This window comes from Trichosurus vulpecula, chromosome 6 (genome assembly GCF_011100635.1).
Source record: "Trichosurus vulpecula isolate mTriVul1 chromosome 6, mTriVul1.pri, whole genome shotgun sequence".
Taxonomy (NCBI): Eukaryota; Metazoa; Chordata; class Mammalia; order Diprotodontia; family Phalangeridae; genus Trichosurus; species Trichosurus vulpecula.
In genome coordinates, this window is record NC_050578.1 from 174,786,180 (window position 1) to 174,858,268 (window position 72,089).

At 36.6% G+C, this 72,089-nt stretch overlaps 1 pseudogene; it reads left to right on the plus strand.

Annotated features, from left to right (window-relative positions):
• Positions 1–33,859: 33,859 nt before the first annotated feature.
• On the plus strand, positions 33,860–34,859 carry LOC118852968 (annotated as a pseudogene).
• The last annotated feature ends 37,230 nt before the right edge of the window (positions 34,860–72,089 follow it).

Below are 72,089 nucleotides of genomic sequence, written 5' to 3' on the forward strand. Positions count from 1 at the left end.
GACAGCAGCTACAACATTGAAAAAAATCAAGAATGACACTAACAAATCACATTTATATTAAGTGAACTTGCAAATTCAGGAAGACTTAGGTATGAATCCTTCCTCTGATACTTATTGCCCATGAGACGTCAGTAAGTTACTTACTCTTTCAGCCTCAGTTTCTTCATCTGTAAAAGGAAATTAATGCCTTCCTGATGGGGTTGTTTAAGGAGGAAAAGAAGTAATACATATAAAAGTTTTGTAAAATTTGAAAGAATATGTTATTCTTATAATTAATATTTAATATAGACATTAGGATTTGCAGAGATATTTTCTCATCATAATCATTTGGTTGTTAAACATAAATATTAGCATTATGTAAAGAAAGCAAAACTAGGAGGCAAGAACTAAAGTCAGAAACAAGTCAAGAATGCTGGGGGAGGAAGGGGCAATGCTAAGTGACAACAGAGACAAGGGATTATTCAAATCATATTCATATTCTATGCCTATTTTCTCAACCAAGGAAAGTGATCTTGACATCGAGGAAAACAGGACAAAATGTTTATGAAGAAATTGAAATGCAAGATAAGTTGAAGATGGAACCACCTGCATGATTTATTAATTTAAGTCACAGAGCCTTCAAAGGATTTTGCACATAGTGTAGATGTTAATGACAAATTAATAAGTGAATTTTCATTGTTCTTACAAAGTGATTTTCCTAGAATTTAGAAAAATAGAATTACATATACTTTTTTTGACCTTTTTTATTTAATATATTTAGTTTTCAGCATTGATTTTCACAAGAGTTTGAATTACAAATTTTCTCCCCATTTCTACCATCCCCTCCACTCCAAGATGGTGTATATTCTGGTTGCCCTGTTCCGCAGTCAGCCCTCACTTCTGTCACCCCACTCCCTTCCCATCCCCATTTCCCTTCCTTTCTTGTGGAGCAAGATAAATTTCTACGCCCCATTTCTGTGTATCTTATTTTCTAGTTGCATGCAAAAACTTTTTTGTTGTTTTTGAACATCTGTTTTTAAAACTTTGAGTTCCAAATTCTCTCCCCTCTTCCCTTCCCTCCCACCCTCCCTAAGAAGTCAAGCAATTCAACATAGGTCACGTGTATCATTATGTATAACCCTTCCACAATACTCATGTTGTGAAAGACTAACTATATATTGCTCCTTCCTAACTTGTCCCCCTTTATTGAATTTACTCCCTTGACCCTGTCCCTTTTTGAAAGTGCTTGTTTTTCATTACCTCCACCCCCATCTGCCCTCCCTTCTATCATCCCCCCTCTTTTTATCTTCTTCCTCCTTTTTTCCTGTGGGGTAAGATACCCAATTGAGTATGTATGGTATTCCCTCCTCAGGTCAAATCTGATGAGAGCAAGATTCACTCAATCCCCCTCATGTGCCTTCTCTTCTCTTCCTACAGAACTGCTTTTTCTTGCCACTTTTATGCAAGATAATTTACCCTATTCTATCTCTCCCTATCTCCCTCTCTCAATATATTCCTCTCTCATCCCTTAAATTGATTTTATTTCTTTTAGATATCTTCCCTTCATCTTCAACTCACCCTGTGCCCTCTCTCTCTCTCTCTCTCTCTCTCTCTCTCTCTCTCTCTCTCTCTCTCTCTCTCTGTCTCTCTCTCTCTCCATATATATATATATATATATATATATATATATATACACACACACATACATACATACACATATATATGTATATATATACACACATACATATATACATACATACTCACATATACATATATATATATATATATATGTATATATATGCGTATTCCCTTCAGCTACCCTAACGCTGAGGTCTCATGAATCATACACATCATCTTTCCATGTAGGAATGTAAACAAAACAGTTCAACTTTAGTAAGTCCCTTGCAGTTTCTTTTTCTTGTTCTTTTTCTTGATGACCTTTTCATGCTTCTCTTGATTCTTGTGTTTGAAAGTCAAATTTTCTATTCAGCTCTGGTCTTTTCACTGAGAAAGCTTGAAAGTCCTCTATTTTATTGAAAATCCGTATTTTGCCTTGGAGCATGATACTCAGTTTTGCTGGGTAGGTGATTCTAGGTTTTAATCCTAGATCCATTGACCTCCGGAATATCGTATTCCAAGCCCTTTGATCTCTTAATGTAGAAGCTGCTTGATCTTGGGTTATTCTGATTGAGTTTCCACAAAACTCAAATTGCTTCTTTCTGGCTGCTTGCAATATTTTCTCCTTGATCTGGGAGCTCTAGAATTTGGCGACAATATTCCTAGGAGATTTCTTTTTGGGATCTATTTGAGAAGGCAATCAGTGGATTCTTTCAATTTCTATTTTTTCCCTGTGGCTCTAGAATATCAGGGCAGTTCTCTTTGATAATTCCTTGAAAGATGATATCTAGGTTCTTTTTTTGATCATGGCTCTCAGGTGGTCCAAAAATTTTTAAATTATCTCTCCTGATCTATTTTCTAGGTCAGTGGTTTCTCCAATGAGATAGTTCACATTGTCTTCCATTTTTCATTCCTTTGGTTCTGTTTTAGAATATCTTGATTTCTCATCAAGTCACTAGCTTCCACTTACTCCAATCTAATATTTAAGGCAGTATTTTCTCCAGTGGTCTTTTGGACCTCCTTTTCCATTTGGCTAATTCTGCCTTTCAAGGCATTCTTCTCTTCATTGGCTTTTTGGAGCTCTTTTGCCATTTGAGTTAGTCTATTTTTTAAGGTGTTGTTTTCTTCAGTATATTTTTCAGTATTTTTTGTGGTCTTCTTTAGCAAGTCATTGACTTGTTTTTCATGGTTTTCTCACATCTTTCTCATTTCTCTTCCCAATTTTTCCTCTACTTCTCTAACTTGCTTTTCCAACTCCTTTTTGAGTTCTTCTATGGCCTGGGGCCAGTTCATGTTTTCCTTGGAGGCTTTTGTTGTAGCCTCTTTGACTTTGTTGACTCCTTCTGGCTGTATGGTTTGGTCTTCTTTGTCACCAAAGAAAGATTCCCAAATCTGAGACTGAATCTGGGTGTTTTCGCTGCCTTCCATATTACCAGCCAACTAACCTGACCCTTCAGTTTTTCAGCAGTGTATGAGTGCTTGTAGAGTTAAGAGAACTATGTTCCAAGCTTGGGGCGATGTGCCAGCTCTGCCACACCAGCGCTCCTCCTTTTCCAAGAACCCCCAACCTGGAATGAACTTAGATCTTCAGCAGGCTCTTCATACCTGCTCTGATCTGCCACTTAATTCCTCCCACCAGGTGGGCCTGAAGCATCTGCAGCTGTAGTTCTGTGGCTGCCCCACCTCCACTGCCCCCAGGGCAGTGGCCAAACTGCGAACTCCTTTTTTATTCACTCTGTCCCCAGCAGCTTTTCTCACTAACCTTCTCTGCTGTCTTTGGTGTTTGTGGGTTGAGAAGTCTGGTAACTGCTGCAGGGCACTGATTCAGGGCACTAGGGCATGCTCCACCCGGCTCCTGATCTGGTTGGTCCACACTGCCCACGCTGGGCTCTGTTCAGCTCCGCTCTCAGCTCCCTGTGGGATAGACCTCACCCAGAGACCATCCAGGCTGTCCTGGGCTGGAACCCTGCTTCCCTCTGCTATTTTGTGGGTTCCACATTTCTAGAATTGGTTCAGAGCCATTTTTTATAGGTTTTTGGAGGGACTCAGCAGGGAGCTCACTCTATTCCCTGCTTTCCACCGCCATCTTCACCATTAGCTTACATATACTTTTGATTTGAGTCAAATGTCTAGAATAGAATGCTTATCTAAACAGAACTTCTTTCCCCAATGAACATTTTTCTCCAACTCAAGAAAAGTTTCTGAATTATTCTCTATGATCAAAGGCCTTCTCCTTTACTTCTTCAGCTTTTTCTATACAGCAGAGTTGCTAAGAGTATACTAACAGAAGAATTTCAGAATTATAGGTTTAGTGACCAAAAGAGAAGAGGAAAAATCGATACAGTAAAGATAATGCTATTTTAAGGGCTCCTTAATTGGGAGACTACAGTGTCTTTGCACTAAGCTACTAAAATGCACTTACTGTATATTAAAACTACTAATTAATCCTGAAAAATGTGTTAGCATGTAACTGCAAAGTTTCAGCAGCTTAAACAAGATTCTCAGGGAATTTGTGTTAATGGTGAAAATCCCAGGAGATATTTTTAGAAATTAGTTGACATCAGATAGTTAATCTACCATATTTAGAGATACATATGTTTCTCCTTTAAAAATGTTCATTTTGGAAATACTAAAAATCTTCTAGGAATGTTATATGACTCTGAATCATAAATAATCACACTTTCAAAAGAATCATATCTGAGTTTCATCCAAAGGGCAACGTAGGGATGCACAGTAGTTGTAAGCAGACTGCATTCCATTATTTAAAAAAAGCACAATTAATTACAAATAAATAGCATAAGAGATGTCCTCAGAATTGTACATTTAAAGAAAAGATGGATTGGTCACAAGATCAGAGTAAGGGAATATCAGTGCATAGGTAGGCCATTCTGTTAATGTAAGAAGAAACCCTAAGCTGTGGTGAAATTTTGAGAGCACATTTACAAAAATCATATAGAATTGTCAAACATGCATGAATCAATTATGATCTATATATCTTTGAAAGGAATATCCATATTAATGAGGTCAAAGATTAATAATCATTAATACACACATATACATATATATGTATGTACATATGTATATATATATATATACACACACACATAGATGTGTATATATATATATATATATATATATATATATATATATATATATATATATATATCACATAGCATGGTACACATCCTGCACTAATGTTCTGATTCAAAACCCCATTGAGGCATTAAACTAATCCTGGATAACAAAGGGCTATGTCAATGGATAGATAATATGTTCTGGAGTTTCTTAACAAGCTAGAAAAATTTCAAGTACCTACCTGGTAAGAGATTACATTTTAGTTGTTTTCTGAGCTACCTAGTGAAGCACGATGAGGCTAGTCAGTAGGACCTTTGCCACCAGGTGTTTATTTTTTATGCTACAAGAAATTAAGAACCTATCTAGCAAGGCACAGAGATCATGTTCTATACCACTGATCACACCCTTGCGGAACAAATCTCTCTCTCTCCCTCTCCCTCTCCCTCTCCCTCTCCCTCTCCCCCTCCTTCTCCCTCTCTCTCTCTCTCTCTCTCTCTCTCTCTCTCTCTCTCCCACACACACACACATGCATACACACATTTATATACATCACCATGATGTAGAAGTCACCTTGAGTCTTCCAAGACAGTGCCACTAGAGGTTGTGTTCTTGAATTGACTGTGGAACTGTATTCAAAGAATTTGTCTAACTAAATTCTGTGAAGTTTATTACATAGTTTTTTTTTTGTTTTAAAGCCAATAGCAATTGATGAATTTTTCTACTAAAATGCAGATGCATTGCAATCTGTATTGGTAGAAGGAATACTCACTTTGGTCAAATCAAAGCTTCCTTAATTACCATATTTTATGGAAGTATTTATACATCTATTTATGCTTTAATCATAAATACTATCAAACGATTTTATTTAGGTATTGGATATTTGAGTTATGATATTCTAGAATATCTCAAGTCAAACAAGCAATAACACAGCTCCGTCATCACACGATATTGTGTTACACAAAATTTCACAATTGAAATGGATTTATTCCTCTTCTGCCACTCTTTTCTTCCCTCTATCTGACCTCATTAACATTTCTCATTAACGCCTCAAGAGCAATGCTATGAATTGGCATTGATTCTGCAGTGTAGTCCATGCTTTTAAAATTCTTACTTCTCAATTTCTGCAATGAATTACTTTCTCAGTTGTTCATGCTCAAGGAGAATACTAAGGTGACATTTTATGGCATTATCTCCAATAATGTGATGAAAAAATACAACTAGCTGACAATAGGAGATTATTCCCAGGACTTCAACATACGGAAGAGGAATATGCCACAATTTTATTTTTTCAATGATATTTATTTGTTTCAATGATAGAGAATGAAACAATGGGCTGAATTCAGAAGCCAGGATACCACAGTGGGAATTCATGGAGACCTATGAAATAGGGAACAGAAAAGTGGATTTGGAAGAACAGACTGAATTCGCAGGCCAAGATCTCACACTGGAAAATATATGCCAATAATATAACAGCATCAGTCAATCTTTTACTGACCTCATTAAGCATTTTTTGTTCCTGTAGAGAATATAAGCATGGAGAACACTATCTTTTTCTAAGGTAATATTATAGAAAAAAGATGTATTTGCAATAGCCCTGAACATCATAAAGATAGATGCTGACTGGCACCTGCAAAAACCTCACTACACCATAGATATCAAAGTAATAACAGAGCAGAAGTTAGGTTTCCTGGAATAATGTGTTATCAAGTCATAAATGGACAAAGTGTCTTATTTGTATCAATGACTTACAAGGTTCCTTTCAACTTTAACTCAATTATCTTAGGAAAAATTCTGTTTTTTGTGGGAGAAGTAGATGTACAATTAGAAGAGGTCTCTGAATACTTTATTTCTTTTGTAGAGAAATTAAAAGCAAATTTTTTTTAAAAATTGTCTGCAACCTATAGTTTTAGAAATTTGTCAGTAGCATAGCAAAGTTTAATGAGTTGCCTGGGATCACAGAGTTATTATAGGTCTGAGATAGCATGTGCACCTAAGTTTTCCTGATTCTAATGTTGGTAGATGGAGTGTCGGTGCATGATTTTTTGTTTGCAGATGATTGTGCACTCCATGCAACTGAGATACAACAAAGTTTGGATCAAGTTCTCTGCTGCTTGTGCTAATTTTGGCCTAACAACTAACCCAAGAAAACACAGGTGCTCCACCAGCCACCACCACACCATCTATATGTAAACCATCAGTTACAGGGAAAAGAGAAGTTTTAAATGCTGTGGATAAGTTCACTTACCTTGGCAGTCTACTTCCCAGGGATGTACACATTGGCAATGAGGATGACAAACACATTGCCAGAGCTAGCTCAGTGTTTGGGAGGCTCTGAAGTAAAGTGTAGGAGAGAAGAGGTATTAGACTGCTTACCAAACTGAGGTCTACAGAGCTGTTGTGCTGACCTCATTGTTGTATACCTGTAAAACTTGGACAGAATACCAGCAATTGCCGTAAAACTCAATCAATTCCATTTGAACTGTCTTAGGAAGTTTCTGAAGATCACCTGGCAGGATAATGTACCAGACACAGAAGTTCTTGAACTAAACTGCCAAGCATTCAAACACTACTGCAGAGAGCACAACTTTGATGGGCTGGACACATTTTTTGAACATCAAATGTATGGTTCCCAAAAAGAATATTTGATGTAGAACCCACACAAGGCAAGCATGCACGTGGTGGTCAGAAGGAGCGATACAAGGACATTCTCAAGATCTCTCTTAAAAACTTTGGAATTGATTGTGTGACATGGGAAACACTGGCACAGGACTGCCCTCATCAGAGAAAGTGCTGTGTTCTATGAGCAAAGCAGAATTGAGGTATCTCAAAAGAAATGTGAGGTGTCCACTCCAAATATTCACATGGACTATTTGTGCCTGACATGAGGTAGAGCATTCCAAGATCATACTGTTCTGATCACCCACAGTTGGACATGCTGTAACTTGACTCTAACATAGTGATGTCATTTTGTTTCTCCTCAAGAACAAAGGACAATAACAATACCAACAGGTTCTCCTGACTCTAAGGTTGGCCCTCTAATCACTATGCTAAAAACATCCCCCCCCCCGCCTTTGCCTTATGCAAATTTATTTATAAAGCCAGAATATTCTTAGGAATAATAACTAAAGGAATCAAGCATCACACTTTCCAGCCACCTAGAACACCATGACATGAGGATGAAGTTCAATCTATGAGATATGGACATACCACTAATTATTTATTCAGATTCTTGACATTTTTCAGAAATGATACTCATAAATTATAAAGGTGGGTGGAACACATATCAAATGACAAGATAAGATTACCAACAGTTCACTTCTGGAATATGCCTACCTAAACTAGCTTTAATGTAACACAATCATGATTAGAAGGCATTTAATTACTAAAACGTACAGCATTTTAAAACTTAAAACTTAAAAAACTTTATCATCTTGCTCATTATCTTTATTTTTTGAAGAAGCTACTGTCACAAGAAGAGAAATAACTTGACAGAAGCTCCATAGATTTTTAATGGGAGAGCAAGGACTAGATTGCAGATATCCTGATTCTTACGTTAGTGGACTTTTGCCTTTTTTTGGTTTTTTGCAACACTAGAAGGTGTTCAATGAAAACCAAGAAAGAAAAAAATTCTCCTTCCCCCAGTTCAATACGCTATTTTTTTTCATCCTTTTCTACCTGTAAGGTACATGTAATCTACTTTACAAGAGTGCTGGAGCATGTGTGCAAATAAATACAATTACCATGCTTAAGGACTTCCAAACTTGCAGGAACACAAAACATGTACAAACAGAAGTAAACAATCAAATAACATTCATTAAGCTCTTTTCTTATCCATGTGCTAAGTATAGAAGATAAAATAGAAAAGATCGGTAATATCTTCACTCAATGTGGTGACATTTTAGAATTTGAACTAAGATATTATAAGTGATAAGCAAAATGCTGTTAAAGATTCATGGAGGTATGCATTTCAGACCCAAGTTATATGAGGTAATGCACAGAACAGGGTACAAATTTTTAAAGTACAGAGAAGACAGAAGAAATCAGAATGGCAATATCCTAGATTCTGTAAAGAAGAAAAAAATGAAAAAGATTAGGTTGGTTCCAGATTATACAATCCTGATTAGTAATATCATTTTTTTCAAATTTAGCATTTTATTTTCCCCAATTACATGTAAAAACAATTTAAATTTTTTAAAATTTTGAGTTTCAAATTCTCTCCCCCCCCAATTGAAAAGGCAAGCAATTTGACATAGGTTATGCATGGGTAGTCATGCAAAACACACTTCCATGTAAGCCATTCTGTGAAAGAAAAGAGAGATGAGTAAAATAAAGAAAAAGTGTCTTCAATCTGCATTCAGGTTTCACGAGTTCTCTCTCTGGATGGACAGCACCTTCAGAATTGTCTTGGATCACTGTATTGCAAACCACAGCTAAGTTATTCACAATAGATCACCATGAAATATCGCTGTTGCCATATGCAATGTTCTCATCATTCTAGCAACATCACTTTGAAATTGTTTCCTTGGAAGACAAAGGATGCTATAGAGCATTTTTTGATGAAAAGATTCATATGAACAGAAATACTCACAAAGAAAATTATTGTGGCAAGGGTACCCATAATAATAAAATCAACAATAATAATAATTACCAACACTAACATAGTACTTACTATTTACTAGCATAGTATAAGGCATTGCACTAAGTGCTATACAATTATAATCTCATGTGCTCCTCATGACAATCCTTGGAGGAAGGTTTTATTTGAAGTAGCTAGAGATAAATGGCAGAGAGAACTTGTAGAAGGTCATTTCAGTAATCCTGACGAAATATGTTGAGAGCCTGTAGTCGGGTACCTGGTTTGGGAATGGAAAGAGGCAATAGACGTGTGGGATACTTTGGGCATATAGTTTTCAGGGTTTGGAAACTGATTGGCTACAGGGATTCAAAGAAAGGGATAGGCAAAAATAATGGTGAGGTTTTCAGTCAATGTGATATGACACAATTGTGGGATCATGCACAGAAACAAGGGTGTTAAAAAGTGGGGCTAGTTTAGGAAGCAAAAGGAGTTCAATTTTGGCCACCTGAATTTGAGGGGCATCTGAAATACATAGGTGGAGAGTTCAAGAGAATGTTAGGGATAAGGGCTTCAGTGTCCTTAAATTTGGCTTGCCCTACTACTACTACAACTGCTGCTGCTACTACTACTACTACTACTACTACTACTACTACTACTACTACTACTACCAATAATAATAATAATAATAATGACTCTCCTGCCATGAAACCTTTTATTCCAAGCTTAATCTTCAGAGACATTTTGGAACCTAGTAGAATGTCCTGCCATATCATAAGAGTACAGACAATGTATTAAGTTTTATTCTTGTTTGTTTGTTTTAAATAGATTTTATCAATATATTTTGTTTTCACATTGTCTGTTTTTCTTCCTGGGTCCCTCCTCCTATCTTCCACACATAACCATGTCTTACAATAAATTTAGAAAGGAGGAGTGGGCAAGAAAGAGAGAGAGGAGAAAAAGGAGAGAGGAAGGGGGAGAGAAGAAAAGAAGGAGAAGGAGGAAGAAGAAGAGAGAGAAGGGAAAGGAAAAGGAGGAAAAGGGAGGGAAAGAAGGAGAAAGGAGGAGGAAGGGGAAAGAAAGAAGAGGGGAAGGAAAGACAAGAAAATCTTCATGAGTTCAATTTTCCTTCTACTTATTTATGAATAGCTCTTTTCCTCTCTCTAATAATTACCTTCTTTACAATCCCCTGAGAAAAGGGGTGGGGTTGGGGGAGTAAGGTCTTCTTACAAATAATATATATCTCCATATTTCACTTTGGGTGAAACTCAAGTATAATTTTTTTGGAAATTGTGATATTCTGCAACTCCTTGCCATATAATATCCCTTTAAGAAAAATGATATTTAATGGAGGAGGAAAATAGAGGAAAGAAGAACTCTTGAAGTGAACAATTCACCCAACCTTGGTCTCCACTGAGGTGGGGATTAGAAACATGCACTACCATGTCCAGCAACAAATGTCTTTTCATGTTTATCTATATTTGTTTTGTCCCATTACCATCTCCTAGATTGCATTAATGTTTTTCTCCATTGTCTTTTTAGTCAAGTAGCATTACAACTGCCCTTTGGAATAGTCAATCCTTTCTCTGTATAAACCTTGACTCCTTCATAACCTAGTTCAACCTTTTGCTTCTCTCTAATTTATCCTAAAAGTTAATGAATGATGCCCATACCAGACCTAATGGCTTTCATTCAAGTTGAACAAATTCCCAACATCTCAATAAATTTCTTGTTTCATAAACTAGAAAGGTCCTTGTGTGCTCCTTAAGCATCCTGCCCTGAGAACAAGTTTAAGTTATATTTTTTTTCTACCAGCCAGCAGAAAAATGCCTGTTTCTCCTTCTAAAATAGTCTTACTATCTTGCAGATTACCTAAAGGAGTTTTGCTCATTCTACCCTTGCTTTTCTCATTAATTCAATTGTTCCTTCTACTTAGTTATGAACAGCTCTTTTTCCTCTTCAGTAATTACCTCCTCCGTAAGGATGCCCTGTGACCCTTCACAACAGCTCAAGCCCACTCTTATGAATAGGATTTGCTCATATGCCAGATATCATGAAATACCAAACTCAGTATAAATTGTTTTAGAAATTTGTCATTATCTCAGTGGTACAGGTATTGTTCACTGAGCCATGGAACTGTAGTGCTGCTTTTAAAACTCTTTTAGGTCTCTCGTATTTTCCTATTGAGATATATTAGAATTCTCAAAAAAAGTGCTTATTCTTGTCAAATTATAAATCACTGTAGATACCAATTACACTACTCTAGTATGTAAGAAAATGGTCTTTCTCCACATCACTGGTAATTTTCTATATTTTGAGGTTATACAGAAAGATTGTAAGTCAAGGAAGCAGGTGCTTAATCCCAAAAATATGCATTTGAAATTTAATGACTTAGGACAAGAGAAAACATCTGGTCATGTACTTAGATAGACTCACTTGCATCTTCTTGATTTCCTCAGAGCAGGTGTATAATCTTGAAAATGAAAACAGATACTTCATAAAACAACAAATTTTGTAGAGCTGGTCTTTTAAAATTAGAAGATAATTCTCATCGAAATTCATTGAACCAATCTTCAGATAAATAACAATTTCAATTTATCCCAAAGTTTTAACAAAATTGATGCTAAAAAACATAGTTATGAGGTGAATGTTTTCCTATCACTTCACATGTCTGGCCCAAGAATCATTAGGAACATTGGAGACATTAAGGGTAGCATTTTTCTAATTAGTTTTTACTTTTCTATATGGCATGAACTAAAATGGACTGGGGGAATACACTGGATATAATATTATATTATTTATATCTGGGCCTGAAGGAATGCTTACTCTGACTTTGGGATTTATTATGACTTACACCTATAGCTGTCCTTACTCAAGGTTTGGTTATCTAGTCTTAATGCTAATACCAACAGAATTATGTAACAAGTGGAGATCATCTCAGTTCACTCCCTCTTGCTTGACACTATTTGAGTGCCTGTTCAGACTTCCCATGATGCTATAAGCCCTGTGGTATGGCGCTCTACCTAATACTGCTCTCCCTGGAAATTGTTCTTCTTTAGAATTCTCCTAGAACTCATGCCTGCTCACCAAGATTTACTCATATTCTGTACTTTTCTCTCTGGGTTTTACTTTATGAGGTGGCATGTATTGTCATAACTCAGAATTTATCTTTCTCAACTTTTCCTCTTTTGATCATTTTACTTGTACTTTCTGAAATGAAAGGATTTAATGTTAAAGCAGCTAAGTTTCTGCCTTCATACGAGGTCTATTCTATATGTTTGTTGACTCGTCTAGAAATTTGCATAGCTATTCTATATAAAGGTACCCTTTTCAACATTTTATTAACCACCTATTGTGGGCAAGGCTATGCTCTAGGAACTGGAGACACAAACACAAGACAAAAAAAGTACCTTTCCTCAAAGAATTTATGTTCTTGTAGAAAGTTATGGCATATCTATGGATAAGTAAATATAAGCAGAAAGAAAGAATAACAGCTAGGGATATCCTGAAAGTTTCTAGTGGGAGGATGTCATTTTAGTTGAGCAATGAAATCAGGGACTCAATGAGTACTTATTGTCTACTATGTTTGTGGCCAGTAACATTCTAAATTCTGGGGATTCTTCAAATCTAATGGATTTGCGCACTTCAATTTTGAAAATTGTGCCAATGGCAATCATTTGACTAATCAGATTTTTCCACCATCAAGTAATGAATTTATTCAGACTTTCCACTATTGCTTTCCCAAATGAACTCAATCTTTCCTTTCACTTAGCTATAAAGGATATTTTTACCCATTTGGTAATGCTCATGGCTCACTAACTACTTCTTAGAGCACAGAAGTAATGTTCATTTTGCTATTCCTTAATCTTTGTTGTGCAGTGATATGTATATTAGTGATGATCCCCAAACTATAAATGATCCCACTTCCCATCAGTTCTGTGCCTTTGGTATTATTTTTGCACATATTCATGATTTCCTTTCTAAATTCTTGTTACCTCAATGGTAGTGTTTCTTAATTTTTCTTTATATCCTAATTGCCAAGAGCCTACCCTCCTTAAGAAGGCAAACAATTCAACATAGGCCACATGCGTATCATTATGCAAAACTCTTCCACAATAATCATGTTGTGAAAGACTATTTCTCCCTCAATCCTATCCTGTCCACCTTTATTCAATTTTCTCCCTTAACCCTGTCCTTTTTCAAAATGTTTGGGTTTGATTACCTCCTCCCCCATCTTCCTTCCCTTCCATCATTCCCCCCACTTTTGTCCCCTTGCCCCTACTTTCCTATGGAGATAAGATACCCAGTTGAGATTGTATGCTATTCCCACCTCAAGTCAAATCTTATGAGAGCAAAATTCATTCACTCCCCTTCACCTATCCCCTCTTCCCTTTCAAATGAACTGCTTTTTCTTGGCACTTTTATGTGAGATAATTTACCCCCTTCTATCTCTCCCTTTCACCCTCTCTATATATATTCCTCTCTCACCTCTTAATTTTATTTTTTAGACATCATCCCTTCATATTCAACTCACCCTGTTCCTTCTGCGTGTGTGTATGTGTGTGTGTGTGTGTGTGTGTGTGTGTGTGTGTGTGTGTGTGTATGTATATATACTATCCTAATACTGAGAAAGGTCTCATGAATTGTACACATCATCTTTCCATGTAGGAATGTATACAAAAAAGTTCAACTTTAGTTAAGTCCCTTATGATTTCTCTTTCTTGTTTACCTTTTCATGCTTCTCTTGATTCTTGTATTTGAAAGTCAAATTTTCTATTCATCTTTGGTCTTTTTTCGAGAAAGCTTGAAAATCCTCTATTTTATTGAAAATCCATATTTTGCCTTTGAGCACTATACTCAGTTTTGATGAATAGGTGTTTCTTGGTTTTAATCCTAGCTCTTTTGACATCTGGAATATCATATTCCAAGCCCTCAATCCCTTAATGTAGAAGCTACTAGATCTTGTGTTATCCTGATTATGTTTCTATAATACTCAAATTGTTTCTTTCTCACTGCTTGCAGCATTTTCTCCTTGACTTGGGAACTCTGGAATTTGTCTACAATATTTGTAGGAGTTTTCCTGTTAGGATCTTTTTCAAGAGGCTATTGTTTTTCAATTTCTATTTTACCCTCTGGCACTAGAACATCAGGGCAGTTCTCCTTGATAATTTCTTGAGATATGATGTCTAGGATGTTTTTTTGATCATGGCTTTCAGGTAGTCCAATAATTTTTAAATAATCTCTCTTGGATCTATTCTCCAGGTCAGTGGTTTTTCCAATGAAATATTTCACATTGTCTTCCATTTTTTTCATTCCTTTGGTTCTGTTTTATAATATCTTGATTTCTCAAAAAAATCACTAGCTTCCACTTGCTCCAATCTAATTTTTATGGTGATATTTTTGTCAGTGGTCTTTTGGACCTCCTTTTCCATTTGGCTAATTCTGCTTTTCAAGGCATTCTTCTCCTTATTGGCTTTTTGGAGCTCTTTTGCCATTTGGGTTAGCCTATTTTTAAGGTGTTACTTTCTTCAATATTTTTTTGGATCTCCTTTAGCAAGTTGTTGACTTGTTTTTTCATGGTTTTCTTACATCGCTCTCTTTTTTCTTCCCAATTTTTCCTCTACTTTGCTTACGTGCTTTTCCAAATCCTTTTTGAGCTCTTCCATGGCCTGAGACCAATTCATATTTTTTCTTGGAGGCTTTTGATGCAGGCTCTTTGACTTTGTTGACTTCTTCTTGCTGTATATTTTGGTCTTCTTTGTCACCATGAAAAGATTCTAAAGTCTGAGTCTGAGTCTGTGTCCATTTTTGCTGCCTGTTCATGTTCTCAGCCAACTACTTGACCTTTGAGCTTTTTGTCATGGTATGACTGCTTGTAGAATAGAGAGTACTTTGTCCCAAGCTTTAGGGGATGTGCTGCTCTTTTCAGAGCTACTTCTACTGCACCATCACCATAAGCTCTGCCACAGCACTGTTCCTCCTCCCCCAAGAACTGCAAACCAGGACCCCACCCAGATCCAAGCATGGCACAGCAAGAGAACCTACCTCTTCACCAACGAAGCTCTCCTTGTACTCCCAGTCTGATCCACTGCTTGATTCCTCCCACTGTGTGAGCCAGGGAATCCAGAAGCAGCTGATGCTAGAACTCTGAAAGCAGCTGCAGGAGTTTCCTACTACTGCTGCCACCACCACTGCACCACCTCCACCATCCCCAGAGCTGGGGCCAGACCACACTCACCCCAATCCAGCAGTTTCCCACTGATGTGCTCTGTGGCCTTTGGTGTTTGTGTGTTGAGAAGTCTGGTAACTGCCACAGCTCAATGATTTATGGCTCTCAGGTCTGCTCCGCCTGACTCCTAGTCTGGTTGTTCCTGGCACGGCCCACACTGGGCTGCACTCGGCTCTCAGGGCTATGAGATAGACCCTTCCCAGTGACCATCTAGGCTGTCCTAGGCTGGAGACCTGCTCCCTCTACTATTTTGTGGGTTCTGCAGCTCTGGAATTTGTTCAGAACCATTTTTTTCCGGTCTTTGGAGGGATTCGCGGGACAGCTTAAGTGAGTCCTTGCTTTCCAACTTCCATCTTGGCTCTGCCCCTCCACTAATGATTTTTCAAAAGAGGACTGATGTGATCAGTGTTGAAACAATGTTGGAACATGACTCTGTAGTAGGGTGGGGGGAAAAGGATTGGAGAAAAGATAAGAATAGAAACAAGAAATCATGTAAGGAGGCCTTAATGATGACAAGAAGGCAAAAAATAATAAAAGCCCAAAGTAAGATGATGTCAGTGAGAATGAAAATAAGGTAATGGATATAAAATGATATTTAAAAATTAGAATCAATAGCACTTGAAAAATATTTGAAATAAGGGTGGAAGTTTAGATTAACAGGGGAAAAAATTCAAGTTTAAACATAAGTTTGAGTTCCTGGCAAGCTATCCCAGTGGAAGTATCAAGAAAGTAGTTGCTAAGACCATAGTGGTGCAAATACCAAAGAAGTAATTGGTAATATAAAAATGGAGGTATAGTGACAGGATGGGTATAAGCATAGAAATTTGGGATACATCTCTATAGAGATGATAATCAAAGTCACCTAAGTAGATGAGGTCATTAAAGAAGAGATTGGAAAAATATACCTGTATGCATATAAATTGATTTGGAAGGCAATTATTTTGTTAGCAATGATGAATGGGTATTATATGCATACTTCATCTTCCTTACTAGACTGTATTTGCTCATTAAACAAATATTTAAACTTCTTTAGTATGAATACCATAAACTACCATTGACCTTTGTGTCCATGAAGAACTAAATACAAGCGCTCATTAAACATCTGTTGAATGCCTGTAAGTACAAGTTTTATCAGAAGCTCAGAAAATCATTTTGCTAGTCTACGACTTATGTTTTTTAGTCAGATGTATATTTTATTTACTGCTTGAAATTACAGACAAGTATGATAGAAATTTTGTCAGGAAGTAATTTATCAAGGGCTCCATTTCAGACATTGAGACATGATTACTTCTAGCCAGGAGCACCATGGTTATTCCCTGAACATTCAATTCCTATCTTATAGCAAAGAAATTATAGATACTGCCTAAGATTAATTTAAAATAATTTCTAATAACTAGTATTTTGCCTGTACGGTTTGAAGAAGAATTTGGAATTTATCAGATTGATTTGAGATCAATATAGACATTTTATTAACTAATTTATTATTAGTATGTGCAAGGAACTGTGCAAAAAAAAGACAAAAGCAAACAAAAAAAAACCCCTAGTAATCCCTGACTTCAAGGAGATTACATTCTACCAGGAATTTAGGGATGTTGACTTTGAGGCCTAAATAAGCTCTCTGTAATGATCAAATTCTATAAATCATGGTTAGATATCCCCTTTGTTCTATGATATGAAAAAATCCTTTTCTGTGTGAGACCTATATAAAGTAACCTTCCAATGATTTAATCAGTCTTCTTATTCTAAAGAAAGAATATCAATATAAAATAAGAACTTCTTAAGGACTTGATTGTGCTGTGTGGATATATATCATTAGGTAGATCAAAGACTCATCTTGAAGACACACTCTTAGGAGTTTATTAAGGACAGGATTTTATTAAGAAGAATCATAAGATTTTCAAATAAAACAGAGATCAGAAATGTAAAATTCCAACTCCATTTCAGTCACGAGGAAACCAAGAATTAGAGAAGTGAGGCAACCTGTGCATCACCATGGTGGTTGATATGAGTTGGCCTTCATGTTCAGGGCCTTTTAGAATGAACTGACCATCATGTTGAGGGCCTTTTCACCATCTAAGTATTTATTATTTTTTGCTAGTTCCTGAGTAATGGGAACTATATAATGCAAATTATTTTTCAGTTCACCAGATACATTTAAATATTTATTACGCGCACAGTGTCAGGATACATATATGAAATATAAATGGTTCTTCTTTTCAAAGTACTTACAAATTTATAGGGCAGATAAAGCATGCATACAACTCCTTATAACAAGAAAATGTTAGAAATTAATTGCTAAGATATAAAATACTAATGTGTATGTATATATATTTATATGCATATACGTATTCATGAATACATATATGCATACATATACATATGTATACATGTGGGCATATATACATATACTTATATACACATACACATAGATATATCTATATGTCTATACACATATATACATATACACACATATGTGCAGACATATACACTTATATACACATACATTCATATGCACATATATATATATATATACATACACACATATGTATATATATTATATATACACATGTATAGGTGCATACACATATGCATATGTACATATTTATATACATATACATATACTTATACACAATATACACACATACATATATAATGCACACATATGCATATATCTATATACACTACACATATACATATATACATGTATATGTATATATGCATGTGTTTTTGTATATATGCATATGTATGTATATGTGTGTATCTATGTGTGTATATGTGTGTGTATCTATGTGTGTATGTGTGTGTGTGTATCTATGTGTGTATGTGTGTGTGTGTGTGTGTGTGTGTGTGTGTGTGTGTGTGTAAACTTTTGTGCCTGAAAGTACTGAAAAATAAATAGGGGTGTATTGACAGATAAATAAACTTCCATATGTTTATGTAACAGGATTTGTGCAGTAAGAAAAGAAATAAATATTTCACAGAAGCCTCAGAAGGTCTATATGATCTAATGCAGAACAAATTAAGGAGAACTAGGAGAACAATATGGAAAATAAATATGAAAATTAAAGGAAAAGAACTTCAAAAGGAAATAGAACTCAGAATAATTATAATGCCTCTTCTTGGTCCTAAAGAATAGATGATTTCCACATCTCTGAGCTGAGATGTGGAGAACTATCATAGTGGAGTGTTTCATACAGTCAGATATGGCCATGAAATTGCATGATTTGACTTAAGTAATTTTGGTTGTCACATAGGAAAGTTTAATGCTGGGGGCAGTAATGGTATATCTAGAAATTACTGTAAGAACTAAAATATATCAATAACTTTTGACAGACATAAGGAGGCAGAGGTAACCTCTGGGACTAAAAGATGAGAGCAAGGAGATTCAGAGAATGCTTTATGTAGGGGGATGTAAAGCAGTGATTTATTATATTATCTTATCCGTTTGGGTCATACATTCTATTTATATGTAAAGGATTCAGGCCTTTTGATTGAAGACCTAAAAAATGTTTGGGGATGGTAATGCTCAGTCTCAGTGTCCTGTAGAGTCAAATGACAAAAATCCAAATTCATTCATACTTTTTGTCAAGTCACAAGCATTTATTATTCACTTGTTAGATATCCATGTCTGTGTTAAATGCTAGACATATAAAGAAACAAAAATGAAAACCAAAACAAACAACAGTATGGTCCCTTCTCTTAAGAAGCTCACATTTTAACGACAGAGAAGACATGTGTAGAACTATATACATGTAAGTTATATATCAAGTGAATGAAAGGTAATCTTAGGTAGAACGATTTAGGGGAAAGGAGGACTGGGAAAGGCTACTTTCAGTGATTGAAATTTGAATTGCCTTGAATGAAGCCAGAAAAATAAAAGAAATTGAGGTAATGATGGGCAAATTGTCAGGAAAAAGGCAATGAATTGAGATATGGAAGGTTGTATGTGGGGAACAGCCAGTAGGCCAGCATGGCTACATGGTAGTAAATGGCCTGAAGTAAAATATAAAAGGACTAGAAAGGTAGAAAAGGGCCAGGGTTGTGAAGGACTTTAAATGCTAGAGTACTGTTATCTCTTCCACCTCTCAGGGGTTAGGGATGTGGTTCTCCTCCCCCACTTCTGTGATCTGGAAAATCCACTTAAATATTTTTGTCCCTCTCTTCATTCCAGAGAAATCTGATTTTTTTTTTTCTTTTATGGGATGTTTACAGTACCTTATTGTCAAATTTGGTTTAAGTTTTTGGTTACAGACTACATTATACAATACTACATATATAATGTATACGCATATACTATCTGTCTATCTATCTATCTATCTATCTATCTATCTATCTTTCTATCTACTTACCTGTCTATCTATTTTATACATTTCTGAGTTTTAAAGCTTTTTGTGTCTTCTGCTGATCTTTACATGTTGTCTGTGGCTTTGGCAAAACTCCCCCCCAAATTCCCATTTAATTTCTTATACTGACCCCACGATATAGTGAATCTGGGATGAGGAAAATTGTGCCATGGAAGGGTTAACTGGATTTTACCTTCAATCAAAAGGTAATAGAGATACAATCATGTTTATTGAGCAGAGGGTGAGGTTGGGAGTGAAAAGGTTTTTGGGGGGTGGGGTGGGACAGAGAACAGTGATCTTTCTGCCTATCCCTTAGGTGCAAAAATAAATTGCTTCATTTGCCAAACTTGAGAGTAAATATTTAATTCTACTTGTAGGCAGTGGATCACCTGCAAAAAATTCTGAGGACTGTGCACATTGCTGAGGTAGAAAAGGCTGGACTCAATGTGTGACTGACTTAGAGTCCTTAACTCCTTTTGAACTTGGCATGGTTGAGAAGTTAAACAACAATTCAAAATACAAGAATTCTGACACCCTCACCACAAGCCTTGACAGCCCTCAAATGGAAGAGCTGCCCATCACTGGTTGTTCCTTATCAGTTGACAGTCTATTGTCCACCAGAGAAGCTGCTGGACTGACTTAAGTTCTGAATTCACTTCAAGCTCCTTAGACACAGAGAAAATTTTATGCTGTTGATTTAGGTCCACAGAGAACCAATTTTTCCTCATTATCCAAAGCTTAATACTCCTGAGTAACCTTCAAGAGGAAGCACAGAGGGGAAATGTGCATTTGGAAGAAATGTATAAGAATTACCTTACTTGAAAATGTAGATGTTGGTGATTAGGGCACTTTGGGGTAGCTGCAGTCTTCCAAGAGGGTCAAATGGTGGTATGTTTTTTTCCCTCAGGCATAGCACTTGAGGAGGAGAGGAAGTCTTTCCATTTTATCCTATTCATAGTCCATAGGGACCTAAGGTTTTCATTATTCATACTTTAGATCTCTCCAGTCACATAGCAATCACAAGTACCTACTGACAGCTTACCAACTGTTTTCTGTATCCTTCTGCCACTGCAACCAGGATTGTTTAATAGATTGCAGAATGATAAGAGACAACCACATACCAATAACGAAATAATGACATAACACTCGAGAAGGCACAGGTATGCTTGTTCCTGAACTTTCCTCTCCTACATGTTGTTTGCCCTTTTGAGGCCAGTTTTTTAATAAATAAATAGATGTAGATATAAATGGAAAAGTTTAAATGTGAATTATCTAACAGATACAGGATGGAGAAGAGTAGCGGCCTAGCCACATACTCAAGAAAATTGAGCTGGTATTTTTATTCATTTTTTTTCTAGTATCTATACTTGGTGCAATTTTGAGACAAGACTTTATAGGTCTTCAACTTAAGGCAATAATATACTGGTAAGATTCATTCTGAAGCAATGACTTTTTTCTATGAGAAATAATATGCCTCATTATTTTCTTAGAATTCCCATGTGTTGGGAAAGGGCCTACTCTCCTTTCTCCTTCCACTCAGTTACATTTGATTTTACTTATTAAAATACCTATTTTCCTTTGGAAAAAGTATCCTATCTTACCAATGTATTCTGCATGCACCTGTCAAAATGTTGTTTCAACTTGTCAGGTTTTTGCTATCTGTTTATTGGGAGGTAGAGGGAGTCAGAGAATTTAAAGCATTTGTAAAAAAATAAAATAAATTAACCACCCCCAAAAAAGAATTCCCATGTGTGTACATACGCTATATAAATATATAAACATATACATATATACAAACATGCATGCATATAAATGCCCAAATATAATTTATGTGTATATATGCACCCTTGTTAGAGCTGTCACATATATATATGTGTGTGTGTATATATATGTGTATACCTATTTTATATATATATATATATATATATACACACACACACACACACACATTTATGTGTATATCAACACATACATATGTGTATGTGACAGTTCTAATAAGGGAGTGACGAATATCATTTAAGGTTGTATTAAATTTATATGTTTGTATATATAATATATCACAATGCCCTATACATTTTGAATATGATTATATACAAATTAATTCATCTCCATAGTTCTAACACTTCCCCTTCTTCCATACACTTCATCAAACTCCGTCAAAAGAAATGTTAAATTAGGAGTCCCATGCTTAATTGTTGTGGATCTGTCCTGTGAGTCTGTTGAGGAACTGCAAAGACCCATGAGCTCTCAGATTTGGAAGGAATCTCAGAAAGAGTGTCTCTCATTTTGTAGCTTTCTCAGAATTCCATCTATAATACTCCTCCAAAGTGCACATTCAGTCATGGTTTGAAAGCCCCTAACAAAGGGGAAGCCACTTACTTTCAGGGGAACCAATTCTACTTTTGAGAGCTCTTTTAGGATGGCTTTTTTGTTGTTTCATTGCCCCGCCTCCCCATATTGAACTGAAATCTGCTTCTCTACAATTTGGCTTCATAGGATCATAGATATAGAGCTGAAAGGCACCATCTAGTCCAATCCCATCATTAAACAAATAAGAAACTGAGACCGAGGGAGGTTTAATGTCTTGTCCTATTTTCTGATACCATTAGAGGCAGGATTTGAACTCAGATCTTTTTAACTTTAGAACAACTGTGTCTTCTACCATATCACTTTTATTATTCCTAGTTTTGTCTTCTGGGGCCGAGTATACTTTCTCTTCCATAAAACAAATCTGTTTGTAGAGGGATTGAGTCATCCTAATAACACAGTAGAGCAATGGTCTCCAAAATGGAAGCCACGGTAGGACTCTAAGTCACAATGCAGTCAGTCACTCAGAGTGGGAAGATGGGTTGCAACCCATCTTTTCTTTGAAAGTCAATAACCATGATTGTCTCCAAAATAACCAATACCTATCCTTCACCCATTTCACACCAACACTTCCCTACCTTGCCTTTTCCACTGCAGCATTCTTCCCATATCTGCAGTAGGTGTCCACATTCACAGCCAGTTATAGCCAAATTGAGATGTAGTCATCAACTCAGCAAGTATGCAGATACCACTGGGAATACACACACACACACACACACACACACAGACACACACACAGACACACACACAGACACACACACAGGCACACACACACACACACACACACACACCCTTCCCAGCCTTTTCACCTTTTGCCCAACAAGATTATCTTTCTGAGGGGAGATTTGGTTCTATGAAACATCACCAAGAGCTGTTCCCCTCGCTTTTTGTTTTAGGTAGAACAGGATGAATTTCACAGAATGAAAAGGATGGCTTTTGATGTACAGCAAAGATGTCATTATAATATCTCACCCTCAAACTCACCCCTTACTCAAACATGTCTATGATCATTGAGGGCAAAGCATTCCTTCTAGTCACATACAGTTGCAATTTAGGGATCATCCTCAAGTCCTTGTTCTCATTCACCCCACAGATCCAAGCAGATGCTTATTGTTCCTAGATTAGCTCCACAAGTCTTCTTTCATCTTTCTACTCCCCACAAACTTGCTTTAAGATTTCATTACTTCTGACCTGAACTGTTGAAATGGTCTTGTAATTGTTCTTACTATAGTGGGTGGGATTCTTCCTGTTCCAAAGCATCCTGTACACATATGGCAAATTAGTTTTCTGCATGTCAGAACACACTCTGTAAATCCCCCACACCTCACTAACCTACATTGACTCATGTTACCACCAGGATCAAATATAATCCATTCTGCCTGATATGTAAAGACCTTTATAGCTTGACCCCAATTTAGTTTTCCATCTCCATCATACATTACTCTCCTTCCTGTACTGTATTGTTGTTTCAACAAGCCGGCTAGCAGCTTCTGTGGGGGTGTAAGATCCACCCACAGCCAGCACCCAGAAAGCTGCCGGCATGCTGGGAAAGCACAGGTTCTTTTCATCTGCTCTAATAAGGAAAACAAGGTTGAAGGGGTTGACAAGCTTACTTTAATTCAGCATACAGACAGCATTCACTTAGTTCAGGGGAAAAAGCCAGCACCCTGAACTTCAGAAGAAAATACAAACAAATTACAAACATCAACAGACAGACCCAATACAATTCATAGTTACCAACATCTAGGTTCAGCCCGAGAGCTCGGAACAAGGGCTGGCCCAGAGTCATGCTAGGCACCACTGCTGCAGGTAGAGCTCCAAAGAACAGACAGCCAACCCCTGGTTTTTATATCTTTTTCAGTATCAGGGGTGAGTCACACATGCGACTCACCCAGGTGATCTAGAATCCTCACAAAGAGGCGAACTTAAACCCACATGACCTAAAAGCCTCTGCTCTCCCAGACGTGTAAACTAGGCCCTCCCTAGAGTTAGCCCCACCTTGGGCCCCACCTTAGTTGCCAAACCACACCCACAAAGGTTTTACACCTAATAGGGGTTTGGGCCTGGGGCTTAGCACCTAGTAAGACTCAATCAAAGACACTGAATTAATCAAAGGAAACAAAGGCCAAACTCTTCAAGGGCACTTGTTGAACTAAGTGCTAAGGAGCCCATTTTGATTACCAACACAATGATCCAGCCCAATTGACTTTCTTACTGTTCTTCGTGGTCATACAAATAGATAACACAGATAGAATACCAAAATTTTAATATGAAATTAAAGTATAATACCAGCCATTAAGCACAACCAGGTAAAGAAAGGGGGATGGATTTATATTGCATACATTCAGCTGAGGTGAAATTAGATAAAATACAATTTTGCCTTGGATGTGGTGAATACATCCATGCAGAGATACATGAATACTGCTGAACATGGTATTTTTACAGTCATATCATGATCTGTTGTGTGATTGCTGTATTGTGAATCTTTCACTAAAAGGCATCAAAATAAGTTCACCTTTTTGGATATTTACATTAATTAAATAGATGGAGTAATTACTTTAAAACAATTATTACATACAAGTACATCCTATTCTTCAGGATCCACAGGATTTTCCCCAAAAATGATTAAGGAAATTAATTTACTTTATTCTCAATAAAAGAACAAAGAGTTTTGTACTCAACAAAATTTAAAAAAACATTTGAATTTTTATCATTTTTCTTATCTTTTAAAAATTTCTATTTTTATTAGATCCTATCCCAAGGGGATAGGATCTACTCCTGTGAGTTCAATGGCATAGAGAATTCTTTGGTGAAAAACGAACTACTTCAACCAGTGCATGTCAGCACCTTCTCAGGAATTTTTAGATTTAGAGATCTGCCTAGAGACTGAGAATTTGAATGACTCACACAGGGTCACACAGCTAGTATGATTCTTGAAGCAGGACTTGAATCAAGGTCTTCTTGGCACCAAGCCCAATATTTTATCCATTATAATATGATGGCTATGTATTTTATAATGCATATAATATATTAGCAGTACAGTAACATATATACATATATAACATAAATGATTATACATAATATATGTTGAGAATATATACTTTTTTGTTGCTTCAAAGAAAATGCTGTTTTGTTTTCACATAGCCAACATTTACAGACTGCTTGTACTTCCTGAGAGGTCTCTTAAGTAAAACTAGTAATACAGTAATCTCATCTGAAACTGAATGCAAGCTTTCTTATCTTTTGCAGCCCCCCACCTCTTTTTTTTAAAAAAAAACCAGAAAATTATTTTCACTCTCTCAAAATGCTTATCATTTAAAAAAATGCAGGATTAAAATAGTTTGTGCATAAAAGGAGGTGGTGAATAAAAGTCTGTATTTACCCCACCTTGAACAAAATCTAGCCTATGTCTCTCATCTGTCCTTTTAATCTTTTTCTTATTGGTATTAACTGTTCTCTGTTCTCCCTTCACAAGAGTGCTGGGGTGTGACCACAAATGAGTTGTTAACTCTTTCATTCTTCAGGCAATCTTTCTTCTTTATTAACAAATAGATCTACTGACATTGTTTTCATGTAAATAAAATGACTTATTTTCTAGGATTCCAAGAAAATACAGTAAGTCTTAAAAAGCCAGAACACTGCTGAATATTATGCATTCAACCAATAAATATGTACTAAGTAGCTAGTATTGTGCTAGACATTGTGGAATTTGTAAGAAAGTAAAAGACCATATTATGATCTTTGCCTTCAAAGAGGAGGGTGGGTGTTTCTGTGTGATAAGTGACAAACAACTGTAGTTCATACTATAATTATACCTTAACATTATCAAATGGATCTATGATCTCATCAATACCCATACCCTCCAGTGATGCTGAGCACAACTCATTTTATACCTTCTTGTTAGTGTTCCTTCCTCCCCCACCCCCATGATTTTATACAGGGAATTTCACTTATAACTGAGCATCTTCCTCATATTCACATCATTATGACTAAAACTGTAGCATCTAAACTTTTCATGGTCATCCTTCACTCCCACTAAATGATCCATGGCTTTTTAAAAATCATGAAATATTTTATTATATTGAGTTTTATTCCTATACCTAGAAAATAAAATGTTAAGCAAAAAAAAAGAATCAAAGAACTAGAATCAGTTGAAATTCTAGTATGCAACTTTTGCTGAGATATTTTTAATTTTATCTCTTTTATTCTGAACTTAAGAAATAAAACGAGAATTTCCATGCCATAGTAGAATAGAAAAAGAAAGATGATTGTACATGAAATTGCAACTGTGTTATATAAAACTTGCTATTCCTTTTAAATACATAATAAAGTTATCCTGTAGGTTTCTTTTTTCTTCCCTTGCCCCACCCTAGATATGGCAACTATTTAATGCAAATGCACGTGTGTGTGTGTGTGTGTGTGTGTGTGCGCGCACGCGCGTGTATAAAACCATTCTATAAATACTTCTCTTTATCAGTTTTTTCTGTGGATGCAGATAGCATTTTTCATCCCTTGTCCTTTGTAGTTAATTTGGAAATTTGTTATAGTCAAAATGATTTAATCACTCAAAGTTGTGCTTAAAACAATATCGCTGTTTCTGTATACAATGTCCTCTTGGTTCTGCTCATTTTGTTCTTAATTTTTTAAAAAATTATTTATTTAATATTTTTAGTTTTCAGCATTAATTTTCACAAGAGTGTGAATTACAAATTTTCTCCCCATTTCTACCCTCACCCCAAACTCCAAGATGGCATATATTCTGATTGCCCATTCCCCAGTCAACCCTCCCTTCTATCACCCCACTCCCCCCTCCCATCCCCTTTTCCCTTACTTTCTTGTAGGGCAAGATAGATGTTTATGACCCGTTACCTGTATATCTTATTTGCTAGTTGCATGCAAAAACTTTTTTCTTGAACAGTTTTGCTGGGCAGGTGATTCTTGGTTTTAATCCTAGCTCCACTGACATCTGGAATATCGTATTCCAAGCCCTTTGATCCCTTAATGTAGAAGGTGCTAGATCTTGTATTATTCTGATTATGTTTCCACAATACTCAAATCGTTTCTTTCCAGCTGCTTGCAGTATTTTCTCCTTGATCGGGAAGCTCTGGAATTTGGCGACAATATTCCTAGGAGTTTTCTTTTTGGGATCATTTTCAGGAGATGATGGGTGCATTGTTTTCAAATTCTATTTTACCCTCCAGTTCTAGAATGTCAGGGCAGTTCTCTTTTATAATTTCTTGAAAGATGATGTCTAGGCTCTTTTTTTGATCATGGCTTTCAGGTAGTCCAATAATTTTTTAATTATCTCTCCTGGATCTATTCTCCATGTCAATGGTTTTTCCAGTGAGATATTTCACTTTGTCTTCCATTTTTTCATTCCTTTGGTTCTGTTTTATAATATCTTGGTTTCTCATAAAGTCACTAGTTTCCACTTGCTCCAATCTTATTTTTAAGGTAGTATTTTCTCAAGTGGTCTTTTGGACTTCCTTTTCCATTTGGCTGATTCTGCCTTTCAAGGCATTCTTCTCCTCACTGGCTTTTTGGATCTCTTTTGCCATTTGTGTTAGTCGATTTTTAAGTCATTGACTTGCTTTTCATGCTTTTCTCCCATCGTTCTCATTTCTCTTCCCAATTTTTCCTCTACTTCTTTAACTTGCTTTTCCGAATCCTTTTTGAGCTCTTCCACGGCCTGAGACCAGTTCATATTTTTCTTGGAGGCTCTTTGACTTTGTTGAATTCTTCTGGCTGTATGTTTTGGTCTTCTTTGTCACCAAAGAAAGATTCCAAAGTCTGAGTCTGAATCTAAGTTCATTTTTGCTTCCTGGCCATGTTCCCAGCCAACTACCTGACCCTTGAGTTTTTTGTGGGGGTATGACTCTTTGTAGAGTGGAGAGTACTTTGTTCCAAGCTTGAGGGGGAGCTATTTCTACACAGCAAGCTCTGCCACGGCAGCACTCTTCCTCCCTCAATAACCTCCAACCTGGTCTGGACTCAGATTTTAAACAGGCTCTGCACTGCCGCTCTGATCCTCCACTTAATTCTTCCCACCGGGTGGGCCTGTGGCTCGAAGCAACTATATCTGTAGTTCTGTAGCTGCCCCACCTCCGCTGCCCCCAGGGCAGTGGCTGAACCAGGAACTCTATCACCCTCTCCCCAGCAGCTTTTCCCACTAACCTTCTCTGTTGTCTTTGGTGTTTGTGGGTTGAGAAGTCTGGTAACTGCCACAGCTCACTGATTCAGGGTGCTAGGGTCTTTTCCACCTGACTCTTGGTTTGATTGTTCAGGGCACAGCCCATGCTTGGCTCTGCTCCGCTCTCCTTCCAGCTCTGTCAGTGATAGACCTTACCCAGTGACCACCCAGGCTGTCCTGGGTTGGAGCCCTGCTTCCCTCTACTATTTTGTGGGTTCTGCAGTTCTATAATTTGTTCAGAGCCATTTTTTATCGGTGTCTGGAGGGTCCTAGGGGATAGCCTTAGGCAAGTCCTTGCTTTCCATCCACAACCTTGGCTCTACCCCCGTCTCTTCCCTCTTTATTGTTTTGTGTAAGACTAATTGTGTTTTTGCTAAGATCATTGATCTCATCATTTCTTATAGCACTGAATTATTCCATCAAAATCATATGCCACAACTTGTTTAGCCATTCCCCAATTGATTGGCACTCCCTTAATTTCTAGTTCTTTGCCATCACAAAGAGAGATGCTATAAATACTTTAGAACATATAGGTTCTTTTCCTTTTTCCCTAATCATCTTGGGAAACTGACCTAGTAGTCATATTGCTGGGTCAAAGGATATAGTCAGTTTAATAACTCTTTGGGCATAATTCCAGATTGTTTTTCGAAATGGTTGGATCAGTTCACATTTCTACCAACAGGGCCTTAGTTTCCCAATTTTTCCACATCCCCTCCAACATTTTTTTGCTTTTCCCTTCAATCATTTTAGCCTATTTGATAGGTGTGAAATAATAATGATTTAGAACATCTTTTCATACGACTACAAAGCATTTTTTATTTCTTCACCAGAAAATTGTTTTTTCATATCCTTTGACCTTTTATCAATCAGGGAATGACTCTTATTCCTATAGATTTGGCAAAGTTCTTTATATATTTGAGATATGAAACTTTATATTACTTCCACTTCATCTGTTGTTATGCAGTCCTTTATCTGTTTTACTGTTTAGTTGTTTTTCAGTTGTGTCTGACTCTTTGTGAACCCTTTTAGGGTTTTCTTGGCAGATACTAGAAGAGTCTGCCATTTCCTTCTCCAGATAATTTTACAGCTATGGAAACTGAAGCAAATGGTGTTAAGTGACTTACCTAGGGTCTCATAGCTAGTAATTATCTAACTCGTATCTGACCTCAGGTCTTCATGACTCCAGATCCAGCACTCTATCTATTTAACAACCTACTTGCCACAAGCTTTTATTTACCTCATATATATTTCATTTAAACCTGTGTTGGTTGCCATTTTGAAAATAATTGTGTTGCATTATTCACCTCTGTGTAGCATTAGTCACTACCATTTTAATAAGGCTGGCAGATGCCTACCTCCCCTCCTTAACTTTGGCTATTGATGAAGTTACAAGTGCATGAAAATTTCCAAATATAAGCTGAAGTAAGAGTAAAATAAGTCTTAAACATAGTTTTGAAAGGCAAAAAAGTCATAATAGGATATGAACTTCTAAAAGTAGCAAGTACCAGAAAAGTTTGCAGTTTCATGAGAATAGCAGAAAGACTTGAATGTTTCCAGAAATAATTCATCATGTGAAAGATAACGCAAACACAAAGATAGATAGATAGATAGACAGATTAGATAGATAGATAGATAGAGAGAGAGAGAGAGAGAGAGAGAGAGAGAGAGAGAGAGACAGATTTGTATGTGTGTATTGTGTTTCATTAAACAATGACTTTCACAGAGAGGCATTTTTTTCATCAAATAAAGAGTGCTAGACTTAGAGTCAGGAGTCCTAGTTTTCAATTTCAATTCCCAAAACAATCAGATGAGTGACTTTCTTATTGTCACCTACCCTTTCATGGCTTCCACTTTCTTGTCTTTGAGATGAGAGTCATAAAGCTTATCCTACCTTGCATGATAATCACTTTATTTTACAGATGAAAAAAAAACACTAAAGCACAGTACTGATTTGACTTTTCCAAGGTCCCACAGCTTGGACTTTCTAGCTCCTTTCCATTATATCACACTATGAAGCCAACAACAGTGCAGTGGCTATTTAGCAAAATCTATTCTAAGATGACTCAGTCTACCAGTCTTCTCTGTTAGACAAAATAAATTCCATGATTCTTTTTACTTTGTGAAGTAATAATTTCAGTGACAGAATAATTGACATAGAAATGTAGCTTTTTTACTAGGACATCTAATAACATATTAGATCCAGGCTCCCTCCAAATTAGCAGTCTGCTCATAAGGCCTTTTGTGTAAATATATCATTTCCTGGCAGGTCAGAACTAACAACTGGTGAGGAAGAACGGATGCCATCAAACCAGATGAGCACTGCTATAGCCAGCCAAGTGATTAATATATTTGCAGAGGGCAGGATACCCAGAAATGAATAGTGCAATGGCTCACTGCCTTCTCGTCCATATTTCAACCAACTCTGGCTGACACAAGCCTCTCAGATAGACCTTAGCTCCAGCGGTGGTCTCAACTTAAAATGTAATCCAAATGTGCTGATTCCTTTTGTGCTTCCCATCCAGATCCTGTTAGTAGGGACCAAAGGAAGCATCTAAAGGTCAGCCAAGTTAAGACTAAAGAAAAATAAAATGAAACTATTTAGAACGCTAACCCATGGAACCCTGATGCTCACATGCCTTTCTCTCTCTCTCTCTCTCTCTCTCTCTCTCTCTCTCTCTCTCTCTCTCATTCTCTCTCTCTTGAAGATACTAATATTCACAAGTCAAATTAAACATAGATAATGAAATACATTTGAGCAGAAGGACACTATTGGTGAAGACTCACTAGTAACAATTTAAAACAGCTATATTTCAGCAAAGGTTGTCAATCAGATATAAAACCTCCATTTAAAACACTTTAAATTATTATTGGTTGGCATTAAGACAGTGATTCTCACTTTTGTATATTTCTGAGAGCTGCTGTATTAACTGTCCATGTGAATTACACAAAGAGCTAGATACTGTTTGTAAAACAAGGAAGCCTACTGGGCTTAATCACCAAAAGCAATAAGTCACTTTAAATCTGCTACTAGCAGCACTTTGGCATCTTTTATTAGTGGATGTATAAAGGCCCCTTTGAATTTTTAAAATACAGTACTGCCAGTTTCCTTACAAGTGTTGGTACAGCAATATTCAAACTGACCTACATTCTCAGATTATTTTATGTGGTGCAGTTTCCTTTCTAACTGCTAAAAGAATGCACTCAGGCAATGAATGTGAAAGATTAGTCACTGGCCTTTCCTTTCTGGAGCCACTGTAAAATACCTCCTTTCCACAGCAGTCTATTCTGGACAAATACCTCTCGGCCTTAGGTGAAATTGGCCTGGTGGTCTGCAGTCCTCTTGGACTCAGCATCTATATTATAAAAGGTAGTATACAATTTTATGCTTTATTAGGATGGAGACTGCCTTATGCTCTGCTGCTTTTACCAGAGGGTGGGATATTCTGTCAGAGCTAAGGTGCTTGGGAGAAGTACAGCAAAAAGGGTGGGGGGGGGAGAAGAAAGAAAAAACTGCAGCTGACTTCACATTACTTCATTTACAGATAAACCAGTTTGTGCAAAATGTATCAAACACCAATTCGACTTCTCCGCCTATCAAATCTGACTTTCTTTGATGGCTGTGTTCTTTCATCTTAAAGAATAGATCATTTTCCTTCCTGTTTAAAGCTGATGTTTAGTTGAGTATGATTGCTCTGTGTATATGTATGCACATGTGCAAGCCTGAATGTATTTGTGTGCAGGTGGAGATGAAAGGACCATGTGTGACCTAGTCTTTTCCAAATCATGCATACATAAAGAGTGACCTTTGGTTTGCAGCTGCAGCTGCTATTTGTGGAGTTTGGCTCTGTTTGCAGTTGCCTTGTAGGTCCACGGTTCTGCCCAGTGTCTTTGTTAGAAGAGGGCCACCCTGTTTTGCTTTGCTATACCCTAGGTTGGTCCGTATGTGACTTTTCTCCAGATTTCAGACATGCTGATCCTATGAAGTTCTCCTTTAGTTTGTTTCCAGAGGAGTTCCTTTTTATTTGTCCTGTCTGATTGTCTCATTGTGACATAACTTTAGTGCTTGGGAATGTTGTTATTTTTCAACATTAGGTAAAGACAAAGGACGCTGTACAAAAGAACTGATTCAAGACACATGATTGCAAATCTTGATGTGCTGGCCAAGTGGTGAAAGTGAGAGACTTCCACTCTAGACCAGACTGTGCTATAAGCTACCTATGTGACTTTGGTCACTAAAGTCACTAAAAGTCACTAAAGTAGCCTCTCTATGTCACAGTTGCCTTATCTCTTTTCTTCCAGGGGATTTTTTCAGATAACGTATGAGAAAAAAAAATTGCAAAGCACAAAGGGCTACACAAATGCAACATACTATAGCTGATGGTTGTGGAGATATATATATATATATATATTCAAGCATCCAGGAGGTTGTCGAAAAGAATGACAATGAGAGAAATATTTATTGTGACTGCACTACTGACCATGGAGAAGTCATCCAATCTTGAGTCATCTTTAAAATAAAAAGAGTTGAACTAGATGACCATTATGACAATTCTCAACTCCAACATTCTTTTATTCTCTCTATGAAAATGACAAAAAATAGTCTACAAGGCTTAATTTAAAATAAACAACCTAGAAGGAAATAGGAAGATTTATGGGTGACAGCTATGTAGATTTCGATATATATTGCTAACTAAATAAGACAATACAGAGTCTAGCACTTCGTGTCCTTTAAATACATTTACAGAATAGACCCTCCTTGGTCTATTGGCATTTTTTCATGGCACGGCCAGGAACCACAACAAATGTTGAGAAATTATGATGGTGTATTGTAATAGAGGCAAGGAGCAGGGCAGGTGATAAGAGGAGCTTTTATCCCAGTTGTTGAATTGTTCTTTGCCTATCAATATGCTCAAAAAGAACAGCACTTATTAATTGGCATAGAGACTATTTTCTGAATATAAGCAAAAGCTTTACCAATTTTAATACTGAAATCACCTCCATGAAGTCAGAATCAATGATTTTGAATGGAACTCAGGGGTCAACTTGTACGCCCCTCTTGTTGTCCTTAATACTATTTTTTAAATTTAATTAAGATTGTACTAATTCTTATTAATCCTATATCACAAGGATAAAAAAAAAACACTGTGCTTGCAATCTTTTCAAACCCTAGATTTTTTTCGAACAAATTTTTGTCTACCAATACCCTTCCAATGATGTCATTTAAACATCTGACAAGGTTTAGGGAAACTTTGGAAGCTCTGAATACAGCCTGGCTTCCCTGCCACTCCCACTAGCATTAGTGGCTTTATGTGGTTCAAGGAGAATAGCACCTGGAATCTGTGCAGTCCCAACTTCCTGGCAGCTGTGGGCCTTGTTTGGGGACAGGCAAGTGCCAACAGATATCCTTGATGGAGTCATAGCTATAGAGGGCCTGTGTGTTCCCTCTATTCAGTAATGCACTTTCTTCAATGCCACAGTGAATTCTTAGAGATCATACTGCTATCACATCTGAAAAAGTACTCCCTGAAGTGAGTATCCTTGTGCAAAATATCCTTGAAAGGGTTTTTGGAGCCACATCCAAGCCTGAAAAGTTTTAACTCCAACTTGGACATCAACTTAGTAACTGATGATCAATTAGAAGCCCTGACATAGCTCTAAGATGCTGCCCAGCATGGCCTCAATTATCTCGCCTTGAATCACAGCCAGGCTGAGTCTTCTCCGGGAACTGCTACTTACTCCATGGTTCATGTGGTGAGCTGTGAGGAAGCATTCCAACAGCAGAATGTGGACCTGCCTGGTGACTGGTAGATGACAGTGTCTCTTCCAAGCAGGAGCACCTGGCATGGGGAACAGGGAAAGTTGTGTGCTCTTCTATCCCACTGAGTACTCCACAGTACTATAGGCTCTAGCAAACCCACATGTATGAGATCTCAGTGCTGAAGTATGGAGTTGACTTTGCTCAGGGTAATGCTTCATTAGTGTGGGAGCCAGAGTCCTAGATGATTACCCTCCCTCACCGTTGGGGTTTGGGGCTCTTTTATTATTAGAGAAAGAAAGATGAGACATGGAATGACATAAATGGGTCTCTCACTTTCTCTGTAGTTAAGTTTGAAATGCTAAGTATAGCAAGTCAGATTTGTATCCTGTTTTCTCTGATATGTCTGAGCTGGACTTCTCCTTGCTTCATGAAGAAGGCAAATGGCTTCTGCTTTCCAATGACATGAATTGCTTTCCTGAGGTACTCAGTCAATCAGCACACCTTCAAGTCTCTAGCCCAGGAATCAGGATAACAGTGATCACAGAGGCAATATGCAAGTTTATGAGCATGTACTTTAGCTCCTACTATAACCAAGTGCATATCCTTGGGGAACCACAATCTCATCTGTTTGGCCTGATGTTTCCTCAGTTACTACCAATGCGGATTGTTCAGGAGGTTTCCCCAGTGCCATGGCCACCCTTTATATCTTTCTACAAAGCCAGCTTTAAGGGCTCTCCTCCTCCAAGAACTTTCCAGATGTGCCATTCACTGTTTGCCTCCAAGTGACTGGGCTCTAGTGTACTTCCACGCTCTCAGGGCATTGTTATAAAGTCTGGCTAGGTGGGTGCTTGGCTATAGTAACTTGCTGACCTTAATGTTTACTTGGCTGAAATGACATATTTTGGACAAAAATATCCCCACCAACATAGCCTTCAGCACTCTCCAGATACCCCATTTGATCAGCTGGGTCAAGCTCTGAGCAATCTCTGTCTCTTCCTTAAGTCAGTTTATCTCTTTGATTACTAACAAATAAGGAGAAACCTTTCCAGTACTGTTAGACCCTAAAAAACCTCTGGATTGCTGTCAGAGTCTGTTTCAATGTATTTCAATTGTATTTCTATCCAAAATAAAGTGTTTGGTTGATTATCAAAAATATAAAATAATAATAAAACAATAAAATATAAGCATGTCATTTTACCTTTACTTAAGCCCCTAATTAAAACAAACAAACAAAAAAAAAAAACAAAGAAAACTACCACTAGAAGATCTTCATTAAAGATCTCCTTCCAAGTCAGTGCCAATGCAATACCCATAGTGACTATGGCTGCTATGAATATTCCAGCATAATACTCAATCTCAAAATATAACAGACTGTCTCCATTTAAGAGGAAATCAAAACATTTATTCAAACACCAGAAAACCAAATACCAACACCAGAAAACCAAATCTATCATAGCAACAAAGAAATCTATACACTTTTTCAATGCAGGGGGCACCACCATTGCCAAGCCTTCCGTCTGTTAGAGCCTCCCCACAAATGAATACCCTGAAGCAAAATCACTCCCGGCTCTCACTCACACTAGCTGCTTTCTCTCTCTATCTCTCTCTCTCTCTCTCTCTCTCTCTCTCTCTCTCTCTCTCTCTCTGTCCTCTGTCTACACTGTCCTACTTCCTCTCAGCTCTGCTCAACCCTTCCTGCTCCACCCACTTGGCAAGCTCCTCTCACCACAGGCTCATGTGACTCAGAATTCCACATAACTTAGGTCACATAGGCTTATTAATGGATGGGAAGATCTTCAAATTGTATTAACATTACACCAAGTTAATGTCAAATCATTAATAACTGACTATTCTTTAGGTCTGGACATTGAACAAAATCTGAATTACCTAACTGTACTATGATTCTTCCATGTCTCCATATTGTTACAATTATAATGCAAGAGATCCTTCTTATTATTGAATTGTTCACAAGTGATTATTAAATCATCGAATATTGTATTCCAGTGCCTCAAGTAGCACAGGGGTGAACCTGAGTTCTCAAAGGCTCCAGGTCCTGCAAACCTGGAAAGCCTTTGAGTTAAGGCCTTGGGGTAAATTATCATCTAAAGACTAACTGAGAGGGCAGAGCCAAGAGGAGGCAGGAAAACAGGGACTCACTTAAGCTCTTCCCCAAATCACTCCAAACACCTGCAACAAATGGCACTGAACAAATTCTAGAACCCACAAAATAACAGAGGGAAGCAGGTCTCCAGGCCATGATGGCCTGGAGGGTCACTGGGAAGTATCTATTGCACTGTGCTGGGAGTGGAGCACAGCCCAGCTGGGGCCTCACCAGGACAGACCAGGCACTGAGGAGATAGTTGTGAAGCCCTGAATCACTGAGCTGAGGCAGTCACCAGATTTCTCAACCCACAAACCCCAAAGACAATTTAGCAGGTCAATGGGAAAGCTGCTGCACCAGGGTGAGAGGAGTGTGCCATCAGCCCTAGCCCCATGGGCTGCAGAAGTGGTGCAGTACTGTGCTGCAGCAGCCATGAAGCTTCTGTGGCTGCTTCCAGAGCTCCAGCTGTGGTTGCTTCCAGCCCCAGGCCCAGATGGGAGAAATCAAGCAGTAGGATCAGAGAGGGAGTGCAGGTTCTCTTACTTCACCCTGTTTGGATCTGGGTCACAGTCTGGGTTGGGGTTCTTGGCGGAGGAGGAGCACTGGTGTGGCAGAGCTTGCCTCGTAGAAGTAGCTCTGAAAACAGCAACACAATGCCCCTGAAGCTTTGGACAAAGCACTCATCATTCTGAAGCAAGTTATACCCTGACAAAAACCTCAAAGGTCAAGTAGTTGGCTGGAAACATGAGCAAGCATCCAAAGACTCAGACTCTTGAATCTTTTTTTCGGTGACAAAGAAGATCAAAACATGCATCCAGAAGAAGTCAACAAAATCAAAGAACCCACACCACAAGCCTCCAAGAAAAATATGAAGTGGTCTCAGGCCATGGAAGAGCTCAAAAAGGATTTGAAAGGCAAGTAAGAGAAGTAAAGGAAAAATTGGGAAGAGAAATAAGAGTGATGCAAGAAAATCATGAAAAATGAGTCAACTACTTGCTAAAGGAGACCCAAAAAAATACTGAAGAAAATAACACCTTAAAAATAGACTAACCCAAATGTCAAAAGAGTTCCAAAAAGCCAATGAGGAAAAGAATGCCTTGAAAGGCAGAATTAACCAAATGGAAAAGGAGGTCCAAAAGCCCACTGAAGAAAATACTACCTTAAAAATTAGAATGGAGCAAGTGGAAGCTAGTGACTTTATGAGAAATCAAGATATTATAAAACAGAACCAAAGCAATGAAAAATAGAATGGGGTAAATTATCTTACATAAAAGTGGCAAGAAAAAAACAGTTCTATTGGAAGGGAAGAGGAGGCAGGTGAAAGGGAATGAATGAATATTGCTCTTATCAGATTTGACTTAAGGAGGGAATAACATACACACTCCATTGGGTATGTTACCCTATAGGAAAGTAGGGGAGAAGGAGAAAATAGAGAGGGGATGGTAGAAGGGAGGGCAGAGTGGGGGAGGAGTTAGCCAAAAGCAAACACTTTTAAAAATGGCCAGGATCAAGGGGATAAAATTGAATAAAGGGGCACAGGATAGGATGGAGGAAACTACTGTTGTCTTTCATAACATGACCATTATGGAAGTGTTTTGCATAATGACACATGTGTGGCATATGTTGAATTGCTTCCCTTTTCAAGGAGGATGGGTGGGGAGGGAACATGGGAGAAAATTTGGAACTCAAAGTTCTAAAAAAAATGCTCAAAAAAAGTTCTTTCTTTACATGCAACCGGGAAATAAGATACACAAACAATGGTGTATAGAAATCTATCTTGCCCTACAAGAAAGTAAGGGGAAAGAGGATGGGGGGTGGGGTGACAGAAGGGAGGGCAGAATGGGAAAAGGAGCAATCAGAATATATGCCATCTTGGGGTAGGGGTAGGGTAGAAATGGGGAGAAAATTTGTAACTTGCAATCTTGTGGAAATCAATGTTGAAAACTAAAAAATATTAAATAAAGAAATAAAATGTGGGAAAAAAGATTAATTGAGTTCAAACAGTTTCAGATATGGAATCATTGTGAGAAAGTCGAGGATCAGATGCCTGTAACTACTTACACAGAGTACCTAAGACCATAAAATATAGAAGGATTGAAATCTACATCAATAGGAAGAGAACATATACTAAAGCAAGCACTGATTCTTGAAATATTGAAATGAATTAATGAGAATAAGGAAAGAAAAATAATATTCCCATAATTGTATTTCAAATTTTATAAAACTCAAATGCTATAAAGTATCAGTCTTTTATTATGATTATAATGATTATTATTCAGAGACTATTAGTGCAAGTCCTTATTTTCAACAAGATAATGCATGGGGAAATGCTGTAAAAACTACGAAATGTCATGCAAATGTAAGATTTTGTTGTAATATACAATTATTACATTTGTAATCTTTAGTAAACCACTTTTCTGTACCTTAGTTTCTTTCTCTGAAAAATGAAGAGGTTACACTAAATTAAGGGTCCTTAATCTTGGGTTCTCAAGGTTTAAGGTGTCAGGGGAGAGATTTCAGGGAGTTTGTGGACTTGTATATCCTTTGTAATTCTATGTATTTCATTTTATTAATTTAAAGTATTATTTTGAGGAGATATGAATAAGCTTCACCAGCCTATTAAATGCTTTCATGAGACATAACATTAAGAACCTCTAGAATGAATGAGGTTCCTTCCAACTCTAGTATTCTGTGATTTTATTACAATAACAAATATTTTTGTGTTAACATTATCATAATCTTGATGTGTTTGTGTTTAAACTTCACCACTAGATATCTGAATATAGTATATATCTTATAAAGTGTTAAGCAAAAAGCCATATCATGCCAGATGATTTCTTCCTCATGTGCATACATTATTTATTAAATCTATTAAGATATGCCCCATTGTGAATACATAAAGCTCAAAATAAAATTAAATTGAGTGGATTCAAACCTGGGAACATCTAGCAGATGTTTTTCTTTACCTCTAATTGTCAACAAGACATTTTTAAAGAAGCAATCTCCAAGGCAACAATCAGAGAAAAGCACACAATGATGTGAATTTAGATTGGAGTCAACATCTTGAAGGAAAAGAAGGAGGAGTAGTCGCAGAACTAAAGGTTTTCTAATATTGGTAAGAGCCATAGACTGGAGTGACTTTTGGTAGAGTATAACCTGAAGGTCAGCTAAAAAACAGGAAAAAAAACTCTTCCCTACCTAACCTGACTTTATCTCAGGATTTTACCATCGAACGTGTAACAAGACAGATGGTTCAAAAGGCCTTTGGTTCTTTGTCCACTTCTCGGGCTAATGGGTGGGGTGTGTTCATTCACAGTTAATTTGATACTGTAAGTAATTTGTAAATACACATCACCCCCTTTCTCTTGTATACCAACCTTTGGGGAATAGGGAATGAACAGAGGGGATATTTGTAAGTCTCTCTTCTTAATTTTGTAGCTCAGGGATTTTTCTTTGTCGTAGACTAGATCTAGTGACTTATGCCTTGGGTTTCTCCAGGTCTTACAGAATTTGCCTCAAAAACAAAATAAATAAAATAAATAAAATCCCATCAAGTTGTATTCTAGAGAGCATACATTTTGGTTAGTAGACCTTGGTTTATGGGGGAAAGTATTACCTTTTTTCTCTTTTTTTGAGAAATGAGGCTTTTATCAGAGAAACTTGCTTCGAAATGTTTTTTTTTTCAGTTACTATTGCTAACTGAATTTCCCTCCATCCTATTCCACCCACCCCATTTATTCTAGTCTCTATTACCTTTAACCCTGTCCCTCCTTAAAAATGTTTTGCTTCTTACCATCCCCTCCACCAATCTGCCCTCCCTTATATTATCCCTCCCCTTCACTTATCTCCTAATCTCCTACTTTCCTTCAGGGTAAGATAGATTTCTATACCCAATCACATCTGTGTGTGTGTGTGTGTGTGTGTGTGTGTGTGTGTGTGTTTTCTTCTCTTTTTGAGCCAATTCTGATGAGAGTAAAGTTCACTAATTCCCTCTCACATCTCCCCTCTTTCACTGTAAAAATCTTTTTCTTTCCACTTTTATGTGAGATGATTTACCCCATTCTACCTCTTGCTTTCCCTTTCTCCTAGTACATTTCTCTCTCACTCTTTAATTTTATTTTTTAGATATCATTCCATCATATTCAACTCAAACATGTCCCCTCTGTCTGTGTATACTCCAACTATCCTAATAATGAGCAATGACTTATGAGTTATTAACATCATTTTCCCGTGTAAGAATGTAAAGAATTTAATCTTATTAAGTCCTTTATTATTTTCTTTTACTTTTTATATTTTTATACTGTTTTTTTGAGTCCTGCATTTGAAAGTCAAATTTTCTATTCAACTCTGGTTTTTTTCATTAAGAATTCTTGAAAGTCCTCTATCTCATTAAATGTTTATTTTCCCTTGAAGCATTATGTTCAGTTTTGCTGGAAAGGTAATTCTTGGTTTTAATCGTAGCTCATTTGCCCTCCAGAATATCATATTCCAAGCCCTCTGATCCTTCAATGTAGAAGCTGCTACATCTTGAGTTATCCTGACTGTGGCTCTACCAGTTGAATTTTTTTTTTCTGGCTGTTGCCATATTTTCTCCTTCACCTAGAAACTCTGAAATTTGTCTCCAGATAAGGAAATCATGGACTCGGAATGCAGATGGAAGTATTTTTTTCCTTTATTTTCCTTGTGTCCCACTGACATGGCTATTTTGAAAATGTTTTGCATGACATTTCTATAATGGATATAATGTTTCTTACTATCTCAGTGGATGAAGGAGGGTACAGTGGGAGTGGAAGAATTTGTAACTGAAAGTAAAAATAAAATTTAGAAGTTAAAAAAAGAAGGTATGTCTATATCAAAGTGTGGAATTGGTTTAGCTAAACTTGTATTTGTAGGAACATGCCAAGATGCTTAATATGATGAAATATATAAACAAGAGAGGTTTCATAAAGTTAGCTAGGGGGCAGAGTGGATGGCATACTGGATTTGGAGTCAGGAAGACTAGAGTTCAATTTTTGCCTCAGATACTTTCTAGTTAACTGTGTGTGTGACAACTCACTTAACCCCTCACTTGGTCTGAATTTCCTCACCTGTAAAATGGGAATAGTAATGACAGCACTGGTCTTACCCCATTGTTGTGAGGCTCAAACGATACGATAAATGGAAAATGCTTTATAAACCTCCAAATGCTAAATACATGTTATTGGCATGAAGAGCTTAGCAAGATTTACGTGATTAAGTCTTCCAATTAAATTCTATTCGCATGCCTTGTCTTGTCAAGGAAGTGACTCTCCTCTCTTCAAGGCTATGCCAGAGAAGTGTAAGTTATGGCAGATGCAAGTTTTGAAGCGGAAATGATTTCGAGGACTTTTGAAGATCATCCAATTAATTAGGAATGGATTACAATCTGTGTCAGCAAACCATATCCTCACACAGATCAACTTTTTATTTTTGAAATATTGAATGTATATGTAGGTAGTCATGGCAGTATCTTGTAGAGTTAGGAAGGAAAAAGAGAGAGAGGTTCAGTGCATATATATATATATAATATATATACATATATACATACATACACATGTGTGTGCATGTATATACATGTATGTGTGTATATATATATATGGGGGAAGGAGAAAACACCATTAGGAAATATACTATAGTTCAATACTCTACAGGACTAATATAATAGGTACAATGCTTTGGAAATAACCATGTTGAAAGTCAGATTAAAAATCCAAATCCAAATGCAATATAGTACTTCTGTTTGAGTTTGGCAAGTTATAGATCGACTTTGTTAGTCATATAACAATATAGAAACAGATATAGCAAAAAAATACTCTGGACTATGACCGATTACTGATTGTATTTTGTTTATTTCAATGGTTCATACACTTGCCTGAAAAGATAACCTTAGAACTATTTAATTTTATTCTTCCCATTGACAATCTGTCTTTAGCTCTCTGGCATTGTTCTGATGAAAAAGTTCCCAGATATACAGTTACGTCCTGACAAGACTGAGATTGAACCTGTATCATTTCTTTATTGATCCTGTTTACAATTAATTGAGTTTGTCCTATAACTGATTTTGTCTTATAATTGCTTAAGTCATAAGTCTTTTGCTGAATTTAGTTCAGAATTAAGTTGGCTTGTAATTGGTTAACTTTACAAATCCAGATCTTCTGCTAATCACTGATCTATTCTTGACTCAAGAAATTTTGTTAACCTTGGGGAATGTGTGTGAACTGGCAGAAATCAGCCCAATATCTTTATGCTACCAAGTTACCCTTCAAGGATTTCTAAAGTCTTGGTTGCTATCTCACACCTGGACTCAGACAATAAGTACTTCTTAGTCTCATGAGAGAAGAAGGGTAGAGGGTTGGTTAGTAGCTCCCATTACCAAACTTCTAATCAACCATGTTGTTTCCTGCATCTCCGCTTTGTAACTATTCACATTGCCATGATATCATCTACCCTGTTCTGTTCTTTGTTCTGTACTCCCCAAAAGAGAACTGTCCTCTTGTTTGGGGTCTTTGGCATCAATGAACCCATATATTGATAAGCAGTATGCCCCTGCTAATAAATGTGACCTTTCTTGGAGATTGGCCTCGTTTTACCATTTTGTTGAATTCCAAATGTGGTAGTCCTAAGATTGTTTTTTGTTTGTTTGCTTTTTGCAGGGGGAGTGTTGCCTTTTTGTTGTTAAGTTTCATGCATCCTCATTTCAGTTCAAGCATTTATAAAGTACCTATTATATGCATGGCACTGAAGTAAGTTCTTTGGATATACACAAACCAAAAACATGGCCCCTTTCCTCAAAGAGCTTATTTTCACCTGATGGTTAAAACATTTATACCAGTATTTAAATACAAGGTAATGAGAAGAGAAAGAAAAAAAAGTAAGAAGGGTTTTCAGGGTAGAATTCCTGTAGGAAGTGGTTATATGAATTGATCTTTAATGAATTCTAATGGAGCTAAGAAAAGAATAGTGTATAGGCATAGGTTAATTAGTGGAACCCTTCTCCAACTCCCTTCTTTCTATCCTATCTGAATATTTTTCCTCAGTAGCATCTAAGGGTGATAGGTAGTTATGCCATCATAATCACTAAATCAATGGAATATTAGCTCAATGTATACTCATTGAATGGAACTCATCAAACATATTCATGTTCAATTCATATTGATTATTCCGGCTGATTTATTGACTACTCAGGCCAGATTCTGTTTCTAAACTGACAAAAATTATGTCATAGAAGGACCACCTAATATGTTAAACAAGCAAAAAGTATTTAATGTTCATTTTGGTGTTGGAGGCTGTGGCTAGATTATAAACTTATATTTTAATGTTTTAAGTTCATGTAGCACATAGACACACCATGCTAATTCCAAACGGGCACTAGTGATCAAAACCTAATGCTTTTAATTTTGTATTTCTTCTGTATTATTTGGGGAAATGACTTCCAATTTATCTCTACCTAAATGTACTTCTGTTTGCCTAGTATCAGCTTTAATGTTATTTATTCAACTAAACAAGAAAAATGTTAATTTGCACATCAAACAGTGTGACCTAACTTTCAGGAATTGCTTACCTTACACTGTCTCTTTGTATGATATATGTTAAAATTCTATCCTAATGATTTGCCTATATTTAGCCTAATAAGCAAAATTTCCAGTGCTGTCAGAGAAAGAAACAAGGGACTAAAACTATGAAAACCCAAAGGTTAACATTGCTGAGGTATTATTTTTAGGAGAAGATATATGAAGATCTCTCTGAGTAACCAAAATATAGGAAAATAAAGAGGAGTTTGAGTTTTTTCTATGTTATCAGCAGATGGTGTTTATGTTAAAAGTTTTAATAATTGGCTCTCCAAAAAGCATGACATATTTTTTTTTTAGTTTCATCTGTATAATTAACAAATTCTCCATCACTTTCTTAAATCTAGACAATCAACAAAACCTCAATCTAAGCCTTGACTTGTAACACTTGCAAATTTCTGAGATGTAAATGCTCGCACTGAAAATTTAACAATCAGCTTCAAGCTGGCTCCAGTGCCACTGTGGTACCAGGTCAGTATCACATTTCTACATAAGTAATTCCAACTCTTCTTTTTATATCCACTATGAAAGTTGCTATCAATGAAACTGATTATATTCGCGAGATGCTACATCTTAGCAGACATTGATAGAGTGTATTTAATTGAATATATCTTTAAAATGGAGGTTACTAGGTTAATGAGTAATTGAAAACTATAAAGAGAGAATGGTTTGAAAAGATGAAGAATTTTTGACTTGTAGAGGGAAAATTTCTAAAGATACACATATATTTGCTTATTTGAAGGTTTATCATATGGAAGGAGGATTAGCCCTTATTTGGGGTTACGTAAGAGAAGGATAGAATTACGTCAATGCATAGAAGTTATAAGGAGGCAGATTTTGATGCCATTCAAAAAAATCCTTTCTAACAAGTTTAGGTGTTGCTAAATGGAATAATTTGTCTTTGGATGTCTTCAAGGAGGGAGTGTAAGACCATTTGTTGGAGATCCTGGAAAAAGGCATACAAAAGTGAGGTTGGAGGTGTTTAGTTATACCATATCAAAATTATTTAAATGCAAAACACTAAGAAGTTGTGAATTATTTAAGATAATATAATGTTTTGGCAATAGTTCAGTAAATAATTGATACTAGGAAGATATATTGCATAATAAAGATTACTGGCATCTCTGAGAGAAACATTTAAATTTGAAATCTGTCTTAAAGTATTTTACTGTTATTCTAAAATTTAAATTTAATGAACTGATTAGTGTTTTTCAAATGTGTATTGTTAGTAATTAGAAGTTTTCTTAATAAAATGGAGCAATGATGAATGAATTCATTAGGTATCAAAATATCAGATATGATTGACATTTACATAAAACATTTTGTCAAAGTAGTTGAGTACTCCATACAGGAAAAGATATGCTCAGAATAATAAAGATGAAGACCATTAGAAACAGGTCTCCTAAGATCAAGAATGTATCTGCAGATTTTATCTCAATAATTTTCCATGTCCACTAGCCAGCCTCCCTCTTTATGATAGTAACCCTTCTTCCCTAAGTGCTATATGGCCCCCTAGATATGCATCTTTTGACAGATTCTGTACAACTTTATGAAGTACAGTCCTATGTATTCCATAGTCATCTGAGAGAACCCTGGAAATATGACTCTTATAGAGTGCTATTCAGGCTTTCCGAGAAATATTTGGATTTTTCAGAACATAAGCCTTGACCCCTGTTCCTCCTAATATGAGCCCTCTATTTCAGGATATTGCAACATTTTTAATATCAAGGACCACAAACTCAGGTTTCATTGAGATGACACATGTCCCAGCTTAAAAATATGACATGATACTTGAAATGAAAATTTGGCCATTTATAAATTCCATAAAAATTTTGACACTCATATTTCATCTGATCTGAAAGTCTATTAAAACAGAATACATTCTCATCTCTCTGACAACATTTAAATGTGGTCATATCTTGAGAATAACTTCTTAATCTCCTTTGTAAACCTATAATTCAATGATTCCCTTTCTCAATATTATTGAAGTTGTAGTTACTTTTCCAACATATTGTTCATTTATAATAAATAAGCAAATAATACCTAATTAAATTCAATTTGCTCTAAGTTTTGGACATTATGTGCAGTAGGAAAAGCAAACAAACAAACAAGTAATCGTTCAAAAATAAAAGCTACCTACAGAGGTAATTAATACCTAGCATTTATATAGTACTCTAAAGATTTGCAAAGGAGCATCTAGGTGGCACAGTGGATAGAGCACTAAACCTGGAGTCAGGAATATGTGATTTCAAATGTAGCCTCAGATACTTACCAGCCATGTGACCCTGGGTAAGTTATAAAAACCAATTTGCCTCAGTGTCCTCATCTATAAAATTAACTGGAGAAGGAAATGACAAACCACTCTAGCATTTTTGCCAAGAAAACTCCGAATTGGGTCAGAAAGTGATAAACAAGACTGAACAACAACAAAGTTTTGCAAATTTCTTTATGAATATCTCTTTTATTCTTGGCAACAACCCTGAGATAGGTGCTATTACTTTCTTCATTTTGTAGATAAGGAAACTGAGACAGACAGAGGTTAATTGACTTGCCCAGGATCACATTGCTATTAAGTGTATGCGTCTTGGTTTGAACTTAGGTTTTCCTGACATTATTTCCATGTTCTATCATAGCCACCAGCTAGCTGCCTCATAAACCACAGGACTGTAGGACATGGAGGACCTGCCTTGAATTTTGTGAGCTCCCAATCTTTTTGACTTAACCTGATGCTTAATTTGAAAAGTCTCAACAGTTCTCGCTACTCTTCTTTCCAGCTCTACCTAGAGTTCAGCAGCATCGTCTTCGGGATTGTGAAGTTCAGTACTTGATTCTCAACTCTCAAATCTTTGCTGATTTTGACCTTCATGTATATTAATAGCACTAATAAAGGAAGTAAATTAAGGTGATACATAGACACATTCCTCTTTTATGGTAAGAAATGTAAAATGGATGTAAAGAAACAAATATATGACAGCACATGCCATAAATAACATTCCTAGGATCTTGTACAAAGGGACCACTCTTTGAAGTTCCCTCAACTTCTCACAACCTTTGTAAATTACAATATTATGTGATTGCCAGTATAGCCTCCTCAAATTTATGTCTTGATTCCTCCACATAGTAAAGACAATTAGGTAGTGAAGTGGTTAGAACACTGAGCCTGAAAACATGAGTATCTGAATTCAAATTCAGCTTCAGCAACTTATGGGTTGGGTAACTCTCTGGGTAACTCAATTTCCTCCACCATGAAATGGAGCTAATAATAGCAACTACCTCACAGAGTGCTGTGAGGATCTATATATTTGTAGAGCATTTAGAATAGTGTCTGGCACATCCCTTTCCTACCTCTATTTCTAGTGAGTAACTTGTCAAATAAGTTAGTTAAAACATAAAATGGATGTATTATTAATCAGTAACTCCTTTTACTGACCTTTTAAAGTACCTGTGTTCTCTTTTAATGTGCTTTTTTCCATTTATAAAATAGCAAAGGTAATCATCCAATTTTTCTGTCGGAAACCTAAATTGTAATTCCTATTTCTCTCTATTTAGCAGATTATATTTTTAGAACATATACGGTCCCCATAAAATTATGAAGTTTGATTTTTCCTCTACATTTTGCTGCATTATTTTAAAGACTAAACTTTAAAAAATAATTTAGTAATTAGCATCCAAGATGAGCTAATTTATTTCAAAAGCGCAAAAACCCCTCCATTGTGCCTTAAGCTGTCTTTCAGAGATGTTATTATAACATCACATGAATGAAAATTAATTAGTGCTTTGTTCCTACACTAGTCTTTCTTTTGTAAGCTCTAAGTAGAGATCATTTCTCCTACTAAACATATGATAAGAGAAATGAAACACAGTCTCATTCTCAGTTTGGGAACAATGGAACAATAGAATGGCACACTCCCCATCTTTCTCCACACCTGAATATATTTCATCTTTTTGAGAATTTCCCATTCATTTTCCTAAGTGTATGACCAACAGAAGTGTAATGCAACAACTTGAAAAAGAGGAAGATTTCTGTGTTCCTTTTTCCTCTTTCTGTGATTTATGAGACTACTTTATAAAAATATCTACAGAATCCTGTAATTCTTTGTTAGCACAGACTTCTGGACAGGCCCTTGCCTAGGGTGACCTAAAGCTTAACTGAAGCAGACAATCCACTACAAAACCACATCCAGCCCAAACAGGCAACTGCACCTGCAAAGTCAAGAAGTATGCAAAGGCTGTTTTTGACAATGCAGTACCACAATTCCTATCACCATAGTTTATGCCCTCCAATATTAAAATAAAGTCAATTAGAATAACTGAGTGACAAGGATCCTAGAATGTTAAAAAAGAAATGTTTCTCGGAGGCAAACTAGTCCAACCCATGTTAGAAGCATCAGTTCATTCTATATCTGTCACAAATAATGATTCAGCCCCCTACTTCAAGATCTCCAATGACACAGAAGTCACTATTTCACAAGGTGGCTTTATCTTCTTTGAGAAGTTATCCCAAAATCTCCTACCTGCCTCCCTCCTCACTATTCCTCTACTTTCAGAGACCTGCCATCCTCATATATGTACTTATCACTTCTCAGTTAAACTATTGCTAGAGCCTCCTAATTGTTTTTTCCTGCTTCCATTCTCTCCTCTACAACTATCCTGCATAGACTGCTAAGTTGATGAGAAGCAATACTAAAGTAGATGTGTCACCATGCCCTTCCTCCATTCTAAGGTCTCCCTGCTGCCTCTAAGATAAAATACAAGCTGCTTTGTTTCTCATTTAAAGTCCTCTACAATCTAGTTCCCACAAATTTTCCACTCTTTTTCACATGAATCCCCCTTCTCCCTTTCTTATAGTACGTGCTAATACCCAGTAGTCTTGCTTACTATCCCCTGTACACAACTCTCCATGACCCACCTGTCTTTTTGCAGGCTATTTTATTTGGAATATTTTCCATCGTCACACCTACCTTTTTTTGAATTTCTAGCTCCCTTCATGGATCAGTTTGTCACCTTCTACATTTAACCTTTCCTGACACCCCAGGACCCTCCTCTCTGAATTTTTTTATTATATTTTATTTGCTTATCTGTGTATACGATGTCCCCCTGCCCCCAAAAAGAATGTGAATTTCTTGGAGGAAGGGCTTTTTTTTCCTCCTCTAAGTATATATCTCCAGTGCCAAGAAGAGCAAATAACAGAGAGAAGACAATGAATGAATGTTTACTGAACAAAATCAAACCTAAATATGCCTTGTTAAACTTTCATCAATTTCTCCTTGTCCCCTCTTGGGTCAAGCAAAAGAAGTTAAATCCCTCTTTCACAGCTGTGTAAAGATAGCTCTCAAAATCCTCCAGTAACTCATCTCTTCCCCAGGGAAAGCACCCCTAACTCCTTCAATTGATCATAATTTGGCATTTTCTTGAATATATTTATCAGGTGGTAATCTTCTCTGGATACATTCTGGCTATATTCTTCCTCTACTCTGGATACTGTGCTTCTAATAATTCAGTTTGAAATTAATTAGCTTTTCCTGCTGCCCCATCACAGTCTTAGCTTAGGCTGGTATTTACATGCACTAAAACACCCATATCCTTTTCACATAATTTGATCTTTCCTTCATGCTGTACATCTACACACAGATACATATATATATATATATATGCATATATATATGCATATATATATATATATATATATATATATATATATCATGATCCTTTTGTACCCTCATCCTGTCATCTAAATATAAACTACCCTCAGTGTCATATATAAATATGATACGCAAAATCTGTTTATGTCTTTATTTTAGCTTTAAATCAATGTTTGCGGAACTAGGCAAAATAATTTGTTGTGATGCTTTTAGAATTTTGGTGTTATTGCAAAGGTCTATGGTAAATGAAATATTGTTTTCCTACAGGAGTATGAGAAAGTTCTTTGCCATAAGAAACTACATTGTTTTCAGGCTTTAATCAATTACACATTAATATTTTACCTTTTTATGGATATTAAAAATCCCCACATGGCTGTGGAGCTATGTTGATTCTACTTTTTGTGCCTCCATTTCAATATTGGCTTCATATGCGATCATTAATATTCAGGCTTGTTATACCTTAATTTGTTATATCTATTATTCTTACTCGGCTTTCTGTTTCCCTAAAGTATATGAAAATGCTTAACCTTCTGCAGTTTAAAAAGAGGCTTCTTTATAGTACTTAGTATCTATGTGGAAAGATCCCTGTTACCATCTCAAGAAATAAAACTATGCAGAAAAACAGTGTTCTGGGTAAATTCTTCAACATATTCTAAAGAATATAATTAAGAATAGCATCCTACTTTATTCCTCTACAAACCTTCCTCCTGTTTAACATCTACACATCGATGTCTGTACTCTTTGCAAAAAGTGTTTCAGATACTTCTCAATCTGCCTAATAGTCCATGCTAAATTTCTCTATATTGTCCAAAGTGTATTGTGAAACACCCTGGTAAATTCCTTGCTGAAATCTAAAGGTGTATTATGTCTATGGCACTTTTCAATCTACCAATTTAGCAGCCCTGTCAAAAATGGAAATAAGTTTAGTCTGCCTTGTTGCGTTCTTTCTTTTCTTAGCTCATGTAAATTATTACTATGATAATGTATTCCACAATAGTTACCAAGAATTGACATCAAGCTCACAGGTTGGTCATATGAAGACTATAACAGTTTTCACTTTTTAAAAATCAAATCAATATTTGCAAGTCACTAGGCCACCAACCTTTTTCAGTTTTCAGTGGTATTTCAAATATCGTGGAGAGGAATGCATCAAACCAGTCTATCACTTCTTTCAATAACCTGGTGCAGTGGGGTTAGAAGGCCTTTTCCTCTACACTGGGATCATAGATCTGGATCTGGAAGGAATGCCACAAAGCATCGAGTTCCCCTCCTTAATTCTATAGATGGGGGAGCTGAGGCTCAGGAAAGCTAAATATTTTGTGCAAAATTGACAGGAACAGTGTCAGGGGTGACATTTGAACTTATGTCCTCTGATTATCGAGTCTCCACTATTTCTACAGTAAAAGGCCCCTTTATGTTGATTTAAGCTTCCTAAGCAAAACTCATTGTCACACTACTGTTGAGCTGTAATCCACAAACGGTGCAAGGATGGCTACTAATAATTAAAGAAGTAGAGTGAAGATGTTCTAAATGTGGAGAGAACATCACAAAACAGGATGAGCATGCTATTAATATTACAGTATAAGCTCATCTGATAACAAATACAACTTAGCCTGATGACAAATTTAGCATTCAGAGCGGGAAAAAAAAAACATGACTTGGTAAGTAACAGTGGCTTTGGATGATGTCATGGGTAAAGGACTATGGAAAGAGAGTAATGGCAAAGAGAGTTAGAAGACTGGAAGAAAGGTGACCTAGAGAAGGAATTTGGGGGTTGGAGGCAGGAAAGTGAAGGAACCAAGGGAAATATATGGTAGCTAATGGGCCATAATTGTGGCATCGGGCTCAGAGAATAATAATTTTTCAGAGGATTTTCAGGAGAGGTTCAGAATCTATCCAATTGTTTATTTAAATGAGGTGCAATTGAGGGTGCAGCTGTTTGATGTAAGAGGCATTGTGGTCTACTGGATCAGGGTCTAGCCTGGGCTCTGCTCCCAGTTCAGCTATTGAGTCTGAACTTAGAAGATGCATGACCAGAAATTGAAAGGGGCTTTCTGGCTTTTAACCTAATGCTTTTCTCCACAGACTTTGGCTTCTCAATTTGTACGTTAAAGAATTTGGTCTTAGCTTCACTGAGAATAGTTGCTTATGAAATAATTTCTTCCATCAGGAAGCTGAAATTGCATTATACTGGGGAGGTGAAAAGATATAAATCAGAGAGAGATGCATTACAGTTAAGGGTTGTTAATCAGTTTGTAATTGTGGGCATAAAACCATCTAAGGAATTTGTTAAAATATAATGATAGGTTGTATGAGCAATGATGTGCCCTCGGCCTACTGGCTAGTTCATGGTTGTACAGCACAAATCCCTTATTTTCAGATGCGCTGGGAAAACTATGATATTTCTTGCATGAGCAATTTTGTGCTTCATTGCTCCTAATTGCATGCTTAAACTACTTTCTCTGAAAACTGACAGTGTCTTAGAAAGAAGAGAGGACAAGATGTGAGATTTTACAGAAATATATGAAATCTGGGGGAAAATACGCTGCTTGAAGGACTAACTCCTTTAAAGGCACGGGTTCATCCGTTGACATTAAGTGCAAGACTAACTTATAGGCAATTCAAACAGAATTTAATTACATAAAAGAGTAGTTGAAATAAGAAACAAACTGCCAAAGTCAATAATAAAAGCAAAATGATATAAATCTGCTCAAAAGTGAACTGAATCAATTTTTCAAAAAGAAAGAAAATAGAAGTTACATATGCTGGCTTAATTCTTAAGCTAGGAGGGGAAAAATGTAAATGAACTTGTCATTCATTGAGTTGCCAAACTTGGTTGTGATAGATGGCATCATCTGTTACAAGCCACTAGATTGTAAGCTCCTGGGGAGCAGGAACTGTTTTTTGCATCTTTTTGTTCACTCAGCGCTTAGCACAGTGCCTTGCATATAGCAGTAACCTAATAAATGTTTATTCTTTGATTTACTAAAAGCTGCCATTTTTACTGAATAAATCACCTATAATTTTCTGACTAGATATCAATAACTGTTATTCAAAACCAGAAGCTGCCTTGGATTTTGAATGAGTGAGATACAGTGGGTACTTAGACAGAGTCTAAATCACAGGTCTTAGTTTCCAATCCCACCTTAGTCACTTACTGATAGTACGATCACAGATAAGTCATTCAACCTCTCCACATTATCAATTTCTTCTTCAGTGAAAGAAGGATAATACAAGTTATCTTATAGGGTCATTGTGAAGAGAATGCTTTGCAAAAAATAAATAAATAAGTAAAATAGGGGGCGGAGCCAAGATGGCAACATGAAAAAGACTTGCTTGAGCTCTCCCCCAAATCCCTCCAAACACTTGTAAGAAATAACTCTAAAAAATTATAGAGCTACAGAACCCATGCAATGACAGAATGAAACAAGTCTCCAGTCCAAGATGGCCTGGATGGTCACTGAGAAGGGTCTATTGTACTGTGCTGGGAGCAGAGCACAGTCTAGCTTGGCCTGCACCAGGACAGACCAGGCAAGAGCAGACCGGGCAGAGTATGCCTCAGGGCCCTGAATCGCTGAGCCGTGGCAGTTTCCAGACTTCTCAACCCACAAATGCTGAAGACAACATAGCAGGTCAGTAGGAAAACTGTTGGAGCTGAGTGAGAGAAGGGTGTGGTCCGGCCCTAGCCCCATGGTGGCAGAGGTGGCTGCAGTGGCAGTGGAAGCAGCAATGGCTGCTTCTGAGCTCCAGGCTCACAGACTCTGGGGGGAATCAAGTGGCTGATCAGAGCAGAAGTGCAGGGAGCTCTTTGCTGTGCTGAGGCAGGATGCTCTTGCTTTGCGCTGCTGAATCTGGGTCACAGTACTGGTTGGTGGACCTTGGGGGAAGAGGAGCATTGGTGTGGCAGAGCTTGTGATGACTGTGAAAAGACAGTATTCCTGGTAGTTACATGACAGAAAGGAGTGCCTGCACTCACAGAACAGAGCAGGCCAAGAGAGGAATATCAAAGCACCTCAGAATAGAAGTAGCTCTAAAAACAGCAGCACAAAACCCTTGAAGCTTGAGATAGCACACTCTCTACTCTGGAAGCAGTCTTACCCTGATGAAGAGCTCAAAAGTAAAGTAATTGACTGAGAAAATAAGCAGACAGCATAAAAGGACTCAGACTATAGAATTTTGCTTTGCTGACAAAGAAGATCTAAACAGACAGCCAGAAGAAGTCAACAAAGTCAAAGATGCTACATTGAAAGCCCCCAAGAAAGATACGAATTGTTCTCAGGCCATCGAGGAGCTCAAAAAGGATTTGCAAAATCAAGGAAGAGAATTTGAGGAAAAACTGGGAAGAGAAATGAGAGTGATGCAAAAAAAAACCATGAAAAACAAGTCAATGACTTGCTAAAGGAGACCCAAAAAACACTGAAGAAAATAACACCTTAAAAATAGACTAACCCAAATGGCAAAAGAGCTATAAGAAGCCAATGAGAAGAATGCCTTGAAAGGTAGAATCAGCCAAAGGGAAAAGGAGGTCCAAAAGACCACTGACAAAAATATCACCTTAAAATTAGATTGGGGCAAGTGGAAGCTAGTGACTTTATGAGAAATCAAGATATTATAAAACAGAACCAAAGGAATGAAAAAATGGAAGACAGTGTGAAATATTCCATTGGAAAAAAATACTGACCTGGAGAATAGATCCAGGGGAGATAATTTAAAAATTACTAGACTACCTGAAAGCTGTGATCAAAAAGAAGAGCCTAGACATCATCTTTCAAGAAATCACCAAGGAAAACTGCCTGATATTCTAGAACCAGAGGTAAAATAGAAATTGACAGAATCCACCAATCGCCTCCTGAAAAAGAGCCCAAAAAGAAAACTCCTAGGAATATTGTAGCCAAATTCTGGAATTCCCAGGTCCAGAAGAAAATATTGCAACCCCTCAGAAAGAAACAATGTGAGTATTATGGAATCACAATCAGGATAACACAAGATCTACCAGCTTCTGCATTAAGTGATTGAAGGGCTTGGGATGCGATATTCTGGAGGTCGAAGAAGCTAGGATTGCAACCAAGAATCACCTACACAGCAAAACTGAGTATAATACTGCAGGGGGAAAATGGATTTCCAGTAAAATAGAGGACCTTCAAGCATTCTTCATGAAAATACTAGAACTGAATAGAAAATTTGGCTTTCAAATACAAGAATCAAGAGAGTCATGAAAAGGTAAGAAGCAAAGAAAAATCATAAGGGACTTACTAAAGTTGAACTGTTTACATTCCTACATGGAAAGATGATATTCATAACTCATATTAGGGTAGTTGAAGGCAATATACATACACACACACACACACACACACACACACACACATATATATATGTATATATATATATATATATATATATATATATATATATATATATGCATATACATATATATATATATATCACCAGAGGGCACAGGGTGAGTTGAATATGAAGGGATGATATCAAAAAAAATAAAATTAAAGGATGAGATAGGAATATATTGGGAGGAGAAAGGGAAAGATAGAATGAGGTAAATCATCTCATGTAAAAGTAGCAAGAAAAACCTGTTATAATGGAAGGGAAGAGAGGGTAGGTGAAAGGGAATGAGTGAACCTTACTTTCCTTGGGTTTGTCTTAAGGAAGGAATAACAGACATACTCAATTGGGTATCTTACCCTACACGAAAGTAGAGGTGAAGAGGATAAGATAGGGAGATGATAGAAGGGAGGGCAGACTGGGGGAGGATGTAGTCAAAAGCAAACACTTTTAAAAAGGGACAGGGTCAAAGGAGAAAATTGAATAAATGGGGGCAGGATAGGATGGAGGTAAATATAGTTAATCTTTTTCCAAACCTGACTATTATGGAAGTGTTTTGCACAATAATACATGTGTAACCTACATTGAATTTCTTGCCTTCTCAAAGAGGGTGGCTGGGGAGGGAAGAAGGGAGAGAATTTGGAACTCAAAGTTCTAAAAACAAATGTTGAAAAATTGTGTTTACATGCAACTGGGAAATAAGATATACAAGCAATGGGGTATAAAATCTATCTTGCCCTACAAGAAAGTAAGGGGAAAGAGGATAAGGGGGATGGAGTGGAGTAATAGAAAGGATGGCAGACTGGGGAAAGGGGCAATCAGAATACATGCCATCTTGGTGTGGCGGCAGGGAGAGATGGGGAGAAAATTTATAACTCACAATCTTGTGGAAATGAATGTTGCAAACTAAAAATAAATTTAAAAAATCAAATAATAAAATAAAAGTTCTATACAAATATGGATGATGATGATGATGATGATGATGATGATAAAAAGAAGCTGACAATTGTGGCTGAGGGGAGGCAAAGACACTGGGCCTGGGGCTCAGAATTTGGAAGAGGACATTCAGAGTGCATCCTGGAGAGGAATAACAGATAAGTGACTGAGGAGTTCTACTTCAAAAGGAACGTGCTGGGAGGAGCTAACTAATTAGAGGGAGAGGCCACAGGGGCAGAGTCCTTTCTAAATTGTGAAATACAGCACTGAAGTGAAAAGCCATTACAATGCCCCTTTGCACTGAAATAATAATAGTGTTTTTTTTTAGTTTTTAAAACTGCCATCCAAAATAGAGAAATGAAATTAAGTCAAACCCTATCTTAAAACTCTGAACCTACTTATTTCAGGGACTCAATCTATTTATATTTCTATGCACCATTGATGCATAATTTTTTTCAAGAATTGAGGGATAATGGTATTTCCCTTGCTGCTTATAGATTGGTTGCCCTTAATCCTTGTTTTCACACCTCCACAGTGAATTTCCAGATCAGAGAGGAAGACTCCAAAGCATCCTTATAGTAGGAGGGACATTGTTAATGTAAGTGCCCTAAATAGTACCTTGGGTCTGAGAGAGTTGATGTGGCTTCCTAAGTTCCTCACGTGCTACTAACTGACTTGGGTCCAGGAACAAAATCAATTTCAAAAACAAAAATTCTTTTTATAAATAAAAGTAAGACCATAATAGAGATCTAAGAATTTACAAGTTTAGTGGCTTTTCTCTGAAGGTTTGACTATAAAAGTCAAGCCCAAAATTGGGCTGCTTTCTCTCCTGCGAAGTGATTTCCCATCCCTCTTGATTTTATTTTATTTGCAGATGTACCTATGGGGTGGTAAAGAACATCCTTGATTTGTTCATCATATAGTATTGTAAATTGTTGCTGCTCTAGTTCACAGTATACGAGGCTTTCAAATGTAGAGACTGGAAATAACTCCTGGTTATTTCTATTGATGGTAGTCCTCTGATAGACTGTTTTGTGATCATGAATACCTACCTTTGCAGGTTTATGAGTTTCAGTGTGTCTTTAGCATTGGGTATTACTGCATACTGCTTTCCTTTCCTTCTTAAGCCAATGAATCAGCCTGATGTTTTTTGTTTTGTTTTTTTTTTTTCCAAATTCTGGCTTTAATAGAACCATACTGGAGCACAATGGAAAACGATGTGAATAAATTTTTATTGTTAAAAAAACACAAAGAGCACCTTATTTGCAAAAAAAGAAACAAAGTGACAGCTATTATGAAGGCAGCATGGCAATGTATTGACTATGAATAAATTGAAGATAAAAAAATCAAAGATGACTACAGTTTAGAGCCCAATCAGATGGTGGTATGCAGTAGAAATGGAGAAGCTTAGAGAAAGGTGCAGGATTTTATTTCTGTGTGTATGTGGCGGGGTGCGGTGGGGTTAAGAGAGTCCAATCTGTTTGCAGAATATCAAAGCAGAAATATCTAGCAAACAATTAGAAACAGATTTAGGGGAAAGTTTGATTCTGGACATATAGATTTAGGAGTAATTTGCATAGAAGGTAATCAATTCCAAGTGAGTGAACAGAGAAGAAAAAAGAAGAGGGTGTAGGGATTTTTTCTGAAATCTGTCATTTCATCATTTCTTATTGCACAATAATATTCCGTAACATTCATATACCAAAGTTTGTTCAACCATTCCCAAATTGATAGGCATCCCGTTACTTTCCAAAATGTTGTCACTGCAAAAAGGACTGCTGTAAATATTTTTGCACATATAAGTCCTTTTCTGTTTTTTAAATGATCTCTTTAAAATACAGACCTAGAAATTGTACTGCAGGATCAAAGAGTATGCACATTTTTCCAGCCCTGTTGGCATAGTTCCCAATTGTTCTCCAGAATGGCTGGATCAGTTTACAATTCCACCAATAATCTCTTAGTGTTCCAATTTTCCCACATCATCCTCAACATTTATCATTTTCTGTTTTGTTATGTTAGCCAATCTGATAGGTGTGATGTGGTACCTAATAGTTGTTTTAAGTGTATTTCTGTAATCAATAGTAATTTACAGCATTTTTTTCATTTCTTCATTTGAAAACTGCCTGTTGATATCCTTTGACCATTTGTGAATTGGGGAATGACTTTTATTCTTATACATTTGGCTCACTTCTCTATATATTTTAGAAATGAGGCCTTTGTCAGACAGAGTGGCTGTAAAAATTCTTTCCTGGCTTTCTGCTTCCTTTCTAATCTTGGTTGCATTGATATTGTTTGTACAAAACCCTTTTAATTTAATGTAATCAAAATCATCCATTTTGTATTTCATAATGTTCTCTATCTCTGGTTTGGTCATAAGTTATTCCATTCTCCATTGATTTGACAGGTAAACTACTTCTTGTTCTCTTAATTTGCTCGTAGCATCATCCTTTATATCTAAATCATGGGCCCAGTTAGACTTTATCTTAGTATACAGTGTAAGGCATTGGTCTATGTATAGTTTTTGCTATACCATTTTCTACTTTTCCTGATAATTTTTGTCAAATAGTGAGTTCTTAACCCAGAAGCTAAAGCCTGTGTATTTATCAAATGGTAGATTACTCTAGTAATTGATTTCTGTGTCTTATGTACCTAACCTGTTGCACTGATCCACCACTCTATTTCTTAGCCACTACCAAGTAGTTTTGATTATTGCTGCTTTACAATACAATTTTATATCTGGTATGGCTGGATCACCTTCCCTTGTATTTCTTTTGATGAATTTTGTTCTCATTTTTTCTAGCTTTATAAAATAATTTGGGTAGTTTGATTGGTATGGCATTGAATAAGTAAGGAAATTTAGGTAGAATTGTCATTTTCATTATACTAGCTTGGCCTACCCATGAACAACTGATATTTCTTTCCAGTTTTTTAGATCTGATTGTTTGACTGATTCTTGATGTCTCATATAGTCATTAGCTTCCACTTACCCAATTCTCACTTTTAAGGTGTTGTTTTCCTCAATTAACTTTTATTCTTTAATTTCTATTTGGCCAATTGCACTCTTTAAGGAGCTGTTTTCTTCAGTGGATTTTTGTATCTTCTTTTCCATTTGGCCAATTCTTGTTTTTAAGCCATTGGACTCTTTTTTTTTCATAATTCTCTTGCATCACTCTCATTTGTATTCCCATTTTTTTCCTACCTCCCATTTGGTTCTTAAGCTCCTTTTTGAGCTCTTTCCTGGTTTCTTTCTGGTTTTGAGACCACTTCCTGTTTTCTTTGGGATTTCGTCCGTGAGTGTTTTGACATTGTGGTCCTCTTCTGAACTTGTGTTTTATTCTTCCCTGTCACCATCATAACTTTCTATCATCAGATTATTTTTCCTGTTGTTGTTTTTCACTCATCTTTGTTATTTTCCCTTGGGGTAGAGGGAGAGCACTTTTTCCTTTTTTAAAAATTTGAGTTCTGAACCTTAGGTGGAAGTTGGCTCTTTCTCTTTCTCAGACTTCTTTTGACTGGGGCTGCAGGCCCAGGCTGTTTGCCTGGTGCTGTGCTGATGTTGGCCTGAGGACCTTGGGAAACCCTTGTGCCTGGTGCTGTGCTGAGGGAGTGAGTAGGTGCTAGCTGACACAGCTAAAGGCCATAGAAGGTCTGACAGCTTATTTGGTGCTGAGCTGGGGTCCTTGTGGTGGTACCCAGCTTGTATTTAGACCCAGTGGGGTGTCTCTGCATTTTCCTGGGGCTACGGTGAGGCACATGGAGGCTGCCAGAGGACCCCCACCAGCCTAGAGGCATGCTGAAGAATGTGGTTGTTCTTGGGACTGGATTCTGCCAGTTTCTCTGGCTATTCTAAGGCATGAGGGGGCCCCTGGTGTTGGTTTTTGCCTTTTCCAGTACACTAGAGCTCTGGATCTCTCAATAGTTTGTTGAGGTGGGACTTGCTGCTAGCTTGCTGAGATGTCTCCTGCCCTGGAATGCACTCTCCTCCCAACCGAGTGAGACAGACCCCTCCTGCTGAGCTTCCAATTCTCTTTGGCTAAAAGATTGTTTCACTCTGTCTTTTTTGCTGGTTCTGCCATTTCAGAACTTGCCCTAACATCTATATTATGATTGTTTGGAGGTGAATACAGGAGATTTACCATGATTTACTGCTTACTCTACCATCTTGGCTCCAGGAAGTCTCCACATATTTCATTACAGTGTATTCTTTATAAAATTTCAAACATAAATGGAAGGGAAGATTAATAATGATGGCTTAAGTAGATGGCAGGGTAGAGAAGAACAACAACTGGACAGTATGGAGCCACATTCCTTATTCTTGTTTCCTATGGCCACTTCCTGGTACTGACTCACTGCTGTATTGTGTTAGCAATAGGGAGCAATGGCAACTCTGATAGGCTGCCTTCCAGCTTTGCCAGGTTAGATGCATGGTTGTAGTTGATAGCTCTTAGACAATGCATATGCAATGTGCAAAAGGGAAAATCTACACCTGTCATCATAAATTCAGTATAATAAGTCTGACATAAAATGTGCCCCGTAAATATTTATGAGAAAACTACAAAATATCAAGGGTATCTTAAAATTACATTGCTTCATCTATGAGTTTCAAGCTTTATGGGGTGGGGGGAGGAATCTAACATTTTATGAGAAATGTTCTCAAGATCATATATTTATTTACTGAAGTAATTGCATTGAGGAAAACTGACAGAAATCTGAGCTGATAAATAACTTGGTGATTATTCACATTATATGATAGTACTTCATTTTACAAAAGTATTGCTTATGTACCTTTACTGAATTCTAAAATATGATTATATTGATAAAATTCCAATTTACATACAGCTTTTCAAAACTATATCTGCTGGATAAAATGAAGTATATTCAAAAATATATTTACTTGCATTTAGTACCTAAGCAATGAAGAACGAATAAGTAAAGCCAGTTAGTCAAATCCAGACAAGATTTTTCTACACAGTAAGGTAGGGTAAGAATCTAAGCAAAACATATGGATTAATATTTAAGGAGATATAATTGGATAAATAATTTTAATAAGATAATTTTGAATTCCAAAAGTACCCGAGGAAAAATCATTAAGCATCATCTGGATAATAATAAAGTGAGATTTTTAAATTTTTATTTATTAGTATTTGTATGTATTCATAACTTCATTAATCACCTATAATCTTATAAAAATCACCTTTCGATAATAAATATCATTCAGTAAGAAGTAACAAGACCCTGGGAAAAAGTAGTACCTACAAGTACAATCCCCTTCTCTGCTACCCCTAAGAAAATCCTCTACGCCACTTGAAATTCCTTTCATGGGGACAAAATCTTTCATTTCCTGATAAGAAAAATATTTTAAAAGTAAATATACCAACAAAACTATCAGTCTGCTGATAATATTGTGGTATACTTAGAGAACTTTAGAGAATTGATCAAAAAAACCTACTTCAGATAATTAACAACTTTAGCAAAGTTGCAAGATATAAAATAAACACACAAAAATTATTGGCATTTCTATATATTCCTAACAAACCCAGCAGCAAGAGATAGAAAGAAAAACTCCATTCAAAGTAACTGTAGACAATATAAAATATTTGGAAGTCTACCTTGCAAGACAAACCCAGAAACTATATGAACACAATTACAAAACACTTTCTACACAAATAAAGTCAGATCTAAGTGATTGTTTAAATTTCAGTTGCACGTGGGCAGGCCAAGATAATATAATAAAAATGATATTTCTACCTAAAATAATTTACTTTTTCAGTGCCAAAGCAATCAAGCTACCAAAATTATTTCATAAAGCTAGAAAAAAATAATAACAAAATTAATCTGAAAGAACAAAAGGTCACAAATATCAAGGAAATTAAAAAAAGTGAAAGAAGGTGGCCTAGCCATACCAGATCTATAATTATATTATAAAGTAGCAATCATCAAAACTACTTGGTACTGGCTAAGAAATAGAGTGGTGGGTGAGAGGAACAGGCTAGGTACAAAAGACATATTAATGAATGACTATAGTAGTCTACCATTTGATAAAGATAAAGACTCTAGCTTCTGAAATATTTGACAAAAACTGCTGGGAAAACTGGAAAATAGCATGGCAGAAACAAGACCTAGGCAAACATTTCACACTCTATACCAAGATAAGGTCAAAATGTATACATGCTCTAGACATAAGGGATGATACTATAAGCAAATTAGGAGAGCAAGGAATACTTTACCTGTCAGATCTATGGAGAAGGTAAGAATTTATGATCAAACAAGAGGTAGAGAACATTATGAAGTGCAAAGTGGATAATTTGAATTATGTTAAATTAAGAAGGGTTTCAGCAAACAAAACAAATGCAATCTAAATTAGACAGAAAGCAGAATATTGGGAAACGATTTTTACTGCAAGTGTTTCTGAAAAAAATGCTTCATTTTAAAAATATATAGGGTACTGAGTCACATGTGTAAGAATACAAGTCTTTCCCCAATTGATAGTCAAAGGATGTGAATAGGCAGTTTTCAGATGAAGAAATTAAAGCTATCTACAATCGTATGAAAATTATTTCCAGATCACTATTGATTAGATCAGGCCTGCACAACCTGAAGCCCATCAAAGGGTTTCAGGAAGTCTTCAAAAAATATAGAGGCAAAGATCCTCTCATATTTTTTGCATGCTGCCCAAAATCCTTTGGCATGTGGCCTGAAGATTTAGAGAAATGCAAATTAAAACAACTCTGAGATACCACCTCTCTCTTATCAGATTGGCTAGTATGATAGAAAAGGAAAATGATAAATGCTGAAGAAGATGGGGGATAATTGGAATGTTAGAGTATTGTTGGTGGAGGTGTGAACTGGTCCAACCATTCTGGAGAGTAATTTTGAACTATGCCCAAAGGAAAACCAAACTGTGCATACTTTTTGATCCAGCAATATCACTACTAGGTCTGTATCCCAAAGAGAACATAAAAATGGGAAAAGGACCCACATGTATAAAAATATAGCAGTTCCTTTTAGCGATGGCAAAGAATTGGAAATTGAGGGGATGGCCTTCAATTGGTGAATGGCTGAACAAGTTGTGGCATATTAATATAGTGGGATACTACTGTGCAATAAGAAATGATGCGTAGGCAGATTTCAGGAAAACCTGGAAAGACTTATTTGAACTGATGCTGAATGAATTGAGCAGAATCAGGAGAATGTTGTACACAGCAACAGCAACATTATGGGATGATTAACAATGATAGCCTTAGCTCTTCTCAGCAATACAGTACTAATTGATAACCACACCCAGAAGCAGAACTATGGAGTCTGAATGCAGATTGAAGCATACTATTCTTCACTTTTCTGTGTGTCCTTTTTTTTTCCTCTCATGGTTTTTCTCTTTCATTCTGACTCTTCTTTCACAATGTGACTAATATGGAAATATGCCTAAAATGATTATACATGTATAGCCTATATCAGATTGCTTGCTGTTTTGGGAAGGGGAGGAGGGAGAAAAATTATTTTCTTAAAATTTTACAAAAATGAATGTTGAAAACTATTTTTACATGTAATTGGAAAAAATACTATTATTTTTTAAAGTGAATATATATACATAAAATCGTATTGAATTAAGTCAGTACTGATGTGTAAAAGATATATAATACATATGCATATACATATACATATATATACATATATATATATGTATATATATATATATATATATATATATATATATATATATATATATATATTTGTTCTTTTCCTTAGAGCAAATTTGGAAAAGTTTGAAGAGAAAATAGAATCATACTAGGTGACTGAAGCCAAGTGTCAAAAGGCTACATCAGAGCTGGTCTTGGAGGTTATTAAACTGACATAAATTAAATATGTCTACGAGGACCAATTTTAAAATATTTTTCATTGAACCAGAAATGCCTCATGGGACCTTGGGAACTCATGCAACAATTTATAAGCTATTCATTCAGCCAAGAAACATAGAATTTCATAAAGCATTAACAACCATCTGAAAGAGTAAGTTGCTACTTCATTAGCTGTGGAATTTTTAAAATGTTGTAAGTCAATCCCAGCAGAGTACTTCTTTTAATACATGCCAAAAAGCACTGCTAATCCCTTTAAGATAGATCTAATGCCATTTATGAAAGTACTTGGATTAGATTCTGGCCAATTCCAAACCACATCTAGATATTTCCTCCATAAAATCAGATGGAGTGACTTCAGTAACTAAATGAACCCCAAATGCAATTACCAAAGATGTATCTGCTTTATAAGTAGAATTATTAGACTAGTAGAGAGGTATGAGGCAGGCATAGAGAGGTTGCAATATATTACCAACAATAGCTAGCTTGCTAGAGGTGACATAAAATACATCTTCTAAGAATTATATCATCATAAAAGGAGGTGGAATAATAATGTATACATGGATAGTCTAAGTGCTTCCCTGGCACTGATACTATATTAAATGATCTAAAGAAAAGTCCCCATCCTACTGGATAAATCCATTAGGGAGAATTTATAGAAGGGAAAAAATAAGAATCAAATATGATAAAAATATGTGCATGGGCTGAAATATTTGATATTAGAGGAACTCTAATGGAATGTTAAAATATAAGTACTAGGTTGCTGATCCAGACAAATAATATAAACATAGAACTCGTGGATTTCAGTAAGAAATCCAACAATTCCATTCATAATATACACATCTATAAGATGGGACAAAAAGAATGCTGATTATTTGACTTAGGAATTTGTTGATCACCATGATGAAAGGTAGTAGATTCTTGGATCAATACCAGTATTTCAATCACCAATTGCTTGATACAGGGCTCTGACCTCATCCTTGTCAAATCAAACAAATTAAAAAAATAATTAGCCACATAATATGTGCTAGGCATTGTCATTACAAAGATAAAAATGTCATAGTTCCTGTCATATATCATATCAGGCAGGATGGGGCATATTATAAATATATATGCATATACATACATACCTATATCTATCTATCTATCTATCTATCTATCTATCTATCTATCTATCTATCTATCTATGATGGGGCAAAGAAGAGAAATAGACAAAGAGCTCCTGAATTATTTGAGGAGAAAAGATAAAGTTACATCAGGAGAAGATGAGGAAATACCACACTGAAGAGGTGTCACCTGAGCTGAGTATTAATTCATGAAGGTAAAGATGAAAAGGAAGTATAGTTTAAATATGTGAGACAGAATGAGTGAATACATTGAGGAGAGATAGATTAATAATGACATTAGAACAGTTTGGCAGAATGGAGAGTATGTGGGGGCAAATAAATTGAAATAAGGCTAAACATATACCATCAAATTTTAAGAGCATTAGCAGCCAGGCTGAGGAAATTGTAAGAGGAAAAACAAAAACAAAACAAAACTATAGGCAGGAGAATAAGGAGCTATCATGGCCAAGATAATTTTTATTAAAGATCATGACATACTAGTATTGTCGGGAGGCAGGAGGGATAGAACAAGTAGAGATTGGGTAGATTGAAGTTGAGGTAGGGAGTGAAAAGGTAAACATAGGGACAAAAATACAAAAAGTATTGGAAGCTAAGGTACAAGTATGTGTGTTAATCTAGTAAAGTGACTCCCTCTTTACCAGAAATTGGACGAAAGGAAAAGAGAATGAGGAGCAATATGGGCAGTTTTAGAGTAATAGGTCAGAGGTGGAAGAGGGAATATACAATATACAGTCTCAATTTTCTTAGTAAAGTAGGAGGTAAGTTTAATTCCTGAAAGGGATGTCCGATGGTATTGACTTTTGAGGAGAGCTAAAACTTGAAGAGATTAAAAATGGATTATATCGAGGTTAAATATATTATATAAGAGGATATATAAAATTTGAAAAAAAATAAAGAATAAAGCTTGGACGGGCCAAAGAAGACCTGATGTAATGTAGTAAAAGGTCAAACCAAATAAGGTGGATGGTAATAGAGATAAATGTAAAAAGCCTGAATTTAGATTATAAAAAAGACGATGAAGTTACTTGATAGCAGTTGAGGTGAAAATACCTTAAAATGTTTGGTTTATTATAAATTCAATAGGCAAAAAAGTACCTATTTAAATAACTAAGACAATCTTCATATTTCAGTACTTTAAAGTATCTTTAATTTTATCTGCGTGAGCACACCTATCATTGATCATTGTCGTAATAGGTTTTGTTAATGAGTTGCTGTGGGGAAGGAAGGTAGAGGATGGAAGGAGAGACACTGGTTGGTTGCCAGACTCCAGTGATTAACTTCTTTGAACTTAACCGTCAACATTCCACTCTCATAGATAGCTCTAACATGAAGTCTTTCTGGCTTCATAGAAACAGCCAAAGTCGTACTCTACTTGAAATGTCTTCAAAAGTCCAAAGTCAGATTGACAACATAACAAGCCACCAGAATAAGATTTCTGCAGGAATAATGCAACATTAGACTGCATTAATAGACATATACTTCCCTGAACAATAGAAGTTATGATCTTGCTGTGTTCTTCAGTGTTCATATCACACCTGAGGTATTGTATTCTCTTCTGGGTGCCACATTATAGAAAGGATATTTTACAAGCTGGACTGCACCCAAAGCATGGCATCCAGAATGATGAGAAGACTCAACAACATGGCATAAGAGGAAGAAATTGGAGATGTTTAGCCTAGAGAAGTAAACTATATCATAAGCTGTGAATGTTTGTTGAATCTGTTGAATTGAAGCCATGGGAAACGATAGTCTCTTTCTTTGATCAATCAATTCCATTCCTCTCAATGGATGGTGGATTCTTTTTTTCCACTAATTTGTTTGTTGGATGGCAAGGGAATTACAAGCATCACACATTGGAATGCTTACTCTATTAAAACAGGAGTCAGCTGCTTTCTCCATAGATAGCTTTTGCCAGCTGGCTAAAGAATGGCATTGGCTCCAGCTGTGTTTTGCAGCCACACATTTCATGTTTTACAGTCCAATCAGATGTGATGGCACTGAATGAAATAGGCACAGAATGTTCAAGGGAGGATGGAATGAATAGGGAAAAAAAGAATAATGCAATGTAGCAACATAAATACTAGTCAGAATTCATCTTAATAGATCACATTACAAAAATATATGCATGATTAATGATAATAGTATTATCATGCATTCTACAAAGCCTTTCATATGTAGATAGCACTTCTTTCTTTATTTCTATATACAACTAGTGCTAGCAAAGAGAAGAAAGAAATGATCGTTAAGTGTTTTCACATTAGCCTTGTCAGATGTTTCTGAATGTGAGTATATCTTCTCTGAACTTCTCCAGGCCAATAAAGAGCATTTGACAAAGTATTGGTATCTATAGAACCTAAGTGATTCAACTCCCCACTTCAGCATGATATAATATTAAACAAGAGAATAATTGGAGACATTAATCAAAATATACCTCACCTTCCCCACTTTCACATTTCTTCTACACAGAGGAAGAATGAAATAAAAGGTAGAGAAATATAAGAACAAAAGGAAAGGAGAAGAGGAAGTCCTTGAAAGTCCTTGAAAGTCCTCTATTTTATTGAAAATCCGTATTTTGCCTTGGAGCATGATACTCAGTTTTGCTGGGTAGGTGATTCTAGGTTTTAATCCTAGATCCATTGACCTCCGGAATATCGTATTCCAAGCCCTTTGATCTCTTAATGTAGAGGCTGCCAGATCTTGGGTTATTCTGATTGGGTTTCCACAATACTCAAATTGTTTCTTTCTGGCTGCTTGCAGTATTTTCTCCTTGATCTGGGAGCTCTGGAATTTGGGGACAATATTCCTGGGAGATTTCTTTTTGGGATCTATTTGAGGAGGCAATCGATGGATTCTTTCAATTTCTATTTTGCCCTGTGGCTCTAGAATATCAGGGCAGTTCTCCTTGATAATTTCTGAAAGGTGATATCTAGGCTCTTTTTTTGATCATGGCTTTCAGGTAGTCCAATAATTTTTAGATTATCTCTCCTGGATCTATTTTCCTGGTCAGTGGTTTTTCCAAGGAGATATTTCACATTGTCTCCCATTTTTTCATTCCTTTGGTTCTGTTTTATAATATCTTGATTTCTCATAAAGTCACTAGCTTCCACTTGATCCAATCTAATTTTTAAAGTAGTATTTTCTTCAGTGGTCTTTTGGACCTCCTTTTCCATTTGGCTAATTCTGCCTTTCAAGGCATTCTACTCCTCATTGGCTTTTTGGAGGTCTTTTGCCATTTGAGTTAGTTTGTTTTTTAAGGTGTTGTTTTCTTCAGTGTATTTTTCAGTATTTTTTTGAGTCTCCTTTAGCAAGTCATTGACTTGTTTTTCATGGTTTTCTCACATCCTTCTCATTGCTCTTCCCAATTTTTCCTCTACTTCTCTAACTTGCTTTTCCAAATCCTTTTTGGGCTCTTCCATGGCCTGGGACCAGTTCATGTTTTTCTTGGAGGTTTCTGTTGTAGGCTCTTTGACTTTATTAATTTCTTCTGTCTGTATGTTTTGGTCTTCTTTGTTAGCAAAGAAAGAATGCAAAGTCTGAGACTGAATCTCGGTGCTTTTTCACTGCCTGGCCATATTCCCAACCAACTAACTAGACCCTTGAGTTTTTCAGTGGGGTATGACTGCTTGTAGACTAAAGAGTTCTATCTTCCACATTTGGGGGGGATGCGCCAAATCTGCCACACCAGCACTGCTCCTTCTCCAAGAACCCCCACCCTGAACTGGGCTTAGATCTTCAGCAGGCTGTGCACCCCTGCTCTGATCTGCCACTTAATTCCTCCCACCAGGTGGGCCTGGAGCCGGAAGCAGCAACAGCCATAGCTGCCCCACCTCCGCTGCCCCCGACGCTGGAAGCCAAACCCGGAACTCCTTCCACTTCCGCAGCTTTTCCCACTAACCTTCTCAGCAGTCTTGGTGTTCGTGGGTTGAGAAGTCTCGTAACTGCCTCAGCTCACTGATTCAGGGCGTTACGGCATGCTCTGCCCGGTTGCTGGTCTTGTTGGTCCACGCCGCTCAGGCTGTGCTCTGCTCCACTCTGTTCCCAGCTCCCAGCTCCCAGCTCCCAGCTCTGAGCTCCGTGTGGAATAGACCTCACCCAGAAACCATCCAGGCTGTCCTGGGCTGGAGCCCTGCTTCCCTCTGCTGTTTTGTGGGTTCTGCTGTTCTAGAATTGGTTCAGAGCCATTTTTTATAAGTTTTTGGAGGGACACCGTACGGAGCTCACGCTATTCCCTGCTTACCAGCCACCATCTTGGCTCTGCCCCCAAAAGCTTGCATTCTATTATAAGAGACAATAATAATGAGGGTTAATTTGAGAAGGGGAGGAACCAGGATAGTAAGATTCAAGCTGAGTCTTGAAGGAATCCACCGGGAGAGAGAAGTAAAAGGGGGGAATATGTCCTGGGAATGGGCAACAGCCAGTGAAAAGACACAAAGCTGGGAAATGGAATGTCAGGAATAAGGAACAAAAATCCCAGTGTCACTGAATCACAGAGTACTTGAAGGGGAGGACAATATAATAAGACTGGAAAGGTAGTATGCGGTCAGATTTTGAAGGCCTCAAAAACTTGAAAATAGAAATTTATTTTTGATCTTGTAGGTAATAGGGAGTCACAGGAGTTTATTAAGTAGGGGAGTGACATGGTCTTAGGAAGAACACTTTGGCAGCTTAGGATGGATTAGAATAAGTAGACACCTGAGGCACGGTGGTATTTGCACAGCTACTGCTGTGGGTTCACCATCATCATCATCATCGTCATTATCACAATAACACTTATTTAGCACTTTAAAGTTTGCAGAGCCCTTTACATAAGTTGTGTCATTTTATCCTCACAACAACCCTAGGAGGTATTATTATTATCCCCATGTTACAGATGAAGAAATAGGTAAATAGAGATTAAGAAGCATGGCTGCTAAGTGTCTGAAGTTGTATTTAACCTCAGGTCTTTCTGACTTCAGTTCCAACACTGTATCCATTTGTGCCAGCTAGCAGTGGAAGTAACATAACTCAGAATTAGATGTGCAGCTATGGTGTGAATTAATTGGAACTACATATAATAAATGGGCAGTTAAGTGGTGCAGTAGATTGAGTGCAGGGCCTGAAGTCCTGAAGATTCATCTTCTTGAATTCAAATCCAGCCTCTGACACCTACTGTGTGAAACTGAGCAAGTTTCTTAACACTGTTTTTTTTTTTTTTTAGTTTCCTCATTTGTAAAATGAGCTGCAGAAGGAAATGGTAAACCATTCTAGTATCTTTGCCAAGAAAATCCCAAGTGGGGTCATGAACTATGCTTGTTTCTAGCTCTTGGATAAACTTCTGAATTCTTTATGATTTATGGGTTATGGTGTAACCTCATTATCAGGAAGAATTTACACATTTGTATGTCTCCAAGGTGAATACAAGTAAGTTCCTTGAGGGAAGGGATTCTTTAGCTTTTGCCTGTGTCTGTAATACTTAGTAACAGTAGCTGCTGACACATAATAGGCTCTTAATAAATGTTTGTTGGATGATTTATTAAATAAAAAGTGATTTGGGGGGAGGGAGGGGAAAGCTTTTCACTCCAAATCTAGTCCTCATTCTGTCATACTTCACTCCATGTTAGAAATCAAATAACTATTTCGTTGGAAATTTAACACCTTGGATGATAAACACAGAGAAAAAAAATAATAAAAATAAAATAATTTAAACTTTAATACAATATCTCTTTTTAAAACTTCTCATACCCAACATAGTAGACTGGTTTTCTTCCTTCTGCCTTAGGGGTTTGTGATTTACCTGGAATGATCATATTCAATTTTTTAAACTATAAATTTAGACCCTTATGCATGATGACAAAGCATATTGCCATTCATTGTTGACTATGTTAGGACCTTTTCCAAGTCCTTTAATTGAATAAAACAATTGTCTCTACATTTATCTGATTGTAAGAATAAGTACCCTTCTCTTTTTATTGCCAATTTGTCTGCATAGTTTGACCCAAGAGTGTGATGACAATGTAAAACCTACAAAGAGGTGGAAATAATTAAATTCTGTAATTTCTATTTTTTAAATTAAAAGTCCCACCAGTCCATCAATATTTATCCTACATGGACAATCCAGTCCAATTATTCCATCCTCAGATTTCACCTTCTCCAAATTCCCACCGGTGCTATAATGGGGTTGCTGGCTGGTAGCATGATAGCATTCTTACATCTGCCAAATGCTGGCCAGAAAGCGAGCAAGCAGGTTATTTCTTTTTTGGAAGAGAAAATATCATACGTAAACATTTAACTGAGAATGAGTCAATTACCTTGGTCAACTGATTTACCATTTATCTGAGGCAGAGTTCTGATAGAAACATCAAGTAAGGAATAAAATTTAGAGCATTTATATAAATCAATATAAAGTGTAGAATTCACTGTTCTCACCAGCCACATGTCCTCTCCCCAATTCCAAAATCAGACTAAGTCAACCTCCCTACATAAGTTTCACATGTATTCCAATACCAACCATTTCATTTATACTGCCAGTTTAAATACCTTTCTGTTTAAAAATCTGTGTGCATTCACAGAGTAGAGCTTTGGTATGTGAGATAGCAGGAGGTGAGCAGTCTCTTGGGAGTATGATGGGAAAAGATACCTCCAGTTCCTACCCATGATTCCATTTCCAGCAAATAAGATATAACTTAGAAGTTCAGTCTGGAGAGTATGGTTCCCAAGAAATGAGAAAGTATAGACTTAGAGGCATCTGACCTATCTACATAGGCAAGGATCAGGGCATCATAAGGTAAGGTTTTGGTCTTTGAGCTTTTCCAAGTGTAATCCAGCTACACAGACATTCAAAGCTCTATTAAAATATATTTATTTTAAATGTTTTATTGCTATTTTTATTTTATATCACTGCCACTTTCTAGTAAACCAGTTTCCTCTTAAATCTTAAAATATAGGCAGTTAGGGAAAGCAAACTAATACAGTTATTTCAATAAGATAATACATATGTATATATATATATATATATATATATATATATATATATGTATATATATAATATCACATGTTACATTAATATAAATACATTATATTATATATAAACTATTAGCATATATTAAGTATAATCCCCTCTCTCCTAAAAAGGAGGGTAGAATGTTTATTAATATATTAGCTAGTCAAAGATTAGACAGGGTAGATAATCTGAATTCAGGTATCATTTCAACTTATTTTCATTTATATTATTGTAGCCAAATATACATATACATATGTATGTATGTATGCATATCATGATTCTATAGTTCCTAGCCCCAGAACCAATGACAGTCCCCAAGAAGGGTATCCATTTTTGAAACTTCCAATTAATGACAGCAAATGCTAAACCTAAATAGCTGGGCCAACACACAAAGAAA